At 31.1% G+C, this 72089-nt stretch overlaps 4 protein-coding genes across 8 annotated transcripts; 2 read left to right on the forward strand and 2 right to left on the reverse strand.

Annotated features, from left to right (window-relative positions):
• The first annotated feature begins 11354 nt into the window (after positions 1-11354).
• On the forward strand, positions 11355-15069 carry LOC109799858 (transcription factor BHLH089). Of its 2 annotated transcripts, XM_020360495.3 has the most exons (6): positions 11355-11677; positions 11748-11912; positions 13157-13222; positions 13518-13586; positions 13675-13746; positions 14531-15069. In XM_020360495.3, exons 1-6 carry the CDS (start codon positions 11519-11521, stop codon positions 14657-14659), a joined length of 660 nt encoding a protein of 219 aa, XP_020216084.1. In that variant the 5' UTR covers positions 11355-11518; the 3' UTR covers positions 14660-15069. The 2 variants fall into 2 exon arrangements, with proteins under 2 accessions (XP_020216084.1, XP_082922330.1); XM_083066204.1 differs by lacking the exon at positions 13518-13586.
• A 1603-nt stretch (positions 15070-16672) lies between these two features.
• Positions 16673-20195, reverse strand: SHW1 (short hypocotyl in white light1). Its single transcript, XM_020361917.3, has 5 exons — positions 19965-20195; positions 19664-19873; positions 18555-18620; positions 17090-17258; positions 16673-16908 (listed from the first exon to the last, which is right to left on the reverse strand). Exons 1-4 carry the CDS (start codon positions 20127-20129, stop codon positions 17124-17126), a joined length of 576 nt encoding a protein of 191 aa, XP_020217506.1. The 5' UTR covers positions 20130-20195; the 3' UTR covers positions 16673-16908; positions 17090-17123.
• Positions 20196-25394: 5199 nt separating this feature from the next.
• On the forward strand, positions 25395-46857 carry ALA3 (aminophospholipid ATPase 3). Of its 3 annotated transcripts, XM_083066627.1 has the most exons (27): positions 25397-25615; positions 27065-27130; positions 27840-27901; positions 28542-28623; positions 29110-29220; positions 29979-30056; positions 30149-30245; positions 32465-32571; positions 32794-32859; positions 35672-35793; positions 35967-36057; positions 36159-36236; positions 36319-36435; positions 37298-37444; positions 37522-37626; positions 38904-39046; positions 39903-40004; positions 40080-40143; positions 40231-40443; positions 43286-43451; positions 43562-43641; positions 43733-43972; positions 44156-44377; positions 44458-44625; positions 44830-45192; positions 45281-45387; positions 46263-46857. In XM_083066627.1, the coding sequence occupies exons 1-27, from the start codon at positions 25496-25498 to the stop codon at positions 46564-46566; spliced, it is 3621 nt and encodes a 1206-aa protein (XP_082922753.1). In that variant the 5' UTR covers positions 25397-25495; the 3' UTR covers positions 46567-46857. The 3 variants fall into 3 exon arrangements, with proteins under 3 accessions (XP_082922755.1, XP_082922753.1, XP_082922754.1); XM_083066629.1 differs by lacking the exon at positions 45281-45387 and having other exon boundaries at positions 25395-25615; positions 46263-46463; XM_083066628.1 differs by lacking the exon at positions 25397-25615 and having other exon boundaries at positions 27845-27901.
• A 545-nt stretch (positions 46858-47402) lies between these two features.
• On the reverse strand, positions 47403-54257 carry LOC109800711 (uncharacterized). Of its 2 annotated transcripts, none has more exons than XM_020361553.3 (5): positions 53675-54257; positions 52447-53578; positions 50581-51000; positions 48179-49798; positions 47403-47988 (listed from the first exon to the last, which is right to left on the reverse strand). In XM_020361553.3, the coding sequence occupies exons 1-5, from the start codon at positions 54160-54162 to the stop codon at positions 47467-47469; spliced, it is 4182 nt and encodes a 1393-aa protein (XP_020217142.1). In that variant the 5' UTR covers positions 54163-54257; the 3' UTR covers positions 47403-47466. The 2 variants fall into 2 exon arrangements, with proteins under 2 accessions (XP_020217142.1, XP_082922752.1); XM_083066626.1 differs by having other exon boundaries at positions 47403-48000.
• Positions 54258-72089: the final 17832 nt, after the last annotated feature.

Below are 72089 nucleotides of genomic sequence, written 5' to 3' on the forward strand. Positions count from 1 at the left end.
TAGGATAGCTTTGATATAATCTTAGAATAGTGAATTTGAGTCTAACTCAACCCTACAAAACCGGCTTGTAAGGTGATGGTTATTTTCCACTTATATATTATTTAATTGTCTAATATCTAATCAATGTGAAACTTGAATTTTTCCCAATATTTATACTTGAAAAAATTAGTAAATTGTTAATTTATTTTATCTGCATTAAATTTTATATTAAGATTTCAAATTCATAAATTTAACTTTAATTATTTTAGGTGTAAATATTTTAAGTTTTCGTATTAATTTTATCTTGAATTTTAACTATTTGTAATATGAAGCTAATTATTTTCATTTTTTTTAGTTTACTTTTTTTCAAACTTCAAACAATGTATATTTTTACTTAAATTAAAAGTACTTAAGTAATATGTGAGATATTTATTAATTTAATATTCTCCTATCTCACAACGACTACGAAGTAAGATTTTTACACATAAATTAAATATAATAATAAATATATTTAATTTTATTAAAATAATTTATCCTTTCAATAAATACATTATTTTTAATTGTAATGGTTGAATAATTATGAAATAATATTAGAAAAAGAATATTTGATATTATATTAAAAAGTAAAAATATTATTTATTTTGAGAAATTTTTAATATTAACATTGTTATAATTATGTAACTAAAGGAGTATAAATTAGATTCTTAAAAAAATGAAATAAATATTATGAATTGTTAAAGAAGAAGAACAAATTTTAAAATTATTGTTTTGCAGTGCACAAGATGGGTCAGTGTGCTGTTCAAAAGAATAAAAGAAAGTTGTGAGGAAGTGGACCATTTTAATTAAAGCAGAGCAATATTTTTCTTACCGAGGTGATCCTTAATTGCATGCCTGCGATCATCATTGGATTGCAGCTGTTACCCTATCAATTCTCACTGTTTATACTATACTGTACCACTTTCTGTGTTTAGGGTTTACACCATGCTATTTTGTTTATACCTATTAAAGATATTGTGAATATATTACAGATATTGTGGATACATATATTATGGGCTATTATCCTCACTATCAATTAGGGATATGATTAGATTAGTTTCCATAATATTAGAGATTAGTATCTCTATCATTTATTGTATTCACTCTATAAATAAGATTGGTATATGTACAACAACACACACAATTCCTGAATCACAACATGGTATCTAGAGCTTAGATTTTTCTTTTAGAATATATTTTTCTCTCTTCTTGCAAAGGCCCTTGCTGCCACCTCCGGCTGTCGCCGTCCGCCGCGCCGGCGGCTACCGCCTCCGATCGCTGTGCCGCCGACCACCGCTTCCGGTGCCCACTCTGACCGCCATCGGTCGCTGCGCCGGCGGCTACCACCTCTGGTCGTCGCACCGCCGACTGCCGCCTCTGGTTGCTACCTCCGACTGCAGCCTCCGGTCGTCGTGCCGCCAGTTGCCGCGCCGCCGACCTTCACCTCTGGTCGCTACCTTCAGTTGTCGCCTCCGACCGCCACCTCGGGTCGTCACACCGTCGTCACTGGTCGCTTCCTGTCGCCGCCTCCAACTGTCGCTTCCGATTGCCACCTCTGACTGCCACTTCCGGTTGCCAACTCTGACCGCTGCCTCCAGTCATCGCCTCTAGTCGCCGACTCCGACCGCCGCTTCCGATCGCCGACTTCGACCGCCACTTCCGGTCGCCGCTTCTGGTCGCCAACTCCGACCGCCACTTCCGGTCGCCACCTACAACCGCTTCCAGTCGCTGACTCCGACCGTCGCTTCAGGTGGCCGTCGCCTCCGATCGCCGCTTTCGGTCGCTGCCTCCGATCGCCGCCTCTGACTGCTGCCTCCGGTGACCAGTTAGCAGATATGTTCACAAAAATCGCGTAAAGGACCTCGGATTGATTACATTTGTAACAAGCTTGGTGCATATGATATATATGCTCCAGCTTGAGGGAGAGTGTTACAGATATTGTGAATATATTACAGATATTGTGGATACATATATTATGGGCTATTATCCTCACTATCAATTAGGGATATGATTAGATTAGTTTCCATAATATTAGAGATTAATATCTCTATCATTTATTGTATTCACTCTATAAATAAGATTGGTATGTATTTATAGAGTGAATACAATAAATGATAGAGATATTAATCTCTAATATTATGGAAACTAATCTAATCATATCCCTAATTGATAGTGAGGATAATAGCCCATAATATATGTATCCACAATATCTGTAATATATTCACAATATCTGTAACAATACCATTGCATTTTTACGATGATATTGTAGAAATTTTTATTTCTTTATCTTTTCATCGGTTATTTCCTTAAAAATATTATTTATAAAATATATTTGGTAGGGATTATAATATTTTATTTAAACTGCTTTTAAAAAAAATATTTGCAAAATTAGTGGTATGTTTGAAACAATAATTTAAAATTTGAGTTAATCACCTATATACTGCCAGTGTAAAAACTAATTATATATTTTAATAGTGTCATGTCAGTTGGTTATTTAATAAAATAATAATAGAATAAGCAACTTTAAAAGATATGATTAATTATTAGTGTAAAAAACTTTACATTAATAGTGTATAGATGATTAACTCTTAAAATTTATAGTTTTTTTTTTGAAATAATTTATTTTTAATATATGTATATAATGATATTTAACGATTCATAAGGTCCTTACATAAAGAAAAAAGAAAAAACATATTCTCGAGGGATTGATAATCGATAAGACTGATGGAGACCTTGCCGTAGGTTCCACCTGTTTTATAGACCATAATTATTTTAATGTGATATGATTATATATTTCAAAAATACAAAGTTACCTATATATATATATATATATTCTAATTTCAACTTGATATGTTCATTTCTGTAAACCAATTAAAAAAATATGATTTATTTACTTAATCTAATTAAAGTATTATCAAGGAAACAATTCTTATTACAAACTTGCATAACTCTTATGCTCCTGCTCCTGCCGACCGAATTATTAGAATTAATTGCGTGGTCAATTCAAAAATAAACTAAAGTTAATAACAAGATATACCTCATAATTAAAATAACAATGAACATTTTTATTTTATAAAATATTTTTACAAGAAACCTATTTTCAAAAATAAATTAAACTTATATTTTCTAATAAATATTTTCTTTCTTTGAAAAAAAAAAGCAAAAAGAAAAACTTTCAAATAAATGACAAATGAAATTAGTTTCAAATCTGATAAGTTAAAAAATATCTGTAACAGTATAATAATAATAATAAGAAGAAGAAATTAATTAGTAACTTTTTGTGTATAGATTAAAAAATAGTATTGAAATTTAAGTTAATTTTTAATGTTTTTTTTATAAGATTGTAAAACTTCAAATAGTTGAAGGCCACTCATGCGATTGACTTATCCTTGGTGCTCCCTCGAGTTATAATTTGTAGGACAGTTGCCAGCTAAATGAAAGCCCAGAAAAGTTTGCTCATTATTTATTATCTATAATTGAAGACAAGAAGTAGCTGTGACCGGCTTATTTGAATTTGTATGATATAAATTATAAGTATTTTTTTATATAATTTTTTAAAAATATTTATAAATTTGTATCTAAATAAATATTTTTATTAAAAAAAAAAAATTTCAATACAAAATTTTAAAAAGTCTATTTATAATCTATACTAATATAAAGGGAATACCCTTTTTGTAACTACATTGGTCTCTACTATTTTTTTATCATTATGCCCTTTTATTTTAAAAAAATAAAAAAAAATATTTTTTATTCAAATTTAAGAACTTGAAACTAGGGATGATAAATATACCCGTATCCGCGGGTAATACCCGAACTCGTCCCGACTTTGACGGGAAATACCCAGTTTGACCGGGTACGGGTATGGGTACGGGTACGGGTAAAACTCGATTTATTAAATCGAGTACAGATATGTACTTACCCGCCTCGTACCCGTACTCGTCCCCGTCCCCGTTCCCATTTTTAATTTAATACTCACTTTCAATTTAATTATATTAAATAATTTTAATATTTTTTTATGTGTGATTATTTATTATAATATGAGATAGAGAAATAATCTAATTATAATTATAATATAATAAAAAAATAAATTAAAAATATCAAAAAAATTTACAAAAAATAAAAAATAAAAAATATGACTAGTATGGGTACGAGTATACCCGATACAGGATGGAGACGAGAATGAGGATGAAAATCATATATCCAACTGGTACGGACGAGGATGAGTTTGACTCACAGGGACGAGGAAGGGTATCATGAAACATGTACCCGACCCGACCCATTGTCATCCTTACTTGAAACTAATGAATCTATACTAATACTAATATATAAAGGGATATCACTTTCAATAATTATTTTTGGTTTTCATTTTTACATGAACCATTTTATCTTTTATTTATTTTTCAATAACTAACTTTTTTATGAGTAACTTCTCATTTTTTATTTATTTATTTATTTTCTTTTAATACAATGCAGACACGAAATGTCTTTTTCCTGCTAATATATAATAAAAGGAACTGTCTCATTTGCATATTTTTTAAATAATTTATTCTTAAATTTTTAAATAATAAAAAATAATATTTTCTTAAAAATTAAATATAACACTAATTAATTTATAAAATATTAATAATTTTTTAAATATTTTGTTAAATAAAATATAAAAATGCGGAACTCGAGTCACTATTAAATATGCATGCGGATAAACTTTATTGAACTGCTTTTTTTGAAATGCCTATAAATGTCATTCCTTCACTTCTGCGTAACGCTCGGTTTGGTATCGCGGAAACATGTAGGGTTCCGAAATGAGTAAGAAATAAAAATTAAAAGTTATTTAGCAGTAGAGAAAATAGTTAGCGAAAAAAAAATGTAAGACCTTAAAATAAACAGTGAATGCTTCAAATCTATTCATAATTGATTAATATATTACTCACACTCAATTAAATTGTTTTATTATATTGAAATCATGATTTTTTTTATTTAATTAATTAAATCAAAATTTTATTCGATTATTTTTATTTTCGAAAACGTTTACTTTCCAAACTTGTAATCGTTTACAAAAAAAGAAATTATTCTATTAAAATTTTAATATGATATTTTGATTGTTTATACACTTTAAATTTATTTACCTAATTTAAATATTATTTTTATTAATTTTTAAACTAATTTAATTTTACTTTAGAATTAGTTAATTACTTTTGATTACTTATTTATTTTATTTCAAAAATATTGTTTGTTTATTTATATAATTTTTTTATTTAATTGATTAAAATAAAATAATTAATAAAAAATATTTAATAATTATTTGTTATTTTCCATTTCTTTCTTTTTTACTTATTTTTAACTCTATTTTTTTTTTTACTTTTATTTATTTATCTTTTCACTTTTTTATATACCCTATTTTTTACTTATGTGCCATTTTGAGATGGCTGTGAGTGTATGATTATGTTGTAAGTTGAGAATATGTCATGCAGTGTAATTGAGTTATAGTATAGTTAATTAATTTTTTTTTTATACTTTATTGATTCTTTGTATATCTAACTTATTCTTGCATGTTTCTCGGTAGTTGAATTACGATGATCATGTTTATATGGGAGCATGATAATGATAAGTTTAAGGAGTTGGCGATTTTGCGGGACAGGTTGGATAGTGATGTAGTTAGTGGCTACTTTTGTATAAATATTATAGATGTCACTTGATTCACAACTTATGATTTTTATTTCACGGTTTATGGAATACTGTACCTATATATATATACATGTGTTTGTAAAGATATTTTATTTTTCTAGTTGTTTTACATACTCATATCCAAGTCATGTGAATATACTAATCTTAGATAATTATAGTATACTTTTCTACTACTAGTAGTTGATTTTGTTAGGTGTAAGATCATAGTAAGTCGTTACATTTCTTTAACAAAACAACCAAAGTTTTATTCTATTTTTTTTTATCTATTTTCACTCATCTATTATCCTTCTCTATTTTTCTTTACTCTATTTCTCACCAATTTATTTTCTCTATGTCAAACACCCAGTTGTGGTTATAAAAGGACATCAAATTTTTAAAACCTTTTCGCACCATTTACCCATCATCTATGTCAATTTGCATATTTGACTATTTGGGTTGGGGAAGGGGGTTTAAAATTTTTCTTAAGAAATTAAATATTGAATAAAAGTTATTATTTTTTAAAAATGTTAAACCAATTATATACTGCCTCAACATCTTACAAGATTTATTGTAATTTAGAAAACATGCAGTTTGTATTTAGGTTAGTTTATTTATTTTTAAAATTGAAGGAATTTTTAAAAAATAAAAACTACACATGCATTGATTTAGCTAATGTAATGGCTTTTTTATTTATTTTTTATTTTTATTTTTTACAGCATGGCATATTTTTTGAGCAGGCATGGTAATGATAGACGCATAACATCTCTAATGGCAGCTGTTTAAGATTCATTGCAATTTAGAAAACATGTTTTGTATTTGGATTATTTTCTATTATTTTTTATTAAATAATTTTAGTCCATCCCTTTTATAATAAGTTTTTCTAGTCATTATAATTGTTCATTTTTTATTTTCTCTCCTAAAAAATATAAAGTTATATTTTGTCTTCATTATCATATCAAACTCTTTTTTTTATATCATATATTATTGGTATATAATATTTTTTAGTTTTGTTAATAATTAATTTCTGGTGGAATGTCAAGTGATCATTCTAATTAAAACTTGATAATATTTGTAATTTTATATCAACATGTGATATCTCTAAAATATTCTAAATTCCTCAAATGAATATATATATATATATTAAAATAATTATTAGAGATCGAAAATAATAATTTTAAATTTTAAATGAAAGAAAATCAAATAAAATAATTTATAGGGATCAATATCTAAATTCATTATTTTTAGGAATAAAAAACTTAATTTTCAAAAACATCTTTTAATGAGACAAAAACCAAAACTATCTCATTTTATAAAAATTAAATACATATTTAACTCCTATTTAATAAAATCAAATTAACTTTGTAAAATTTCTTGAAATGAATTATGTTCTCTAATAAATTTTTTTCTTCTAATTTATCCCTTCATAAATTATTTAACTACCATAAAGTAATGCATTTATTGAGAAGTTGAACTATTTAGTAAAATTGTATCAATAATACAATTATTATTGTCCTCATAATTAATCTGAAGTTGAAATCATTATGAGATGGAGGAAATAACATATAAATTTTAATTGGAGTCTATCAATAAGTTATAATAAAGAATCATCTCAAAATACATTATATAACTTGCTAATGAAATGGTTGATAAATTAGATTAGAGCTACGCTTTAGCATATATTTTGGTGTTTTGCTATATGTTGTTCCATGTTATTCACCACAACTATAGCTGGTTACTAATAAATTATAATTTTGATAGACTTGTTCTCCTTAAACAAGGTTTTTGATTTGAATCTTATGAAAGAAAAAAAAAAAAGTAATTGGAAGAGAAGACATAATAAAAAATAATATAGTAATCAAAATAGTCAAATGAATTATTTGTATCAATAACATTGTCACAAAAAAAAAAAAAACAATTGGTTTTTACAATTTATTTATATATGTTGTGTATTAGGGATATCAATTATACCTCGTAAGACAGATAGTAAGCTCTTTATCCATGTTCCATTGGATAAAATATTTTTTTAAATATACTCGTGTATAATTTGCTAATGTACTTTAACTAAATAAATAAATAAACATGTTGGTTTTGGTGTGGGAGAAACTTCCTCTTCAATGCTTAATATAGATGGTGCATAGCTATAAATTGTTCCAGGCAGTTCAAATCTGTGTCACGTTTCAACTATTGGACTGTTAGAATCTTTTATTGGAATAAGTGACAAGGGAAGCACCAAGTTCAAAAATCAGAATAACCCCATGAAGAAAAATGACACAAAATATATAAGAACCTAACACTTATCATATGTAGTCAGTGTAGTGACCACAGGATCATTACCATTTGATGAAAATTAACACATGGGGGACTTCATGGTGACAATTCCCCACTGTAAAATGCGAATCATCCCGTTCAGCTTATGCATTATGCACATGTTGTTCTGAAAAGACAAACAGAACTATGGTGAAAACGTGCTTAAAATGCAACTAATTGCAATCACGATCACCCACATGTGCATAAACTGGTTAAGTGCACGAGTATAATTTATGTTCTGTTATCTAAAGCAGGAAGCAAGGGAAACTTTATGGCCATTATCTATGCCTAACTGGATTTGATATCAGATTTGGCAAAGCTGTTTGGCGAGGCTCGTGGATGAATCAATGTCACTTTGATGAACGGTACTTTGGCATTTAACTAGAAGCACCAAATTAGGTCAGCCCCAATAATGTAAACTAAATGACACAAACATTATAAGGAAAATGAAAGGGATAGAAAGGATGGTAGCATCCAAAACTGCACTCTAGAATTGGATCAGATGGAAGGGTTTGAAAGGAAGATAGATTAGAAACGTGTTTTTAAGTTGAGCATTGAAGATGATCCAGATGTTGACTTAGACGTATGCCTTGTCTTTTTCATTGTTGGTATGGAGCTAGGTAATCTTTCATTTGACAAAGCCATTTTCTTTTCCTTTCTTAAGTGTCAGTTTTATAATTGTAGATTCCCAAAATTTAATTCAGCAAATTGGGTCATATTAATATTGTATATAAAACTTAAAGATCACGAATATAATACTAAAAGATCAAAATTGAATTTAGACTTTTTTTCTCCTTTATAAGTCAATATACAAAGGATTCTTCTCTCTGGTGCAGTGAATCATTTTCTTTTCAATTTATTTTTTCACCAATAAAGCATTTTTTTTTCATGCAAATTGATGCAGTTTTAAACAAGTTAAAACTTAAAATTGCGCATGAAAAATTATACAGTTGTTGTACCTAAAAAAAATATGAATTATGCGAATTTGAGACGTGAAACATTAGTTGATGCAGTGGTGTGTGTAGTTGGTTAGAAGTCATTCTCGGAATCAAGTAATAGGAATACTTTCAAAAAGATTTGTTAGTATATAGAAGGCTGAGTCGACATGCACTCAAGCTTCTCAGTTCTCTGCCTCCCAACGAATCAAAAAGAATGAAAACAGAAATTAAATCAAATAATTTTTAAAACTTATAGACTTTATTTATGTATTAAATTTTTTTAATTTAATAATTTAAATATTAAAATTTTATATAAAATATAAATTATTAAATAAAATAAGATTATTAAGACTTGCTTTGGAAATAAGTGAATTCCTAAAAATTATGTTATTCATAGTGTTATTTTTTTTAGTTAATAAATTAAATATAAAAAAATTAATATTTTTAACTTCAAATTCCTGAAAAGTAAAATCATTTTGTCTAATTGCCCTTGCATAATTGCATCCACAAAAGAATATATTCTATAAATATTCAAAAACTACAAAGAGACATGACGATTGAAATCCAGCCAAAGTGTGTTTATGCATTTTTGCGTATGTCAATTTAACTACCAATGCAAAGAGATATAATCCATCTTTCACGCTAATGGCCCAATCATTATTTTAGAAATATGTTACATTTTGTAATGTTTTTATGTTTAGGTTTCAAATTTTCTTTAAAAAGCTATTTTAAAATTGATTACATAATGGGCTCATTTTTTTAAGCTTAAAAAATATTTATTTTAAGAAATTTTTATATAAATAAAAATTAAGACTTAAATATATTTTTAATCTTTTAAATTTAGGTAAATTTATTTTTGTTACTGTGTCTGCTTCTGCTCAATCATAAATGACTATTACTCCCTTTGATATTATAGTGTCGTTGGCCAAGGCCTCATCTTAAAACTCAAGTGCATGAATCATCATAACTTCATAAGTATCTGAACCTGTGACACAACTTTTTGTTCTCTCCCAACCAAAAAAAAAATCATTCGTGGTTTCATTTCCTCTACCAAGTTTAAGTGCAATCAATCCAACATAATAATGTTAAAGACTTTGGAGCAGAGCAATATTAATTATTGAGTAATATTTATATTAATTAATCTTATTAGATGCTCTTCATCACGTGCTCGTGTCTAATTGGGTCACCGCATATTATCTCCATTTAAAGTCGTAAATCAAACGCGCTTATGTAATGTAACGTCACTGTTTTCTACTCTACAATTGGCAATAAAATTATAAAGGGATTTCAAGGAGAAAAACAATTATTTAGAATGACCATATGTTCAGTTTATAATTTTAATTAAGTTGAAAATCATAGTATAATAATATGACCTACTTATCTGTTTTAGTGACCAAACTGTGATTTGATCATTTACTTTTTCACGCCTTGCTTTCTAAATATACTCATTTATCCCTTAAAATAAGGTATTATAAGGAGTGTCACTTTTTGTTTTCATTTACCATTCTTTCCCTCTCATAACTATTGTCAATTATGAGATGGGACCATCAATTATTATACAAAAGGGGGGACACACAGGGTACAACACACTTCAAAATATTAATTCGATGACCCCTAACCCCAGAAAACAAAATGGATCAGCGTAAGTGGACAAGTTTAGTGTCAATATCAAACAAGGTCCATACTGGACTAGTTAAAAGGTGGGCCTCAAATACGCATCCAAATAATAAATAAATCAAAATAATACCTATTCATCTATTGTCATTATCATGCTTAATAAAATCCTAAGCGTCGTTGTTACAATACTTAAGCATGCTGCTACAAACTCATACCTCGTGCACGTCCTCAAATAAAAACAAAGATCGGGTACTTTATTTCAAAACCTTTTTCATAAATCATATGTTAATTATAATAATGATCGACTAAAGTTTTGAAACCCCACAAGATAATGTGCGGGTTTAGTTGTAATAATAATAATAATCGCTGTGGAATACATACACCATATCAACTATCAACTTATCTAAGTTCTTGTTCGGTTTGATTGTTTGTATTAAGTTTGAAAATTGTAAAATCTCGAGGAAAAATATATAGTAATTAAAAGTAATTTTCAGTTATTATACCTTTTAGTTTCAAAGGTGTGTTTTTAAATTTAATACAAAACTTTAAATTTAAATTCATTACATAAATCAATTTTTTTTTCTTAATTCAAATCATAAAATGATAAGTGGTAATCATGACAATAATATACTTATAATCATGAAGATAATAGAAATGTTAATATTATATGATTTGTGATGATGTTTTTAGTTACACTAATAATAAATATCATTTGTCATAATTAAAAAAAAAGTGGAAAAATGGAAAAATTGTTTTTGATTTTGAAAAAAAAAAAAGTGAATGGATTAGATTGGAAGAATGAAGTATATAAAAGAGAAGAAAAGAAAAAGAGAAGTGAGTTGGGTTTGGAGTCCCGAGGTGGGAGTGAGAGTAATGGTCTTCCTGTAGACACTCTCCACTGTCGAAGGAGATCACGCACTGCGCTCTCTCTCAACCTTCAAACTTCAATGCCACTCTTCTTCCTTCCCCATTGACGCCCAATGGATCCCATCAACGCCGCCGCCAACACCCCATCCTATCACCTATCGGAGATCTGGCACTTCCCGCCTCCCGCCGCCCCAGACGCCTTGGGCCTCCGGAGCCCCAACTTCGCCAAGAAGAGGCGCCAGGCCCACCACGTCTCCGCCACCAACGCCGTGGTACGGATGGATCTGCTTCACTGCTTAATTTTTAGTTGCCGTGGAATTGAGGGTTTTGTTTTGCTTGCAGAAGGAGGGTCAGGGTGGTGGCGATGGGAAGCGCGTTAAGAAGAGTGAAACTCAAAGCAGTTCAGGAAAGCCTGCGGAGCCAGCTTCGGAGCCTCCTAAGCAAGACTACATCCATGTCCGAGCTAGAAGGGGTCAAGCTACCGATAGCCATAGTCTTGCAGAAAGAGTCTGTCATTTCCTTCTAATCATCTTCTTTAATTTCTTCTTTTTTTTTTCCCAATCTTTTAATTTTTCTAGGAGTTTAATTGCCACAGTAAACTACTCTTTTGACCCTCGTCATAACTTGTATCAGCTTCGATTTTTGGCGTGGCTTTTAAGAAAAATATGATGAGTAAATAGCATAGGTAAAACCAATTTTATATTCTTATCCGATCATAAATCAATCGTCAAATAAGTTTGATGGTTTTATAACTTAAAAATTATACTAACTTTAATTTTGATTGATCGATAGATGTTGTAAAATTGTGGATAGAAAGTACTAGACTCTTGTTACGAAAAGTCAATAAACTTACCATAGGACAATGGTACTTGAACACCAATATGCACAATTTCATTTGATTTAATTAATTACTTTTGTTACGGATAATTTCATAAATTTTACTTTTTATAAACATTCTATTTTAATCTTTATATATGTTATTTTTTTTCTTTTTAGTTCCTATTGTCTATTGTTATAAAGACTAAAAGTATAAACAATATTATTTTTTAATTACTTTTAATTATAAAGACTTAAAAGTAAAAGTTCATGAATTTATAAAGACCAAAAGAGTAATTTAATTATATAATTTTTTGAATCTATCTTGGTATCACATCTTTTATTATATTTATTAATTTATTAATAATGGGGAAATATAAGCACAAAAAAGATGTTTTATTGTATGTTTATCATTGCTCCTTACCATATGATAATTATCACAGCATATGATGAAATGATCGCGTAAAACTCATTAGGCTGTCTTTCCAATCTAATTGAATTGTTTTTTAGAAACAAAATATGGGAGAATTATACTGTTAATCAATCAGAAATTATCTTTGGCTTGACTTTTAAAGAAATTATTATAAAAATAATAAATTTGTCATAACGACAATTTGTGATTGGATGATTGTATAAAAAGTATTTATAGTGACAGCACATTTAAATTAAATTATTTTTAAAGCAAAAAAAGAGAGAAAACTATATAATTAAGGATGGTGGTTGGGTAGGCGTTATGGAAGTATCGAGAATTTACTTTGCTTCTAGATATCTCGTGTTATGTGCAATTTCTGTTACCTGAAAATGTTGGTTTAAAAAGTAAGAGACTGCTGTGCTAATTGTATCTTTTGGGGGGAATTTAAGGAAATATTGAATTATTGGGTCTTTTTCTATTAGAGCTATTGACTTAGTTTTGTGATGGAATGCTTGTTGGACAGGCTAGACGGGAGAAGATTAGTGAGAGGATGAAAATTCTTCAGGATTTAGTCCCGGGTTGTAATAAGGTATGCTTTTACTGCCTGTTGAGTTTTGTCTCTGCTCTCAATTCATGTGTATTACTATTGCTGAAAAAGAGAAAATAAGCGTAAAGGAAGAAAAAATAAGTGTTACTTGTCAGATGAAAAGAAAAAGAAGAGTCTTTTTTGGATGATTGTGTATATAGATCTCTGGTAAGATGACCCTATTTGTAATATGTTTAAAAATTGTTTCTCATAGTTGGTGCCATGCTGTGTTTTCTGAGAAATTATAAATTGAAGTATATTTTGTTTTGGTGATATTGAGGATTTTCTTTGATTCAAGGTTATTGGGAAAGCATTAGTCCTTGATGAGATAATTAATTATATCCAATCGCTTCAGCGCCAAGTAGAGGTGTGAACTTTGTTGTTATTCTTTGGAAAATACATATATGCTTTGTGGTTGTTATTTTGAGCCTTGTAATTTTACCTTTCTGTCACAGTTTTTGTCAATGAAGCTTGAAGCAGTAAATTCAAGAATGGCCCCCGGAATTGAAGTGTTTCCTCCTAAAGATGTAAGTATTAAGAAGCATCTTTGCGTTGAACTCTATTTACTCTAAATAACTTCAAAGCCCATTTTATCCCCCTTATTTTAAACTGTCTTTCGGTGGATTATGAGTTTAACTGACCCTGTTATATTGCAAGGATGTCTTTCATATTTGTGTTAAGCTCGACTTTTTCAAGTGTAAATGGGTTTTATCTTCTGAAAATTCATTATATAAAGCGAGAAATGATATTTAATTTGGTTTACTTTTTTGTACTTGCTGAGGTGTTTTATCTTCTCATTTGAAACAACTAGCACAAAATACTAGATCCACTATGCATACATTGGATTTATTGTTTTATTTTTTTTTTGCACATATTTATTGATTATAATCTCCAAAGATTTGGTTTTTAACCGAGTTGAATGACATCATGTGATTCATGTAATCAACCTCACCTAGTAAGACAAGGCTTTTTTTTTTTTGTTGTTGTTGTTAATTGGGCACTTTGCAAAGTCTTGGTGGAATCTTCAATTGCTTCCTTTCTCAAATAAATGACATACTTTATGGTTCTTTTTTGGGATTGGATAGTTAACGGGTACATGATTCATGAAGTAAATGAATTTGATAGTAGATGCTAGCAACGGGTAGGAAACATTGTCCTATGTAATAGAAGGATAAATAAATTAAATGTGTGTAGAAATCTGCACTGAAAATAAAATCCGGGGCCAAAAGATTCAGAATTGTTTGTGTAGTTCAGTTTCTCATCCTTGTGGCAAAATCTTGAGTCTTATGAGACATCAACTTGCTGTTTCAGTTTGATCAGCAAACATTCGATACAACTGGCATGCCATTCGTTTCTCAAGCCGCAAGAGAGTATAGCCGAGGTTCATCACCAGAGTGGTTACATATGCAGGTGGGAGGTGGTTTTGAAAGAGCAACGTAGTCTATGAAATCCCATCACCTGATAACAAATGCATATAGAATCAGTAGTCTCCTTCAGAGCCCCATAAATCATATACTCAAGGTGTTATTAAGTCCAATGGATACCTCATTCCCGTTTCCTACAAGAGGCTTGGAGCTGTTATTTGTATCCACAGGATCGCTTCAGTTAGTACTTGAGCAACTCCATTTGTTAGTATGTTGGAAAATGAATTCATTTACCCAATATGTAGTTTAGTGGACTATAGGCTTTCTATGCTGATACTCTTCATAACCTTGAATGATTATTATTCTTGTAAAAGAATGCTGTTTGTCCTGAAATACATAAATGCTTACATACTGTGTAATAGTGTAAACATTGTTGTTTGTCAGTGAAGCTATGTTGAATAAATTAAGCCCATGTGGTTTTGTTAACATTTTTGTTTAGTCCATTTGAGCGCATACGAAGATCTTAATAGCTTATAGTTTACGAATGATATCTATTATTTATTGACTGTCAAGTACTAGTTAGGATTGAATGGAGGAACTATTGGTTATCTGATGCAACTTTCAGCTCACTATAGACAAAATTTAGGCAGTACAATTTTTTTTTCCTATAAAAATTGGACTGTTTAGTGTGTTTGGAAATCCGTTGCAAAGTATGGAATCATGTTTAAACGTGGAAGCTATAACTATTGGGGTTAAGTAAATTATCTCAAGCAAAATTGGGGTCAAACAACTCTGTTGTAAATGATTGGTGTAATTAAAAAAATTGTACCAAACATTTATGATGGAGTTAAGTTAGACAATCTTATAACTATTATATTATCAGAATCACATCGAAAATATGAAAATTATATATGAATGTGGAATCGAATCAAACATGCTAATCTTAGTGATTCTGCAGAATAAAGGTCAGCATTTAAAATTTGGTATTAAATGAGGTGAAATTTTAATGAGATAAAAAATTATTGAACTAATTACACCAAAGTTATGTTTTCTTGTAATCCATATCATATTAATTAATGGCAAAATTTCAATTGTCATATTAACTGTGTTTTAATTGAAAACTGTTTTGTATATTTGACAAGGTCCTTTATAGTTTGCCCATAAGATGGATTTGGTCCATTTGGTGGCGGAATAGATTGCGCAGGTGTCACAACGATTTTCACACGTCAACTAGACACTGTTAGGCAAAAGGAAGAGATTAAAACACTCGGGGCAAAATCTTAACGAAGAGGCAGATTTTAGAAAAATATATTGATAAATCCAAGCGATAAAAGATCCAACTTTCCCGATATATATGATCACACGTCACATCTACTTTAAATGTTAGAAATGGTGAGCAAAATGATCTAAAGCAAAAATGACAGACCTTAAAGTCATGTGATTTTCGGATTTCATGCAAGCACATGTCACGAATAATGAAACAGAGATATAACAACTCTATGACAAGGTGTCTAATCGTTAGTTGGGCTTAATATTGGAGCAGCATGACTTGGATGTCGTATGTAAGAACTTTATTATATAATAAGTGGTTCTTATCCTTTAAAAAATAATTAAGAAATAACTTATGAAACTCATTTTAAAAAATATAAAAATGTGAGATAAGTTCGGACACCTATTTTAAGTTCTTCAAAAATTATAGCGACAAAGTGAAGTTGTTAAAATTTTAAAACTAATATGACATGATTGGAACCATAAAAAGAATTTAGAACCTCTTCACTACTGTAAATGCTTAAAGTAACAGTTTTTACTCAGGACTTTCAGTTTGTGTTTGATTTATTGTTTGCATTCAGTTACAAAAGAAAATGTGTCACACACAGTAGATGAGCTCGAATGACTGTTTTAGCTCCTACCAACAGATATACAAACACACTACTAGCATGTCTGGTAACCCGTTTTCAATATGATTCTTTGCGTCAATGGTTAAGCTACACAAAGATTGTGTAGCTTAGCTTCAGCATCACTCTTTAATTTGATGTGAAAATAAATCTACAAGTGAATTGCAAACACAACTCCAAACACGCTATCAAAATTTAGGTTTATCTTTTTAACCATTTTTTAAATTAAAACTTATTATTGCTGTAGGGGTGAATATAGGATTACAGCCTTTTGAAAATGGAATCTCAGCACCATAAAACAGTCTTTCCGGATAAATAAACCCGGGAAATTACAATTGCATCATTGGGATTTGGGACAAGAACATAATTAAATCAAATTACTCCGTGTGGCAATCTCCAAATATTCGTACCCAAGGATGCCTGAATTCATCTGAATAAATACATAAACCATTTATAATCAACATAATCAAATAAAATATGTGCCCCCAAGAAAATTCTATTTCTACTTCATATGCAAACTAACCTTGAATAAGCCAATAGGCTAGTGATACGGAACTTAACTAATTTTTACAAGAGTATAAGTTCAAACCAATAGGACTGAAAAAACTTACATAGGCCATCTTTTGCTAAAAGTTGAAGAGAGATTTAGGCTACAGCACCAAAGGAATTCCCCCCTTGATTGAAGCTATTCCCACTTGACTGAAAGTAAGAAACTGCTGCCCAAATCACACGCAGGACCAGAATTGCAGCAAATACAGTACCTCCAAGAGTGCAGATGACCTATGATTCATAGTCCAATACGAAAAATCATATTTATACAACAATTTGTACAACTAAGAGAAAAGGGAAATTTGAAATGTAATAAATGATATGGAGAGAGACAAAAAAAATAATGTTATATTATTCTATGAATTGTTGCATGTATATCACATATTGTCAAATATTACCTATGGCCATTAGCTCCTACTTGATAAAGTATTTTCTAGTTATATACAAAATACTTTGCCAAGGAAATACTGAAATATGCCAGAACCATAGTTCAGCCTTGTGTGTAGAATATATGATCACAAATTCAAGTGTGTTTGAGTTAGCATTTGATGTCTTTGTTAGGATTATGTTATGGTATTTTTCTTTGAGGGGATATATTTATATCAAGAGGAGGATTATATCTTGTTATTTTTATCAATTTATTTCACATAGAACTCCATATTAGTAAAATATTATCCACTTTAGAGTTAAATTCTCACGGTTTTACTTTTCATCACTTAAAAAGCTTCTCAACCAATAAAGTATATATGAGCTTTATAAACTCTTGTTTTTCTTCTTGTTCTAACAATGTGGGACTTGATTTGTATCCTAACAATTCTTCTCTCAAACAAAGGATCTAATCTCCCAATTCAACGAAATTTGCCTTTGTATTGCATGTATGTACGGGTTATGGGTTTAGCAGCATTTTGTGAGTTTGGAGTTATTTGCATACACAACTCCACAATGATAAAATATTGTTCATTTTGAGCTTAAGTCCTTATGATTTTACTTTTGGTTATCACCAAAAGATCTCCCTAACGACGTGGGACTTGATTTGTATCCCAAGAGTCTCTCCAATCAACTCTTCAAAATAGATATTTAGTGCTGTCCTTTCTATAAATTCAAGACCTAAAAACACAATAATCTAAAGCCTATTCCACCTATAGGTCCTCACATCCATCATTTGTTTGTTTGTGGTAATTCGATGGTGCAAATAAGAGGAGCAATCGTATGTGTGTATTGTGCATCATTAAAGAGTGTGTAAATAACATTTCAATGCTAGATTTCTGTAAAAAGTAAAAACGAGTTGTAAGTTGTGTAACAAATAAGCAGAATGCTTTTGTTTTTCTAGTCACAAACACTATATTGCAGACCTTCCCTTACATCTCTATTTACACCTCAGGAAAAAATTGATTCAATTCAAGCATTGTTAATGACGGGGAAAATGCTGTGGAAGAAAATTGGAAAGGCAAAGTGAAACAAACTGAGGTTTCAATTTCAACACGCCATAAACTACCGATTAAGCCATACAGCAATGGGAAGCAATACCTCAAGCAGTGCTTTGACAACAGAAAGTGAAGCAAGTAGCAGAGTCCCATCAACAGCAAAAGAAACCTAAATTTGACATTCACATTGAAAGAAATAAGAGAAAGCAGTCAAAGATAAATTCCAGTACATCAGCTCTTTGAACATCCAAATACTAACTTGCCTAATCCTAATGTCTAGACATCAAAAGAAAACCAAGATATGAGGCTCAATGCATGTTTGGCTTAGCTTAAATTTTAGGGAATAATTGTGTTTATTTATCACAAACCACTTTTTACCCCAAAATAAACTAATTCAAAAATACACCCAATCTTGAAAATCAAGACTTGTAGTATAAGACAAGTTTAAATTACTAAAAGACAAAACCTAGATCTAGTTCCTTATGTAATTTTAGTATTATTCTCCAATGAGAATTGAAGTTTGACAATGGTAATTGTGTAATAAAGGTTTTCTCATTAAAGATCAACAAATGCTACTTAGATGAAATTCTAATTAAAGAACAGTAGTCAAAGAACTTTAGGGCATCCACAATGCAAGTTGATTAATGATGTATCTTATTTTATTTTGTTGGGTCTCATTGTCACGTCAGATTTAAACAACGCATAAGGAATTAACTACATTTCTATTCCGATGGTAAAATTTTAAACAATTCTTACTAAATCTTTATTTTATATGATTAACCTTTTTTCCCCTTCTTTTTCATGGTTTGACATAGTAAAAATGACTCTTTTTTTATTCATAAGCTAATGTATCTTATGTAAGATACAAAAGTTAAATTTAAGATACCTTTTTTGCCATGTAAACCAACTCCGATGAGAAAAATAAAAACTAAGACATGGCTGCTTAAGCATAAGAATAAGATACCCTTAAGATACTAGTGTTGTCGATGCTCTAAGTAGCTAATTCTATGCAAGTTTTGTCCTGGAGCATTGCAAAAATTCATTAGGTACTGGGGGAACTTGTGAGCTACCACTTGAAGCAATTTTCAACAATAAGTTATATGCATAAATTGGGTTTGGGAGCATACACAATTAACTATTCCTGATTTCTAATCCACTAATATGAACCAGAATTTGGTAGCTCCATTGATGATTCCAAAGAGGGAAACTCACTAGCTGGGGCGATATTACTGTGGGCAAGACAGAGCGAGAGGCCTTCTTGGCTCGCTTAGACACTTTCTTAAACATGCTCTGCAAGAATCTGATCAACAAATCCACGCTACTCTCTGCATCATCCTCATCACTTTCGTCATCAATTCCATCATACTCATCAAAACCCGCTTCATCCATCACATATGCCTCTCCCCCACCCGAGCTATTCAGCTTCACAACCCAAAACAGAGTAATAAATATAATTGAGTCACTATTCACATAAAACATATCATATATGTATGTATATGTATATAGAATATACCTTGCCATGGCAATTGGTGATTGTGGGCTTTAGACGGAGGTAGAAAACGGAAGAAAAGGGTTGGTTATGGAAGGGAACATTGTGTGCAGAGAAGTGGTGAAGTTTGGAGTGTGAAGGGCGCGTGAGATTGATTAACGTTGCTGTAGGTGCAGTTGCTCCTGCCATTGGAGACACAACATGGATTGTCTTTTTTTTTTTTTTTTTTAATAATATATTTGGTTATTATCGTTTGGAGGAAGAAGGGGAACAACAACCTTAACCGTGGGTTGTGTTTTCATGGATCGTCAGTGGACTTTCGAGCCTTTTGACAAATGGGCTTAAGTATTCATCCGGCCCAGATAGGTGATCCAGGGTTGAAAGAATTGAAATTGGAATATCCATTATGCAGTACAACAAAAGAAAAAAAAAAACTCACCTTTCAATTTATTTATTTATTTATTCTTTTTTCTTTAAAGCGCACAAACGATTGTTTTAGTGAGTTTCTTGTAGAAGCTTGAGTTTCACAGTGAAAAACACTAATTTTTTTTTTTGGTGAGAAAACAGGGCTTAAATGCCCAAACTAAAAATTACGGTAAAAAGATACGGCTGCAGTGTCAGTTAACAAAGAAAAAACAATCCCGTGAAGGAAATTATTAAAGATCTGAAATTTATCTTGAATATCAAAACTGAGGTTTGTCATTGCATCAACCACTTGGTTAGCTTCTTGGTAGATATGCGAACAATTCAGATCTTGTTCCATATCAGCCAACTCTACAATAGAATTGATCAAGGGTGCACAACTATGAGAAGCATTACAGTCTTCATTGAGAAATTTAATAGCAAGGCTAGAGTCTGATTCTACAATGATATCCTCTTTAAAACCTTTATCCTTAATGATCCGAAGTCCGTGAAAAATCGTCCATAACTCTGCTTGGAGAATAGAACACTGACCAAGCTTACAGGGAAATCCCGTTATAAAACCTCCCAAATAGTCCTTAATAATACCTCCACAACCCGCCTTTCTTCCAACACCATGCACTGCTCTGTCACAATTGAGTTTGATGGAACCTAAGGGAGGAGGTTGCCATCTAATAAGAGATGATCCATAGGGATCACCTAGAATTTTTGAAGAAAAAGTAGAACACTCCTTATAGGCTCTATTAATTTCCAAACATCTGCGCTTGATAGACACTACCAAGCCACAGGGATTCACGTGATGCTGATCAAAGATGAGCGCATTCCTAGCTTTCCATAACTCGTCAATTGTAACAGCAAAAATGAGTCTCCAATTTTCATTTCTACGTGTAAGGTTGCTAACAATCCAAGTTCCCAGGTTACTATTAATGAAATTAGGAGGTATTCCACCATTAGCTAAATGTGACCACACATTTTTGACAACAACACAGTCTCTTAAAGCATGGAGACCGGTTTCAGGTTCCTGGTGGCATCTGGGGCAAAGGTTTTCCAAAGCTAGGCCTCTTCTCTCTCGAGCAATATTAGTCAACAAGCTATTATGAGCCGTTTTCCAAAACCTCAATTTTATGCGTTCAGGTCCCTTCCACCTCCAGATAGTTGAGAAAACAACTTGGTTACATTCAATCTGGTTATGATCAAGACAAACATACGCAGACTTGACAGAGAATTCTCCATTAGCAGAAACAAGCCAAGCTAGACTATCTTTCTTGGGGTCACGAATTGGTGTAACATGGCTACGTAAATGGTCCAAAATATTAGCTGGTAGAAGATTATGCAGATTATCCCAATTCCAGGTGTCCTCTTTTGTGACATAATCAGCTACCGACTTACTAATCTCATTCCCTAGAAGATTATGAGGTACATGAGTACTGAGCTGAGGGAAACCATCCAACCACGAGTCTTCCCAAAAGCGAATAGATGTACCATCACCAAGACGCCATATGATATTAGGAAAGAAGTCAGGCCAAGCTTTACACATCCCTGCCCAAAATTTTGATTTGCTTTTGGGTAGAGACATAACTAGGATATTATCTTCCCCACATTTGTATTTTGCTCTAATAACTTGAACTCATAGGGATTCCTTTTGAGTGCACAAGTTCCATAAACCTTTCACTAAAAAACCTATATTTAACTGACTAGCTGACTTCATACCCAAGCCACCTTGATTTTTGGGTTGACAAATAGTATTCCACGAAATAGTGAAAAAACACTAATTAATACTGTTACACTCATTTATATGTTAATTATAGTAAAAAATAAAAAATAAAACTACTTTTAAATACATTAAGCGATAAATATATTTTATATTTTTTAATTTATTATGAATTTATTAATTAGTTACCTACTTACTTTTATAAAAATGTATGTATTTATTAAACAATTAGCACTTTATATCATGTTTGTAGTTGATAAGATTATTATTTCTATCAAACAGTATCTACTTGGAGATCATTATTATACAAGTCATTCTAACTTATTGACTTATGGTGTGTTTGATTACTCATTCACACACATTCTTATACACTTAAATGGAAGTAAATATACACTTATAAGTTATCACTTCAAACAATGCTAACCTTCAAAAATTGTCTTTAGATATTTGCTCCTCCATGTGAATTTTAAGTTGTTACCACAAACATCAACATTTACACTTTTACATTCTTATGGTGTGTTTGGACCTCAATATTGTACACTTTTACATTTGTTATGTGATATTTTATTTATTTTATTTATTTATAAAAATTACAATAACAATATTAAAATTTAAAATTTAATATATTATAAATATTATTTTAACCTTCTATCACTAAGTTTATATGACTATCTAAATCATCCTATTGACTCTTTTTGTAATTTTTTATATATATATGAGGAGTCTCTTATTCACATGAACATACATAACTTTTAAATCCATTCATTCACTTTATTATGAAATGTTAACTTTTGACATTGGAGTTCATGAAAATATTGTTATTGGAGATAACTAACATACACATAATAGTTATTGTCTTTTCAATATGCTTAAGAGATTAATTATCTATAAAATTATGACTAAATGTTAGTAAAACATATTAGTATATTAAATTAAATATATAATATTTAATACATTATTTTTTTTTATAGATTTTTTAATTTTCATACTTTGACACTATTTTTTTTATCCTTTTTTTGTGTAAACTTAACTTTATTTATTTTGACCCATAAACTTTGTTAGTCAAAATGGTCACTTTTAGTTAGGTAGTTTTTTTTCTCAATGTTTTCAAAATTTGTTGGTCACTAATTTAGTAAACACATTAGGTTAAAGTTCAACGGTTAAATCGAGATCGATCTATAATTTAACAAATATTAATTAAATAATAATATTAAATAACACTAAAATATTATTAAACTAATAAATACAATATCATAAATTTTTAATTCTAAAAGTTAAAATAAAATATCATTTTATATGTTCTTAATATCTAAAGCACTTAAAAATTCAAATCAAATATATCATTATATTTAAGTTTAAATTAAAAAAAAAAAGAATGAAGTCCATTAATAACAAGGGTATATATAAAATAAAAAAAATAGATAAATTATATTTCATAAAATAATTAAATAATAATTGATGAAATAATTTGTTATTATTTTTAAATTTCTAAATATGTTTTTATTATTTTAAATTAATTTAGAATTTTTAAAAAGTTAAAAAGTATTTTTGAACGGAGTACTAGTTCAACTGGTTTTCTTACATCGGTTTGCCGAATTCTAAAACACTTTGTTATTTTTAGTGAATAAATTGGTCACCGTTGAGTTTTTAAAATTATCATTCTTTCGCTACTTGACCATTATTATACCGTACGGGTCCGAGGCCGACCCAGCCGAATCAATGGTTTGAACCGGCCCGACCGAATCGACCGAGCACACCGCTCCCTCACAAAACAGTAGGGATCGGCCTACTCGGCTCATTCACGGAACTCCTCTAATACGATTACGACAGTTTAATTTAAGTAATGAACTGGATTAACCCCTAATTTTTTGGGACCCAGTTCCTAATCACGGCCCAATAAAGGAACATTATAAATAGACTCCCTTCGAGGTACGTAACTAACTTTTCAACTACCGCATTTAATACGCCGAACATTTACTTGAGCGTTGGAGTGTCTTTGCAGACACCCCCCTCATTTCAGACTATTCGGAGAAAGACGAGAAGACCTAGACCCCGGACCCAACCCGCTACAACAAGAATAATTGAAGTGTATATCCTAACACAGCAACAATTATAAATTGTTTTTTCTAAATGACTTTAGTATATAGAGTCTATAAACAAGTGCATTGGTGCAATCTTCTTAAGATTTTCAATAATACAATTTCTTTCTGTTTTTTACCTTCTCTTTCTCTCTAGATATCAAATATGATATCAAAGCTTGAAAAAACCATTCTATAAGTTTTATCTGTCTTGACGTTGATAAAGTCTAACTCACTTAAACTGTTTTATTTTAAGAAAAAAAAAAGTAATGAATAAAATAAATGCTAGAAGCAAAAGTATTATTATTTGGCTTGACAGTGGCTGTTACGAATGGGAACAGCCTCAATAAAACCGAAACGAACAATATTTGTCCCTTCATATTTTTCAACTGCCCCCACACAACACCATTCATCCGCAGCCAAAGTCGTGAACGACCATATTCTATTAAGACTCGAGAGTATTAATATTAACTTATTATTCCATAATAAAAACGTCACATCATAACATAACACAACATTATGTTTAAACAACAATTGCATTCATTAATACACTTTGCTTAGCAACCATTTTCCACGCTCTTTCCTCTCGCGTCCTTTACATGGGTACTTGGTCCCACTCCATTCCATATCTTACTTGCAATAAAAAATGCTATATATATATATATATATATATATATAATCTGTCCTGTGGATACCCTTCCGAACTCGCTTCGATCAGGATGGAAAAAATTTGTGTTTCTTAAATTTAAATTTTCTTTGATTAATAAAATCGAGGACGGAGACATGAACGAGAATATTAATACTTTCCCATCTCTGTTCTGCTTAATAATATAATTAAAAAATTATTTATATATATATAAAATAAAATTAAAAATATTTATATATAAAAATTTATATTATTTTACTTTTCTTTTATTTTTTTAATTTTATTCATATTTATTTTAAAAAAAAATAAAAACAAGGATAGAAAAGGCGAGAAAACCTAAACTCTATCATAAACAAGAATAAATACCCAAATTTTACTTTTAACAAATATAAAAAATAAGGACAGTGACAGTTTAAATTTGCGGGACAGGAACAGGAATTTAAATAAACACTTATATCGCATGTCATTTATGTTTTTTCTAAATAAATGTAATTTTAAATGTGGGAGGGTGTGCGTGTCATGCACGCTCCATGTTCACGAAGCGCCAAAAAGGAGAATCAGCACAAACGCGAAGGAAAACCAAAGAGGGTAAAAGTGGAAACCAAATATTTCAGTGGACACACGAGAAGAACAAAAGAGAACGTTGAACGCACTCTCAACCGTCGTCTTAGTTCATTGTGAAATCGATTACAGTAACACAATGAGCGAGCGAGTTCCTTCGTCGCGGACGATTCGACTCGGCCGAGTCCAGCCTCAAGCTCCTGGTCACCGCACCATCTTCTGCAACGATCGCCAAGCCAATCTTCCCGTTCGCTTCAAGGTTCGCTTTCGAGTTTCGACTCATGCTGTTTCCAGATTCTCCGATTCCGTTATCGTTGCTCCACCGTACCGTTTTGAGCTCTAGATATTTTATCCGCTGTTTCTTTTTTATTTTTTTTATTCTGTTTTGGATTTTAGTTTTAGGAACTCGAGTAACTTCGTTTTCACTCTTCAGTAGTTCGCGCTTCGTTGGAAATCGTGAAGCAATACGAATACTCTTTATTATAGATTCTTTACTTGTTGACGGAAGTATAATTACTAGAGATTCTTTACTTCGATTTCACTTTTCAGCAGTTCGCGCTTAAGGATACGTTTAATTTGAAATTGTGCGATCTCGTTGAGTGTGGAAACTAGAGCTACTTGAGTTTAAGATTCTAGCCGTGGAGCTATGTTATTAATGCTAATGAAAGGCCATTATGTATGTGAATTAGACAAGTTCATTTTGCACTGTTAAATCAACTTTTAGTATTTTTTTATAGTATATTTTCATATATAGTAATTTTGTTGACTTTTATTACATCTCATACTACCTAGCACGATTTATAGAAACTGAACACATTGTTTTTTTTTAGTTTTCATATTTTGCTGTTTCACTGAACTTGTCATTTGAAGGGATATAATTATAAACTAACACAGTGCATAGGAATTGCCTAAGGCATACTGTTTCGTTTAAATAAAGAGACGGAGATGGATATGGACGGATTCACTTTTGTTGTTACATTGCAAGTTGCAACAAGATGGAAAGGAAAAAAACCTACGATTGCTTGATTATGTCTTCCTTCTTTTCCTTTATGAGGTTGGAATTGGAGCCATAATTAAATAATGAATTAAAAATAAAATGTATGGAATTATTCAAAAGGTGGGCAGAGCTAGAATAAACATGTGAACACTGTATAACAAACAAGGTGTTTATTGTGGAGTGTGCATTCATATGTTTTATTGGAAATTTTAAACTCAGATTAATAGTAGCAAATTGGTACGTGAGATGTTAGGATCTTGTGAAAGAATAAAATGTGTACCCAATTGCTGATTAAATTCTCATTTTCCAAGAGAGTGTAATAAGATTTCTACCTTTTTGAACCTTTCATGCTATCTTGGATCAAAGAACATCATTAAAGTATTGTCGGAATCTGTTTTGATGGGTTAGACATTTGTAAAATAAAAAAAAAGTTCAGTTATAAATGGCCTTCTTATACTCGACTTTAACCAGGTGCCAGTTGAGCTGCAGTCAAGTGATTGTCATGTAGTCTTGTTTGCTGTTGACTAGTTATATCAAGTCAATTTTTTCTTTTATGTTTTTAATATAGTATGCACACCTTTGAATAACTTAATTAATATTCTGTTCTCAACTTCAAGGAATTGGATATTTCTGCTTCATATGTAATATTATATTGTATATTTCACATACCTTGATTTGAAAATTTTAGCAAGTTAATATTCATTATATCAGGGGAATTCAATATCGACTACAAAGTACAACTTCTTCACTTTTCTGCCAAAAGGATTGTTTGAACAGGTGAGTTACTTGTAAACTTTTTTATTCTTGAGAGTACGTGAGATGCATTTGATTTCCATTTTATCAAAACAATACAAGCTTTGTATGCAATTATAATATATGAATGTTGCACTGTTCGGAAGCTATATTCCTCACCAGATTTTCAAAGTACAAAATGTCTACTCTTGCAAATGGCACACCTTTTTTCTTTATGATGATTTCATATATTTTAGCCCTTTTGACAATTTTCATTATTATTATTTTAAAATTTTTAAACACATTAAATAGTTTGGTTGGTTCTAAGTAGATGTGTGCCTTAAGGATACCAACTTAGTGAAAGAGTATCATTTTTTGGGTTAAGTGATTGTTTTTGGCCTGTGGAAAATGCTGACTATATATGTTTTACCATCCCTTTATATAATTCGTTGCTCTTAAATTAGCATTCTTCCTTCAGTATTTGTTGCAAATTGCAAAATGATGTTGTAGTCAAGTAGAAATTTTAATTTATTTATGCACAAAGAAAATGGCTTCTGTGTCTTGTTTTGATATATGTTAAGTTCTGGCAATATGTACCGAAGTTAATTTATCACTTCTTTTTGTCTTAAAAATAAATTTATTGCTTATTGAAGGTTAATCATATCTGTATATGATGAGCCATGGAGCTTAGTCTGTTACCAACTTACCAATGCCTTTACTTAACTGAAGAAAAAAATTCTTGTTTATGCTACAGTTCAGGCGGGTTGCTAATCTCTACTTTCTTGCAATCTCAATTTTGTCAACCACACCAATCAGGTATGTACTGGTTAAGCTCGTAGCTGAAAGATTGTTGTGCTACTCACAAGCTTAGTTGTGAGAAAAGAGCACACTGACTGGAGGGTAACGGAAACACTTTAGACATTTTCCCCTTAAACTTGGGCTTTCTTGATCCCAGTACAGCTGGCATCAATGGCTTTATCATATACATACTTCATATTTGATTTGGTCTTTTTTTCTATTTTCTTTTTCAGTTTTATTACTACATGGCTGCTCAGTATTCTAGTTGGCAAATTATTAATTCAGCTACAGTTCTACAAAGCAAAATGATCTTTATGAAGCCTTCTTTCACGTCAAGTTGAACTTAACGACTTTTTTGCATTTTATTTATTCTGACTGTATCTTGCACATTGAGTTTATAATTATCTGTCCTTTATATCATTCATTTTGTTACTGCATTTTTTGTTATCTTGGACTTGCTTTATGCTTTGCAATTGTCTACTTGTTTTGATTTAATTGTTGTGAAGGTGTCAATGTGTACTTGATCTGCTTGTGCTGTTCATATGTATTTTTTCAGTAAATTTGTAATTTGTAACTTTACATGAGTCAGAATAAGTCTAATTATTGTATAAAAGTTGAATAAACCTAATTAGTAATTACATATTTTCTGATGTTGTAGCCCCCTCTCTCCAATAACTAATGTGATTCCTCTGTCTCTGGTGCTTCTCCTCTCTCTCATAAAGGAAGCTTTTGAGGACTGGGTGAGAATGCTATTTACTCTCCTTATACATTTACTCTCCAGTCTTCTGGGGCAAGGGGATTGAGCTGTCATCATCTTGTTTTTTTTTTCTCTTGAAATTCAAATTATGGATCTTATATTTTGATACATGATCATGCAAAAAAAGCATTTTAATATGCAGTTTAGTTGGAAGTTTGTCAAAGATTAAAGGTTATCCTTAACAGATGTAGAGAGATTGGACAGCTTTGCTGATTTTTTTATATTTATATTTCTTTGTTGTTTTATTTTCTCTTTTTCTTCACATAGTATCCCTGACATTCCATGTTGTTCCAGCTCTTAATGATTTTATTTTTTTTATGCATAAAAAATAATGTGGTTATGAACTCATTTCTTGAATATATATGAAGGCATCCTTAATTGTATATTGTTCACCTTGTTATATTTGTTTATGGCAGTTGTACTGTGCCTATTCTTATTATTTATTTATTGCTTAAATTGTGTAAAACAGAAGCGTTTTCAAAATGACATGTCTGTAAACAATAATACAATACATGTTTTGCAAGATCAAAAGTGGGTGTCTATACCCTGGAAAAAGTTGCAAGTTGGTGATGTTGTCAAGGTGAGTATGTTATATTTCAATATTTAATTTTGACAAATTTACATTTCGACCTGGTGCTTACATGGGTCTCTTTATGATGGAAATAGGTTGTATGATTTCAAATTTTATGTTGATTATCATGTATTTAGGCTGCAATCTTCCTTCACAGTCACATGTTCAAAATAATGCTATTTGTCCTTCTACATTTAATAAAGTTCTCATTACCTTAATACATTTAGGAGTAATTCCTTTGTATCATCTTTAACCTGTTGGTAGATAACAATGGTTTTTCCAGTTTTGTGTGATTAAATATGAATAAGAATGGTGTCCTATGTCTCATCTATCCTTTCTGTTCTTGCTTGAATGTGATTGCAGCAGTATCGATAGAGTCCATAGAGCAATGTGGTTGGAAATCTTGCTCATATACACTTATGCAATATTTTATTTGTATATCAAAGTGACTGTTTCTGAGTGAATAGAAGTTATTTTTTATGAAACATTTTTCCTTCTGAGCTGAAACATTCTTTCAGACTTATCTTTTTTATCGCTCTTAAGAAAACCAACTGGGGAAATCAACTTATTCTTCTCATGTTAAACAATTATTTTTTGCGAATCTGAGTTTTTAATTGTACTTGTTAGTTTGGTATGGTTTGTAGATGTGTGTAATCTGGGGACCTCTGAAATTTGTTTTCTTGAACTGCTTGTGATGGTTTCATTGTGGCTGTTTCAATTCATGATGCAGATACTTGCTGTAAGTGCAACTTTGTTCTTTGTTGCAGGTTGAGCAAGATGGATTCTTCCCTGCAGATCTGCTTTTCCTGGCTAGTACGAATGTAGATGGTGTCTGCTACATTGAGGTTCATTCATTCATTTCAATTTGAAAAAATGAGTGGTCTTGACATTCTTTAGCAGTTACTGCGGTTTATTAATTCAGATTTTTGGGTGGTAGACTGCTAATTTGGATGGTGAAACCAATTTGAAGATTAGGAAAGCATTGGAGAAGACTTGGGATTACCTGACTCCAGAGAAGGCATCTGAATTTAAAGGTTTAATTTTTTTTATTGATTGACCTATGATTCTTGAGTGCCATCAACCTTCTTTATATGTGTTGTGATCCTACAATTTACATTTAATTTGTTATTCAAGTTATAAGCAAATTCTCAACTCAGTTTTTTCCATGAAGCATTGGCTTTAAATATTATACTTAATAATACAAAACTGAGTAATATTGTAAATTACTGATTGATTGAGGGATGAGGTACATTTTTGCATAGACACAAGAAACAATGAAAAACAGAAAGAAATCACCTAAATCTAGGAGAGATGATACAAATTTCCAAAAATGCTGCAATCTTTCCTATAATATGGTTTTCACCTGAGTACAAAAAGAATCAATAACATGAATTACATAATGTATCAACTATAGTCAGCACATAATCAACACAGTTCCTCAAGCTTGTAATATAGATTGTGTGCATCCAGTTTGTCACACATGTATGAGATCCTAGGGCCTCATAGGGGCTTAGTGATGTTTTCCAATTAATAGATTGAGAATTTGAGAGAAAAGTTAAAGAGAAATTCTGAATTTTATTAAAAAAATGTATTGGTACAGAGCTCTGTTACAAGAGATGTATTTATACACAAGTTAACCTAACTACCTAACAGAACAAAAATTAACTAGCTAGCTTACATAGCAAGCTAGAGATTACAATAGTTGAGTCTAGGCTAGCTGTTGACCGCTGTCTCTTGACAGCTGAGGTGATGATGGAATAATACACTCATACACCCACTCACAAGCTCAGGGGTACAGGCAGCAGCAGTGGGGTCGAACACACTGAGCTTGGATGAAGATACGGAAACCAAGTAGGAAGGCTTGGTAAGATTTAAAGAGAGTCTGCCCATTGGTCTTGAGCATGAATGTGCAACACCAGTAACTGCTTGGCAAACACTTTTTCACAAACAAAATACAGATCAATCTCCATGTTCTTGGTGAGAGCATGAAAACTGGATTATGAGCCAGAGATACAGCACTTTGGTTATCACAAAAAACCATAGGAAGAGTGAGAAACACCTAATTCGTTCAACAGAGTTTGGACCCAAATGGATCTGCAGTGGCTTGTCACTTAAGAAAGACTGCAGTATTCAGCATTAGGGCTGGAGCAAGCAACAACTTTCTGCTTGCGAGATCACCAAGATATTAAATTTGGACCAAAATAAATAGCACCCCGCCTGCCCTCAAAGTGGAGCGACGATTATCAGGGTCAGCTGCTCAGTCAACATCACAAAAGGCCTCGAGGGTCAAGGGCTGATGCAAAGAGGCTAGAAGAAATTGCAAGCCACATTGTAAGGATTCTTTCAAATAGCAAAGGATATGCTTGACTACATTCATGTTAAAAATACTAGAGGGGTCGAGACACTTCGTACTTCTAACAATTATACATACAGGATATTAGATGATTGTGAGTGATTATTTAAAGAGGATGAGAAATTATCTTTTTTTAACACCCGAAGGATAAAATGGTCCGCTAAAAAGTGGAGACAAAAAATGGTTACATACCACGGTATCCGCTTTATAATAGGTGTAAATAAATTAACATTTATAAATAGAAACCATTGGTATATTAGTATTATTTAAAAATATTAACATTTATGTTTAACATATTATCATACAGTCAATTGTAGTTATGATGATTGTTGATTGTTAGCTAGTGATTGATATTTACATTAGCTACTGATTTGCTCCTAATTAGCTCCTTGATTGATCACCATCATCATCATACTATAAAAGGATCAGTGTTTAGCAAAGGGACTCAAGTTTCACTCGAATATTCTATTTCAGCCTGTTATCATAGCATACCATCATCAGGGAGCTAATCCTGTCACTATTCTGTTGCTAAGTTCCTAGTGTTCTAGAAATTTTCTCCCATGTTGTCTTCCCTGCCCATTAGCTGAGCATCCGTTCTGCCAAAATCCTAGTTTTTCTCCTTCTATTTATATATTGTCTTGTTTATTAATATTATTCTGGTTATCTTTTCCTACATTTTTAGAAACTCCTGAATTGTTATTGTCTGTGGAACTTCATATGGCTTTTAAAAATGGCCACCCTTTTATTTTCTTTAGCAAGATTATTTCGAAGTCTGTTGGTAACGATCATTATTTGATTGAGGGCTGTCAATTCTCAAGAATTTTTGCAATGATTTTTGGATACTCGCTTGCCCCACACCTAAATTATGAATGACCTGTAGTTTTTTTTAACTACTTGCAGGTGAAATTCAGTGCGAACAACCAAACAATTCATTGTATACCTTCACTGGAAATCTTTCAATTCAAAACCAAATACTTCCTGTCAGTCCAAACCAACTTCTGTTGCGAGTATGTTACGTTTTTCTCACTCATTGTTTGTTATGAGCTCTCTGTGATCTTCCATAAATAGTCATAGTTGTTACAATTGGTAGGATTTATGACTTTCATTTTCTTTGTTGCATTTCATTTTAACCATCATTTATTGCTTTTTTCATTGGCCAATATAGTTTTTCTACTCCTTGTTATGAAACCAAAGTCGTGTTGACATGTTGAAGTTTCATGCTATTTCAGGGATGCAGTCTCAGGAATACAGAGTATGTTGTTGGGGTTGTTATTTTTACAGGACATGAAACAAAGGTTTGTATAATGAAATGATGCTTAATTACATTGATACCTCTATCATTATTGTAGCCCCTCCTCTAGAATTTAGACAAAAGATAGTAAAAATATCGAACATGTAATTGCAGTGATGTATTGAAGCCTGAAATGTGTAACTTAGGACCATTTGCTATTGTTGTTCACTTGTATGGTGTTATCATAATTGTAATTAGCATTTCATGTTTCTAAATATGGTATAATACCGAATGTTTATGTTGTAACATGTGTAGTATTTTTTTTTGTATAGATTTAATTAGATTTATTTCTTCCTTATGATCAAAGCTGTATAAATAGCGATCCTTACAGAACTCTTGAAATCATCAATAAACCAAAAAAATAACTTTTCCTATTATTCAAAGTCCATGTTGGTCAGAGCTCCTATTCTTGGGGGGTTTTACTTTCATGCTCAAACCCTTGCTGCCTACATTGCTACATTTAACCCCTAGTTGCCTTCATTGTGGTCAACTTTGGAAGCCTTCATTGCTGCCATTGGAGCCCTATTTGATGCCTTAAATTATGCTACAAGTCACTGCTGTCTCTTGTGGCCTCTCGGACCAGTGACATCCTCATGCATTGGCAGCATTGCCACTGCCACCATTGTATTCATTGGCACCAATGTTATAAAAATCAAACTGGTCTAGATAGCAGTTTGATGGTTTAATGGTTAAACTAGATGCTCACTTATTAGATTGGTCTATATTAAAAAATAAAATAATAATATAATTAACATAATTTAAGATATTCCATAGGGGTGTTCATGGATCGGTTTTTTCAAAAAACCGATCCAAACCGAACCGAACCGTTTTATAAAAGTGGATCGGTTAACCGATCCATTTTATAAAGTGGATCGGTTTGGTTTTCTTAAAATATGGATCGGTTTTTTTTAAATTGGATCGGTTCGGTGCGGTGCAGTTATCCACTTTTTACTCATATATGGATCGGTTTTTTTAAAAAACCAAACCGAACCGAACCGATCCACTTTGTAAAAATGGATCGGATAACTGAACCGGTTTTATAAAGTGGTTCGGTTCGGATTTTTTTTCAAAATGGATCGGATTTTTCAATATGGATCGGATCGGTTATGGATCGGTTCGGATCAATTTGGATTTTTTGCACACCCCTAATATTCCATACATTAAGAATAAAATTATTGGCATACTAACTTCAAATTTAAAATCATAAGGCATAATAACACAATTTCATACTTCAAATTTAAAAACATTGTCTTTATAAAGTACTCAATATTCAAAGTAAGAATTAAATTAAAATGCATAATGATAAAGTTCATAAATATGAAGCTCATAATGACAAAATTCATAAACAATTAATTAAATTCAAGTCAATGACACAACTCTATAAATAAGTCCAAAAATTAAAATATAAATAGCATCAACATTCAAAATTTATGTCCAAGTTATCAACATTTCAAAATGCAACTTTTAAAAAAGTCTGAACACTTCTTAAAAAATTTTCTGAAAAGAAAAGGTTTTTTTTAAAAAAATTTGGAAACTGGACTGGTTTACAAGTTTTTCGTGGAAACCAGCTGGTTTGATCTGGTTCAACTGCATAACCGGTCTAATGAACAAACCATTCCAGTTTTTGGCACCGGTTCCCGGTCCAATCCAGTTTTTATAAGCACTAGTTGGCACATCCTCTTCATGTTGTAGGGTGTTGTTCCTTTTCATGACCATGAAAGCTGTTTCCTTTTCTAAAACATAATTGTTCATCTTGTAGGTGTTGTTATTGGGGAGGAAAAGAGTCCCAAGGTTAATTCTTAGCCTAATCTTGCACCCTTTGAATGCTAATGACCTTCTGCTCTGTATCTTGGATTTATTGAATTAGCCATTTGACAATTGTTCTAAGGCCACAACTAGGAAAAATCCTAGTTTCTTATCTTTTATTGTCTTTGGTACTCTGCGAGGATCTTTGGATTATTGATTCTGGTGCTACTGATCAGATGAAGTGTTGCAACATGTGTAAAATATGATTCATGTGCAATATTTATTTATTTTTGTACTAATTTAATTATATTTATTCCTTCATTGGGATTGCTTGGTTGAAGTTTTCTTATTTGTAGTAATTATGTTTGATTTGATGTCCATAATGCTAGCATAGCTTTTATGATCAAAGCTGTATAAATAGTGAACCTTGTTGTACTCTTTGAATCATCAGGAAATGATATTCACTTTTCCTCATATTCCAAGTCAATATCATTTTGGCTGAAGGGTGTGTGTGAAAAGAAAACAACTTAAAATTCTCTTCCTTCATGGTTGTTTTGATGTATGTGCATCGATTTGCTGGTTTATGGCAATGGTACCCAAAAATTGTGACCACCACCTGTGGATTATGTTTTAGTGTTCTTGTCATTTGGTGGTGTTGAGTGACTGCTGTCCCATTTGTATGATCTTTCCTTCAGGAATTTTTTATAGTTGGTTGGCCATATCTGATTTAGGAAGTTTTAATTCTTTATTAGGAAGTTATTTTTGAATTAATTTTGGATTAGGCAGTTGTTTCTTATGGTCTGACAATTATAGTTATATATAGATTATGTGACAGACTTGTTGAAGGCAATTAAGGGTATCAGATTGTTGTTTTTAGTGTTACGAAGGAGAAAACCCCTTGTCAGGGGGAAACCCTGTGTTTGTTGATGTTTGTACTCAAATATGGCCTAAAAACGAGATTATTTCTATTGTTTATTCATAATCTAGTGTGTTTATTCAACAGTTACATCCGTTTTCCTTCTGTGATTGTTCACGGATACTGCTTTACAGACATTTGGAATATATTGCAGGTGATGATGAATGCTATGAATGTTCCTTCCAAAAGAAGTACACTGGAGAGGAAGCTTGACAAGCTCATACTTGCTCTATTTGTGACTCTCTTTATGATGTGTTTCATTGGAGCTGTTGGCAGGTGAGTGAGTAAAAACAATTAGTTTGCCTGGCATGGTTCCTTCTCTATTACTGAAGAATTTTGTGGTATCTTGTCTGAGCAAACTACTGGGAAGGGGATTGGGCTAGATTTATTTACAATCTGCATTATATTTTTTGTTGTTATTAATGTTCTTGGATTTGTGTATGTAACAGTGCTATCTTTGTAAACAAGAAGTATTTCTATTTACATCTTGAATCATCAGAGGAGGGCTCAGAACAGTTCAACCCAAGAAACAGATTTATTGTACTATATATTTCTCTATCAAGATGAATAGTCATTTCTTTTCTTTCTTTTCCTCTAGACTTGTTATTGTATATAATGTTTCTGCTTACCATGTTTTTTAGGTTTTCCTTCTCACTATGTTTACCCTAATCACTTTGTATTCCACAATCATCCCCATTTCACTTTATGTATCAGTAGAGGTTTGTGTCTCAGCCATTCATATACTCTAGAAATGCCATTGTCTTGATAAAGGGGAAATTTAATTTATGGTTTTTGTACCAGATGATTAAATTTATTCAGTCCACTCAGTTTATCAACAAGGACTTGCACATGTACCATTATGAGACTAATACCCCAGCGTTGGCCAGAACTTCAAATCTGAATGAAGAACTTGGGCAGGTAAGATGCTGCCAATTTTGTTTTCTAGACAGAGAAACAATTGAGACAGCTCAGTTGGTAGAGATGTGGGACATGCAATGCAAGGATTCTGTGGGGGTTCAAATCCCTGCAATGCACATTATACCTTTTTCCATTCCCTTCCCCTCCTGTGAGGCCTACTATGAGCATCCCTTAGGGAACCTTCTCATAAACCAATAGCAAATAGTTGTTTTATATAATAAACAGTCACATCTCTGCAAATTGAAGCACAACTTGCCCATAACTAGTTAACTTTCTCAAAGATTTATCTTTTTGAAATAACAAAGAAATGCCCCCTAAATATGCCTGATATTGATACCCTATTACCCTTTCAAAACCTACTTAACAAAACTACAAAAGCAATCTAAAATCTTGATTAGTGAGAAAATAAATATTTCACCCTGTTAGCCTTTATGCTCATGATTGCAGTAGCTTTTAAATAAAGAATCTTTTCCACTTTTTTCCTACTCTTCCTGTTTGGAATAGTTATGCTTTTGTCTTTCTGTTTTTTCCTCTCCTTTTCCTCCACTTTCCATTTCAATTTGCATATTTTTTAAATATAAATAAAGCTAATATTTAGTGCATGTTTGGTTGAACTTAATTTGGAGAAGTAATTGTCATTTATCTTGGCTTTTTTGAGAGATTTTGAAAAGAAAAAGAAGATTATTTTCCAGAATTAATCGTTTACCACCAAGTAAGTAGTGTTCTATTAAAGATTTTGCAAAAATAGTATATTTCTGGAACATGCTTTTGAAATCTCTATCAGTTTACAAGTGCCTGTGTGTATTATCTTTTGTCTCATTGCTGAGTAGCATTATGCAGTTTTACTCACTGATTTGAATAGGTGGAATACATCTTCTCAGACAAAACTGGCACTCTGACAAGAAACTTAATGGAGTTCTTTAAGTGTTCAATTGGAGGAGAAGTTTATGGAAAGGGATTGACTGAAATTGAGAAGGGAATAACAGAGCGTAGTGGCTTAAAGTTTGAGGTAATACAGATTTCATTGAATGGAAGTAGTGAGCACTGAGCAGGTGATTATTGAAAAAAATATTCCTTTCTCTTCAGGAAAATATATCACTCAATGCATTGCGAGAGAGGGGCTTTAATTTTGATGATGCTAGGCTTATGAGAGGAGCTTGGAGGAATGAGCCGAATCCTGATAGCTGCAAGGTATATAATTTTTCTTGAATAATTGGCAACAGTCTCTTTGGGATTTCAATCTAGCTTGTTTTTTATGTTTCATAAATTTGATTCTTACTGAGTAAAAAATATCTTTATCTTAGATATCTATCATCTATGTACTCGATGGTTTTTTGGCTATATCCTTTCTTTCCCCTTATTATGTCATAAAACGTGCTTGGTTCATATGTATGGTGCTTGGTTCGTATGTATCTTAAAACTAGCTAGATTCTAAACTCTCACTACGTGTTTGAGTTCAATGCAAGACTTGTATGATTGGTCTGCATGCTTAGAAATCTGCATGTTCTTAGAATTTTGTGTCTGGATGTAGGCATTTGAGATTTTAATAACTTCATATTATATTCTTGATGCCAGCATTTATGTGGTTCTGTTTCTTATTGGTGTGTAATGTCTTTGTGAATGTTTTCGTAAAGCACTGTATGTTCTCTCTGACTTTTCTACATGGAAATTTCTTTGGGTCTTCGCTAAGGGCATTGGTTGAACATTAAATACACTCTATTAAGTGCTCCCAATTACTTCAAAGAACAATTGTTAAATGATTTTTTTGTGTTTTCACTATAATAGTAAATGTTTTTGCTTTCATTAATTACTTTTTAGTTTTTACTTTTATTTTAGGTGCTGGTATTCTCCAATTTCTTATCATATGATTTACGCTGAAAAAAAAAAAAAACTCGTATGCTAGTTTATTATAGGATGCTAGATTGTTACTTGTACAGAAATTTTATGGGTGTCAATAATCAGGTATTCTATTCATTTGTAAAGTCTAATTACACTTTACAAGTTAACATAGCCTAGATCAGTTGGCCATCCAGAATTCTATAAATTATTTAGTTACTGGAAAAAGTTTATTCATGTTGTTTAACACGTGTTTCTCTTTTGCTAAAGCCTGCTTTTTTAGATGAGCACTTTAGCTGTTTTCTTCAATACTTATACTGTGAATTCAATAGATCCAATATTGGCACTTCAGACTAGGAACAGAAAAATATGAGAGAATATTTCTGAAATGTTTATGTAAGAAGCACTTAGGCAAAAGGATTTATACATACATGATTACAAATTTAATAAACACAGAATGCAATGTACAAGATACAAATAATTAAGATAATAATTCTAACTCTATTTCCCAAGTTACTATGTATCTAAGCTACTTGGTAGAGTGAAGCAATTATGATTATTTAGTTTCCCACTTTGTTCTATGATTTAGTTTATTATATAACAAAGTAAAGTTCGTTTAATTTTCTATATAGGAATTCTTCAGATGTCTTGCTATATGCCATACTGTGCTTCCTGAGGGCGAAGAGACCCCTGAGAAGATCAAATATCAAGCTGCATCACCTGATGAGGCTGCTTTGGTTATTGCTGCGAAGAACTTTGGTTTTTTCTTTTTCAGGTTTAGACTTCTTGATTATGTTCTAATTTTCTTCACAACTGTCGTGTCACTTTGTCTTACTGCTGCACACAATCATATCAGACTTTTATGGGTAATCCCATCTTCAATGCAACTAGTGATGTTTCATTTTTAGTTTCCACCTTTTAATTGATGGTGTAAGAGAAATGATATTAAATTTTCTTTCTCTAATTTGTCTTGACTGCTGTGCCATGAATAATTGGTTTGCATGCTTCCTGATTATCCCTTTGATATGTTACCACAAGTGTACGATATTGTTAAGTGTGGATAAATTAGGAATGCTTGGATTTAGAATCCATCTTCCCAGGTGCAGCTGTGCAGAAATGTCAGCAAGTTTAATTATTTTTACAATCAAATTATTCATCATTCAAGACTGATAGGGGACCCTTAGTTAAGAGGGTCTATGTTAGGAGACAAAGGGGGGACAGTTAGTTATTATATTAACTAACTGGTAGTTGTTCTGTTAGGGACAGTTACTTTGTATAAATAGGAGATAATTATAGAAATAGGGGTAGAAAAAGAAAGTGGAATAATCTTGGGAGAGATAGACACTCTCGGAATTGCCTTGTATCACTTTTTTTTGTTCTTCTAGCTAATGTTGACCAGCAAGGGCTCAATACTGAAATAATACATCATTCTTTCTTTTCTTTCTGAATCTTCTTCTATCACTAGTCAAATCTATCAAAGGCATTTGAATGAAATGAGCTGTGATACTCAGTTAAGTGATTGGTTTTCTTAATTAGAAATCAATTTCTTGTGCTACCAGTTTGTTAAAAGAGCTAATAGGTTGAGTTAATTGTAGTTTGAGTTGATCCTAATCAACATTATTCGTTGCCAGACGCACTCCTACAATGATATATATTCGTGAATCTCATGTTGAGAAGATGGGTAAAATTCAAGATGTATCATATGAGATTTTGAATGTGCTTGAGTTTAACAGGTAACCTTGTATCCCCCTTTCCGATACTTAGTTTCAAGGTCATGGACAACACTTGTAATATTTGTTCCTTAACAGTACAAGGAAGCGCCAGTCTGTTGTGTGTCGTTATCCAGATGGGAGGCTTGTATTGTACTGCAAGGTAATAATTTCACGAATCTACACAAAATTGATATCGCATCACTTTGACCAAGAAGATAATATTTTCCAAGGAACTTGCTTTTTGCAGGGTGCTGATAATGTAATATATGAGAGGTTAGCTGATGGCTATAATGATATAAAAAAAGTGACTAGGGAACACTTGGAGCAATTTGGGTCTGCTGGTCTCCGGACATTATGCCTGGCCTACAAAGAATTACATCCTGATGTTTATGAAAGCTGGAATGGGAAGTTCGTCCAAGCCAAATCTTCTCTACATGATCGTGAAAAAAAGTTAGATGAGGTACATTATATTCTATATTGGTATCTTTTAAGTGAATATTTACATAGCTAGTTTGCATTGCTTGTCCAATATTTTTCCTAATATAATTTGTTATATTGGGAGAGTTTTTTCTTTTTTCTCCCTCTATATTTCAATTTTTCATAAAAATAGAGAAATACATAGGAGAGAAAACATGGCAACAGGTTTGCCATTGAAGCTCCTTAATTTCAGAAACAGATCTAAATTAAGGAAACTAATCAAGCTATAAAAGATTTTAGGAAACAGCCTTTCTAATATTTTTGTTAAAAGTTGACCCAAGAAAATAAGTTAGTACTTATGAATCTGATCCTTACATTTTAGGGATTGATTCATAATCCAAAAGAAGGCAATTCGGAAAGGAAGCATCAGTGTTCAAATGCTTGTTGTGTCAGCTCAAGGTTATCAATAAGGTTATACGGCGGATGGCGGCAAGGACCTTTAAGTGCCATATTGCCATGGCGGTCTATGGCGGACATCATGGCAGACAAAAAAAAATAAAATATATATATATATATATATAATATGATGCAAAAGTAGAAAAATAACAAACACAGTCACATATTAAAACCAACCATATAACAATCTAAAATTCATGGCATTTATAATCTATTGATAGTCATCATAGAGAAACATAAACCCCTAACCAACAAAAATAGCTATCAAAACAAAGCAACAATGTTAAAAAATAGCAAAACACAATTGTCATTCCTAAAACTATTTTGTTTAATCCTAAAACAAAGCAACAATCCTCTGCCTCCCCTCACATTGTCGGATTGTCGGATGCGGTGGCAGTTGTGATGGCAAAACTCAAAGGAGGAGGAAGAAAATCTTGTCGGAGGTCACGGTGGGTGGCGTGCAGAGGTGACGGCAGAGGTGGTGGTGGCTCGCGGGGAGGCTAGGGTGGCGTGCGCGGAGGCAGCTGCGGTGGTGGCGGAGGTTATGGTGGCGCGACAGTGATGCAAGCGGAGGAGAAGAGACTTCTTAGTTCTTACGTGATGGTGGCGGCTGCGTCGGAGGCTGCAACGGTGGCAGCTGCGTCGGAGGCGACAGCGGCGGTTGAGTCGTCGGCGTCGGTGGCGGTTGCGTCGTCGGCGATGGTGGCAGATGCGGCGTGGGAGTCGGAGCAGTTGCGGGGGGGGGGGGAGGTTTGCACGAAAGGGACTGTAAGTGATTTAGGGTTTCTAATGCCCTATTTCATCTGTTGGGTGCCCAACCCGGAAAACAAACCCGGGTCCAAACCAGAAAATAAAAAAAAGGGCCCAAAACAAAAAAAAAGGGCCAAAACGAAAAACAAAAAAAAAAATGGCCCAAAAATGGCGCCATGTCCGCCACGGACCGCCACGCCAAACCCGCCGTAACGGCCGCCATCTCCAAAATGGCGGAACCCCGCCATTTTCACCCTAAACCGCCATAAAGGATTGCGGCCGCCGCCGCTACGCCGTTATGGCCCCGTTATGGCGCCGCCATAACCGTTTTTTGATAACACTGTGTCAGCTACTAGTGTTGGCTGGTTAAAGTTGCTAATACGACTTCTGAATTTTGTAGTGGCTTCTTGATATTACATCTTAATGTATTAAGAAGGATAAATTGAAGTCTGGTACCAAATGTTCTGCTCTTATAAAGGACTGTTTAATGTTTATTATTACTTGCATTTTAGAGAAATTTTTGAACTGGATTGGATGGGTTAATAAATTTTGAACCGTGGAAGAAATTTCCTCTCTAATTTGACTGGTAATACTAAATAGGGGATACAATACAATTACAAATATGAAAAAACATAGAGTTCCATAGGTGCTTGTTTTGATGAAAACATTACGTGTATTAGTTATCTCATCCTCCTTTTTAAGCTTCACAGCTGAGATACAAAAGTAATTCGCATTTTTTTTATTTATTTATTAGAAAGCATTACAGGAACCTGACAAACTTCATCTAAGTTTTGTCTTTAAAATTAGTGGGATTTTGCATAGCTGATATGACAATTCTTTAGGCTTTGCATTTAATTTTTTTGTGAAAGATATTTTAACTTTTAACCTTAAATAAACCACGAATAAAAGGTTAAACCTTCTAACTGGGTCTAGCGATTAGAAAGAAACAAGTATGGTGGTTTACTGATCTTTGCAACCAAACCAAGCCTTGCTGGAATGATGCAGTCTAAAGATTAGAAAGAAATGGCTGTGCTGTTTCAGCTGGTTTAAACAGCATGACAATTCAAAATCATGCCCATCAGCATCATTCTGAAACTTGGATCCATGCGTACATTAAACATATTTCTATCAATTGGGCATGAGTTAGCCATGTGCTTTTGTCAAGGAAGTTCTTCAGCACTTTTTCCACTTTAACGAGTCTTGTAATTTCTGTTCGATTCCCTAAAATTTACATAAGAATACAATCATAACAATTAGAAACCTTAAGAATTACATCAGAAAAACATGTAAGTAAAAAAGATGCAGCTTATCCTGTTTTTAACATCCATACTTGTATCAGTTTTCTAACTGATAGAAGTTTATTAATCTCATTGTTAACTGGATAGCATGCCACATCCAGAGGGTGGAACATGAGATAAAGATCCAAAATAAACCAACTGTGCAGTTCTTGTTAGTTTCAGCTATCTACTTCGCTTTGCAATTTCATTCTAATGGTTTCCTTTCTTGAACTGCATATCGAAAGAAACTATACATGATCTTGTGATTTTTGTCAATAATCCAGTCAAAAGATATGCACTAAATAATAAACTATTGGTGCAGAAATGTCAGTTTATTACAATTGAATTTCACTAAATATGAAATATTGTATTCTTACACTGATACCTTTGGAAATAATGTAGGTGGCAGAACTTATAGAAAATGATCTTGTTTTGATTGGTAGCACTGCCATAGAAGATAAGCTTCAAGAGGGAGTACCAGCCTGCATAGAGACTCTTCAAAGAGCCGGCATTAAAATTTGGGTGCTTACAGGGGACAAGGTTGAAACAGCAGTTAATATTGCCTATGGTGAGTCTACTTTGAGAGGAGCCAGTTTTTCTGCATGTTGATAACTTCATGCCTGAAAAAATTTAGTCATTGCTCATTTTATATTTCTGTTTCCTACCCTCTTCCTGCAGCATGCAATTTAATAAACAATGAGATGAAGCAATTTATTATCAGTTCAGAAACTGACGTGATTAGAGAAGTTGAAGACAGGGTAAGCTCAATTTTTAGTTTCTATGTTTTGCTAATGTAATTTTCCTTATATTTCTGAGTGTTATAATTCTTTGGTCATGTAATTTGTTCAGGGGGACCAAGTAGAAATTGCACGATTTATTAAAGAAGAAGTGAAGAAAGAACTGAAGAAATGCCTCGAAGAAGCACAGAGCTATTTTATCTCTCTATCTGGACCAAAATTAGCACTTGTAATTGATGGAAAATGTCTCATGTATGCATTGGATCCTAGTTTGAGAGTCATGCTACTGAATTTGAGCATGAACTGCCATGCTGTTGTTTGCTGCCGAGTCTCTCCTTTACAGAAAGCACAGGTAAAACCAAGGCACAAAGGAAATAACATTATTTCTGCCAACCTTTTTATTCTTGTTGATACTGTAAGAGGTTGTATGCTAAAAAAGCTAATTTTGAATCAATTTTTGGCCTATTTAGGAGTGCTTGAGTTTCTTGCCTGGTGAATGATGTTGGGGTTGTTTGGCTTATAACTATGCTTGCAGGTCACAAGTTTGGTTAAAAAGGGGGCACAGAAAATAACACTTAGCATTGGTGATGGAGCCAATGATGTTAGCATGATTCAAGCTGCTCATGTTGGTATTGGCATAAGTGGGTTGGAAGGGATGCAAGCTGTGATGGCTAGTGATTTTGCCATTGCACAGTTTCGTTATCTTGCGGATCTACTTCTGGTTCATGGTCGGTGGTCATATCTTCGAATATGCAAGGTGTCATGTTTTTGCAAACTATACAATTGTTTCTGTAGTTTTTTGTTTTTGGAGGTATCCTTAAAAATTGGTTATTACAGGTTGTGACATACTTCTTTTACAAGAACCTCACATTCACTCTTACTCAGTTTTGGTTTACCTTTCAAACTGGGTTTTCTGGCCAAAGATTCTATGATGATTGGTTTCAGTCATTATATAATGTTATCTTCACTGCACTTCCTGTCATCATCGTTGGACTATTTGATAAGGTATCACATTCTCTCCAATCATATGGGATTGCATTTGTTTTTTTAGGGGTGGTGGGTGGAGTTTTGTTTTTTTTGTTTTTTTTTCTACAGAGCCCTTACCATTTGCTTGCACTGATTTTCTTTTTGGTACACTAGTTACGATAGTTGTTGACTTGTATTTTAGATGATTATGTTTTTTTGATTATTTCTTTGTATCTTTGCAAGGATGTCAGTGCATATCTATCCAAGAAGTATCCTGAATTATACAGGGAGGGAATAAGAAATGTCTTTTTCAAATGGAGAGTTGTGGCTATATGGGCCTTTTTTTCGGTCTACCAGTCACTTATATTCTTCTATTTTGTGAGTTCTTCAAGTTTAAGTGCTAAAAATTCAGCAGGAAAGATATTTGGACTCTGGGATGTCAGTACAATGGCCTTCACATGTGTTGTAGTAACCGTTAACTTGCGACTTCTTATGATTTGTAATTCAATCACAAGATGGCACTATCTTAGTGTTGGTGGAAGTATAATAGCATGGTTTATTTTTGTCTTTATATATTCTGGGATCAGCACTCCTTATGATCGACAGGTGAAATTCTCTCCATCACAAAATATACTTTGGTACTTCGTACCCTTAGAAAAACTTTTAACTTATGTTCAATTATATTTACCTCCAGGAGAATCTGTATTTCGTCATATATGTCCTGATGAGTACATTATATTTCTACCTCACATTAGTTCTCGTTCCTATTGTGGCACTTTTTGGTGACTTTGTATACCAAGGGTAAGGTTTAAATTTGAAGAACTCATGATTCTGTCTATGCTTGTTATTGATGGAGATATCATTATGCTGCTGGGCTGCATGAATCTAGTTACAGAACAATAGACCAAGATACGCAAAGCTAAATCACTTTTGCATGGAAAATTTTCATTCACAGTTATATGAAGCCTTCTATTAAAATATCTAAGTGAGTCATGTTTTGGTAGTCAACCTGTTAGGACCCAACCTGGTGAGGTTGGGAGGTTAGGACTTGGAAACTTAATTTATGAACAAACGGAAGTTGAGTTTGGTGGTGGGTTAGTTAGTTAGTTAGTAAACTACAGGCTGTCAGTTGGGCAGTTAAATAGGGTACACACTATAATTGAAGTTCATTCTGGACTAATCAATTACCAAACTCAACTTCCGTTTGTTCATACATTTAAAGTTTCCAAGTCCTAACCTCCCAACCTCACCAAGTTGGGAGGTTAAGGAAGGAGGAACCCTTGGGGTAGTCTCTCTCTATTCTTCAATTCTTTCTTTGATTTTCAGATCTCTCTGGGTTTTTGTTTTCCCTATTCTTCCCGTCTTTTTCAATTCTCTTTTCTGATTTTCATCTCCAGGACCCCGATACAACCTATCAAAAAAGCTAAAAGGTCTTGGTTTCAAGTTTCAACTTTCGAGAACCAATCAGTTCTTAACTCTGGATGTTTAAAATCATTCCTAGATTATGATCTCTCACAGAAATCAGTATTTCACTTTGGCACCATAATCAATTTATTTTATGGATGTGACCCACACATGACAACTAATTGAAAATCTTGTGTCAAAAGGAGTCTCTGTTTCTGTTCCTATTACAGGGCTTTTGCCTTTATTCAGTTTATTACTTCTTCTGGTTACAGGGTTCAGAGATGGTTCTTCCCCTACGACTATCAAGTTATTCAAGAAATGCATAATGAGATTGATGACACCAGCAGGACACAACTTCTAGAGATAGGAAACCAGCTTACTCCAGCTGAGGCTAGGAGCCATGCCATATCTCAACTCCCACGTGAGATATCAAAGCACACCGGGTTTGCTTTTGATTCACCTGGTTATGAGTCATTTTTTGCTGCACAGCTTGGTGTATATGCTCCACAAAAGGCATGGGATGTTGCAAGGCGAGCTAGCATGAGATCCCGGCCAAAGAATGGACAGAAAAAGTAATTTTGTACAAACCAAAGATAAAGTAATGTGGAGTAGGATGATTGTACATTTACTTAAGCTTTGGTTTTTCTTTTGAGAGCCAGCCCTAGGAGATTTGTAAAATTAGCATGTGGCATATTAACTATTGGTATTTGGTAGTTTTCATTTAGGTATATCTTGTCATTCTTCCCTCTTTGTCAATTGTTTCTTTTTAGGGAAGTGCGCAGGTTTTCCAGGATTGTTGCAGATGTATATTCCACAATTTTTAGTGGTTAGCCAGTTTTCTTAAATTTAGTTGCAATTAATACTTTATTCATCTTTAATTTGTATTAGATTTAGGCCTTATTTAGATAATTTTCTCCATAAACATTTGTAGAAAAAGTAGCTCATGCTTAATACAATTTGTAAAAGCTCATTCATTTAACTTCTCTAAAATTAGTTTTAATTTATACATTAAGTTAATTTTAACTTGCAGAAAAATATTTTATTTTACTTTTTTTCTCTATAAGCAGAGAAGTTTATCTAAACAAGGCTTTATTATTTTTGTTCTGGATAATATGCAGACTATCAGAATCAGATTGAAGTCAATCCACGAAGAGTTGAATGTTCAGAAAACTTTTCATTTTGTAGTGGTCACACAACAATATCGTGCCTGGTGCAGTGATGGGAAGTTTGTTAAATAGCTAATAAGCCAGGGCGTGTCATCGCTGGATAGTTAAAAGCATTCTTTAACGATGTAATTGGTTGATGACATGATAATTCTTGCCAAGACGTTCCAAAATTATTTTTTGTCCAACAAAGGGAAACTAGATAATCTCAACACGAGAATGACATTCATTTCAAGTAGTCAAAAGATGTCACGTAGAAGATAACGGCATGTTACTCGTTTTTCTATCTGGCAATTCAGCTGAAGAACTTTATTCACACACATGGGTCATCTGAAACAAAGTTGAAGAACTTGGCTAATTTTTGTGAAACAGAGTATTGACTTTCATCTAGTGATCCTTCGTCTCCCTCATAGTCATCATCGTCTTCAAAAACCAATTGAATTCTACAGTTCTTCAGCTCCAGCCCCTCAATAAAAGGTGGGTTTCGCTTTTTCAAATGTAAGATATATTTATCTTTTAACTGAAAAACTAACGGAGACCGAACTCCAAATCTGCGCAAAAATATGTGGTCTTGATTTGTCCTGGGTAATCCTAGTAAGCGAAACGTTGTGCTATATACATTATCAGTCAAATTGAAGATTTTTCCTTGAACATCCACTAACTCCAGTCCTTCTCTTTGGTTTTCAGGTATATTATTGAAAGAGAGAACACCAAAACAAATAACACTTTTAAGCTCACGGTTTCTTCGCTTGGAAAAGACAACTGGTTCTGCTGTAAACCAATCCGGGACTCTGCTTCCAGGCATAATCAAAATCTCTAATTTTTTAAGTAGAACCTGGGACAAAATCTACGTCATGTGATATATAGCGAACATTATAAGCGAATATGGTTGGTTATTACGAGAAATGAGAATAAATGAATGTTGAATATTATATTTTATTTGAATATTAGAGGCAGCAGGATGGGATTATGGGGTGGGGAGGAAGGAAATATGCATCAAGAGTTGAGACAAAGGAATGACAAACCTTGGAAAATCTCCTCTTTACGGCTAGGGAACATCCAATGCAACCACTCATGTACAACCTTCTTAAGGACTTCAAATGCTCAAGACCTGGGATATCCATCACCTTTTCACAATTCGTAAGGTTCAACTCCTCTAAGCGCCCCAAGTTTGAAATATCATATATGTACTGTACTGCAGTACAGTTTGCAAGATGAAGCTCTTCTAGGCTAGAGGGAAGAGGAGGCAGAAACATGAGCTCCCTGCAATCTGACAACAAAAGTTTTTTGAGATAGGAGAGACCTGTCATGCTGGCTGGAAGACTGCAAATATTGTTGTGGCCTAAGCTTAAAATTTCCAGTGATGATAGCTTTTCAAAGTCATCTGGAATTTTTCCATATATTCCCCATCCATGACCATTTAGCTCTTCCAGCAAGGTTAGATTGCAAAAAGAAGTTAATATTGCCTCTGAATTAGGTTCTTCGTGTTTGTTAGGAATTATGACCCCGGTAGGCATGTTGTTTCTAGCCCCATTAAGATAGGGCCTTCTTTCCATGTCTAGTTTTACCAGGCTTGTAAGCATCCCAAAGCTATCAGGTAGATGTGTAAGTGCTGTTTCCTTCATCGATAACCATCGCAAAGATTTCAAATTTCCAATGGTGTCTGGAAGCCTTTGAAGCTGTTTGCACATGTCTAACCTCAACCGAATAAGATTTTCCAACATTTTTGTTGATTCTGGCAATTCAATAATGTTTGTCTCATGCAGGTCCAAACTGGTAAGAGCTGACAGGCAGCCAAATGATACTGGTAGAATCCTGAGATGCTGACATTTTCCCATCTCAAGCTTTTCCAGCATTTGCATGGCCGCAAACATTTGATCAGGAAAATTGGTAATTTTTGTCCTATCTAACTGAAGCTCAACCAAAGAAACTAAAGCCTCTATTGACACAGGCAATTTGTCAAGAATATTACAGCCTCCAACAGACAGTTTCCTTAAATATGATAAAGAATCAATAGAAGCAGGCAATTCTTTAATTCCACTCCCGTTCAAAAACAATTGAGCCAATGCAATAAGTTTTCCAATGGAGTTAGGAATCACTGAGAGTGATCTACATCCCATCAAACTAAGCTTCTCAAGTTTTTTCAAAGAACCAACAGAATCTGGCAACTCCTCCAATACTGTATGGTTGAGTGACAATTCTTGCAGGGAGCAGAGTTGCCCAATGCAGGTAGGTAACCTCTTCAGAGAGCGGCATCCATTTGTGCTTAGCTTTTCAAGTTTTGTCATGTGGAAGATGGACTCGGGTAGCTCAGTTATAGCAGTGTTATCAAGAAGAAGTTGTCTCAAAGAAACCATGCAGCTTAAGTCTTCCGGTAATGCTTTCAATTTCCAGCAGTCGGAAAGAATAAGGTCCTCGAGATGTTTCAGCCCAGAGACATCACCAGGTAGTTCCATAAGGTTATAGCAGAGGCGCAAGTTCAAGTGAACTAAGGAACATAGATCTCCAAGTGATTCATGAATCCTAGTTAAATGAGAGCATTCTTCCAAAATAATTTTTTTAAGAGATAGATAACCAGTTAAATCAGGAGTTTCTGTCAAACGGTGGCAACTGGAGAGGTTTAAAACCATCAAGTGCTCAGCCACCTGGCAAATTAACACCACCGTTGATAAATAAATAAATAAGTAAATATATATATATATATATATATATATATATATATATGTATATTTATAAAGTTAGAAGTTAAAACCCACTTTATTTTAAAAAAAAAAAAAGAAAAAAAGAAAACTCAATTTAGTCATAGAAAAACGTTGACATTATTTTAATTTAAAAGTACTGTAGCGAATGAAGATAAATAGATTATTCATATGAATGCATGTCATTATTGGAGAAATGACAAGTTAGAAAATCAACCAAATGTAGTGTTTGAATGGGAACCAACCCATGGTAATGATGATACCACGCACACATTTTCATACTATTTATTAATTTTCTTAATTTAATCTCAATTATAAAAAATAAAAAATATAATAAATAGTTCTCCGATTATAAATAGTTTTGATATCAATTTAGTTCCTCCCACAATAATAGTAAACTACATGAGTGTTTTTTTATCAAGGAAAACTACATGAGTTTAGTCTTCAAGTCCCTCAAACCTTGTAAACAATATATAGAAGGACGATTTTATAAATCTTTACATAAAGGATTGAATTGATATTAATTTAATCTGGACTCTGGAGAACCAAATTAACTTGAGTCATATCTTTGAAAGAGTAAATAAGAATTTAGTTGATTAGAAAACAATGTAATGTAACTCATTAAATTTAAATAGAAAACACCCTGTTCTAGAACTCATTGATGACAAAGTTTATTTATTTTTTAAGCAAATCAAAGAGCCAGTTCAGTTGGTATTAAGAAAGCAAACCTTGTTACTGCGTCTGCCCCACACCGTTTCAATCTGACTTTCCGAGAGATCCATGACAGCAAGTTCCAAAGGATTATAGGTAGAAGGCATATACCTTAATGGACATTGTTTCCATTGTAACCACTTGAGTCCTGGAGGAAGACATCTGAATTGTCCTTCCAATCTTGAATAATTAATTTGAAGCAGTCTTAAGGATACCATTGGTTGAAAGTGCTTGGACTGAAGGATAACCTCTTTTCCTTTCTCTTCTCTATCCCGCACGTACTTTTTATGCCTCTCTTTGATATATTCTAATGCAGATTTACAACTGGGCTTATGTCTAAAGTTTTCCCAAGTTATTTTATCAGCAGAGCGATCTTCAGGAATAGACATTCTTCTCTTTACACAATCTAAGACAATCCCTCGAACATTTCTGGTTCCCTGCATGTGCTATTCATCGTTAAATTTTTCAACAAATGATGTTCACAATTTTTAGCGGGCGAAATTAATTACAATTTTATGACACTGTAAATTTTTAAATTATCATCAGATAACGAATTCTCCTCAAATTGTAAATGCTGGCATTTTATAATAATTACCTTAAGATTTACATTAAGATAATTTCTAATTTGTTTACAACATAAAAATCTTTAAGGTGTACAGGTTTCTTAACTGATATTTTACAATGCCAAAAATTTTCACATAGAATTAAGAAAGTTTACACAAAAATTACTGTCGGCTTTCTTCAAATAGAAACCCAGAGCATGCCATGAAGTCAGCATTACCAGCTAATCTACTTATCTGCTCTTGTCACAAACCAAAATAGCATATTTCATTGAAATTTTCGCTTAGAACAGTAGATTCTAGGAGAAAATCTAGGATGTAAAGAAAGGGAGGGGACTAGAGACACATCACGTATTCAAGTTATAAGAAAAGTAGTAATTAGCAGATTTGTGTTAGAGACGATTGGCTTAAAGTATGCCGGGTATTAGGATTTGAGAAGAAAAAAAATGTGAAGGTAATTTTTTTAAAGAAATAACTAAGAAATACAATATTAGTACATTAAAGAGTTAATTACCTATACACTGTCGGTATAAATTTTTTTTTTTTACACTGACAACCAATTGTATCTTTTAATTGTGCAATGTCACTGTTAAAAGTAAATGTATTTATGGTGATATGACACAATTAAAAGATATAATTAGTTGGTAGTGTAAAAAAAAATTTATACTGACAATGTATAAGTGATTAACTTTTATTTTAAACTATCATTTTATATTATTATTTTTAAAAATGACCAAATTAAAAAATATAATTTAATTATAATATATTGATGAAATAAAAGTTTTCATATCATTACATGATTTAAATATGGATTTTCTTCTTAAGATTTATGTTGTTTGTGTTTTTTTTTTTATTTATTGACCGATGTTTGTTGTATATTTTTTTCAAAAAGTTTTTAATCCTCTTGCTTAGCCCTATTGTGTAAAAAAAACAGTGATAAAAATAAAGCATAGCAAAAATCAACATAAAATAAGATAAGAATAGAAATTAAAAAGAATGGTAACATGCATGAGCATGAAATAAAAAAAATGAGGAATCATGCATTATTATTATTTGATATATATATATATATATATATATATATATATATATATTATGATTTTATATTTCAACTATTTGCCTCTAATTTTTTTAAACTTTTTTTAATTCATAAGAAAGATCATAATGACAATAATAAACATAGCCTATTTGATTTTAATATTTGTCATCGACGTGATAAGAAAATTAAGTGAAAAAGGAAATGACAGAGAAAGTCAATGCTATTCACAGACTACTACTTTTCTGAAATCAAAACTGTGCTACAATATAATATTTAACCTTTACCTTCATACTCTTCAACACGGTCAAGATTTCACCACGATCCCAAAGCCTGCTACGTAGACCAGCATCTGCAAGGTTTTCACTAACCACAATCTGCCTCCCCATGTCTCTAACTTGATCATGCATCCACACGTTACCATCACCACTGATCTTAATCAAACACCTTGCTGTAAGCAGAGTGACTGCTATCTCCCCACTAAAACCACACCCATTCAACACATCAACCACATCCTCTCTCTTCATTTCCATTTGCACAAACAAACAAGCCATGTCAAGGAACACACACTTCTCTTCTTCATCCAACGCATCAAAGCTTATCTTCAGCACATCATGAAGACACGCTGGTCGAATCTGCTTCACCTTCTCCACTGCATCTTTCCATTCCCTCTCCGTCCTCTTGTCAAACAGAAAAGAACCAAAAACTTCCAAGGCCAAGGGCAACCCTTGAGTCTTCTCCACAATTTGGTTTGCAAGATCCAAAAAACCCTCTGCAGGTTCCTTTCTTCTCATTGCATGGTAACAAAATAGTTCTAGTGCTGCTGAGAATTTCAACTCCTTCACCTCATAGTGCATGTCCACATAACTCTCACGTAAAACTTCTTTGTCCCTTGTGGTTATCACAACTCGGCTTCCTTTGTGAAACCATTCCCTCTTACCCATCAAAAAGTTAAGATGCTCCACATCATCCACGTCATCTAAGATCAACAAAACTCGATTCTCTTGCACTATTCTTTTGATAGCAGCAATGCCATCGTTTACATCATTTATGAGACCCTCTTTTGAGTCTTTTCCACTCTGGGAAAGATCACTGCGAAGTGTGTTTTGGAGAGAAACCAAACCACCGTGTTTGGAGACTTGTGATCTAACATTTGGGATGAAACTGCGACGCTCGAAATTGTGAACGACGAGGGTGTTGAAGAGGGTCTTGGCAAGGGTTGTTTTACCAACCCCACCCATGCCGTACAACCCCAGAACTCTTACATCGTTGGATTTTACGTCTAACAGCCTTTTCAGTTCTTCGACTCTTTCTTCTAGCCCAACTGTGTACGGAGCCACATTCAGAGGTGTATTTCTCATCTGCTTCAGAAGCGTTTGCACCAAAATCTGAATGAGGTTATCAATCTTGTCACTATCACTGAAAAAACAAAACAGAAAACGAGTGAATCGACACAGTTCAAAAGCATCACACGACACATGCTTGTCAAAAACAAAACAAAACAAAACGTTCAACCTTTGTTCATCAACAACATAACCAGCGATTCCTCCCACTTTTTTCATGGCATCCCTCCACTGCTGAACACTCTCTTGGGAAAACCTCTCTGCATGGGACGCGAAAGCTCCCTCGAAGGAACGACCCTTCTGCTTTCTGACATCCGAAGGGTCGACGCAGTAGAATACGGGAAGGACGAGCCTCTCAACCTCGCAAATCTTGGCCAGTTCTTCCAGGCACCAGTGCGAGGACGCGTAATCGGGAGAGAGAACCACCACGCAGGCCGCAGAGTCTTCGATGGCCGCCAGAAGGTTCTTCTGGATATCGCCGCCGCGCTCGAGGCCATGGTCGTCAGGGAAGACGCGGAGGCCGAGGCCGAGGCCGAGGAGCGCTCGTTGGAGGTTGATGGTGAAGGTGTGGCACGTGTCGTATCTGCGGAAGCTGAGGAAGACGTCACAGCGGAGCCTGAAGGACGGTGGAGGAGGAGTGACGTGAGTTTCCGGCGTCATTGGAGAGAGAGTAAAGTGAAGTGGTTGGAAGATGTGTTGCTTCTTTGGTGGGCATTGGGCAATGATTATGAAGGTCAGTTTCTGTGGCTTCTATGGCTTCAGCTTCACTTGTGGATCCTACAAGTGTGTAAATCACTAATTAATGCTCTTTACTCTTTACTCTTTAGCTTTTACCCTCATAAAATAAATAAATGCTTCATTGTCTATTCATAATATATTAAGTCTCAACTGTGAGACATTGACGTAAACAAGTATTGAGTTTGTGTTGATTGGAGGAACTAGGAAGGGTCTCTTTCACATGATGACAGTAAACCAAGTCTACCCGAGTCGACTATTGGAAACTTATCCAATTTCATTGGTCCACACCCTAAATCCAGGTCAATGAAGTCTATCTATGGGTTAGTGAATCATATTAATGATGCATATACCAAACTTTAGCATGCAAATGTAGCACTTGAAAACTCAGTTTTGGTTTTCTTTCGTGATTCTAGAAAAGTAAAAAACATAAAATAAAAAAGCATTTACCCATTGTATATATCTGTTATAAATTTGGAAGGTTTATGCATGTTTCTTTTTTTTTTTCTTCTTAAATTTAGGGTAAATTTATTTTTAATCTCTTAAATTTAAAAATTATTATTTTAGTCTCTAAAATTTTTAAAATTTTTGTTTTAACTTCTTAGATCACTAATAACATATATAAAAATAATAGATTGATACAATTATACAAGATCAACTGAGTTTAATGTGATTCTTTTTTACTAACAAGAATACTAATAGGTAGAATTTATGTGACGGTATTTAACAAAATTTTAATATAAGAATTAAAATAAAAATTTTTAAAATTACATGAAGTAAAAAGACTAATTTTAAATTTGAGAGACTAAAAATATATTTAAACCAACTAAAAAAATAATATTTATCATATGTTTGGTTGAGTGAAATGAAAGTAAATAGAAAAGAAAAATATGAATTACGTTTTTTTAATTGTTTGGTTAAAGAAAAAATGAAAGAAAGAGAACAGAACTGTTGACATTTTAGAGATATTAACTTACATCACTAATTATAAGACTAATTTATTGTCATTAATTATGAGACTCTTTCAACTAAGTTACACTTTTTAAGAAAATTAGTTAATTTAATTAAAAATATTAAATTTATGAATAATTTAAATTATTTTTCCAAAATTACCTTAACATTTTTTAAATAATTTTTTTCCTTTTTTAATTAATTATTTTTCACCTAATTAATTAATATTTAAAAAATATATTTATGTGTCTATTTATCTTCTTCAATCTTAATATGAGAGAAAATTTTTATTCAATTAATTTCAAACATTTATTATCTTTTGTCTAAAAGAATTATTAATTAAATAAAAATATTTTAAAAAAATATAATTAATGAAACTCGTAATATTAAAAAAGGGGTATATAAACGGAGAAGTAAAAAGTGAAAAGGCCTTTTTATATATAAGCAGTACGTAGGATTTAAATTTTTTCCTTCCTTTCACTTTCTTTTCATTTGAATTTTAAATTTTTTTTTTCTTTTCTCCTTCACGTTCCTTCCTTTCATCCAAACTAGATCGATGATGCACAGACAATATATAATGAACGGAAAATTCAAATATTCGTTAGCATAAACCAAAAAATTAAAGGAAAAATATTGAATAGTTTGGAGAATAAAATAAGTTTTTTAGAAATATTTTTAAGAAAGGAAAAAATATAAGAAGAGAATAATATATATAAATCTTATTTTAGAGTTTATTTGGACAAATAACTTAATTAAAATCTTATTTAATAAACTCTTATATAATAAAAACTTATGTTATAAACGTTTAAGATTTAATTATAAATTGTTGTATTTATATATATATATATATATATATATATATATATTTTGATAAATATTTATACACTATTTTTAAATATTTAGATGTATTATTATTTAAATACTTATAAAATATTTTCTCATTTTAAAAATTAAAAATAAATATTAATTGAAAATAAAATAAAAAATTTATAAAATATTAAATAATTTCAAAAAAGATATTATATATCACAATAATATTGAAAATAATAAAAAAAATTATAATCATCATTCACCTAATTTTAATTTATACAAATAAATTAATAATAAAATATGATAAATCAATTAAATAAGTATATATATATATATATATATATAATCATGATTAAAATTTATGAATCATATTTTATAAATACATCACTATTTTTTTTATAAAATTTATGAATCATATATATATAATCGTTTGAAGTCATTTTACGGATTATTCTAACACAGTATAAATACTGATATAAGTGTTTTTAGTGGTATTATTGTATAATTAATTTCAAACAAGGCAAAATAGTGCAGTTATGAAAATATCATAAAACTTAACTTCATTTGTTTTTTTATATTATTTTTAATGAAGAAATATGGAATTACTTTAAAGTTAAAGATCAATCTCAACGTTATATATATTTTAAACGATTAGCCATGAAAGTTAAGGAGTATAACACACTACAAAAAAAAATAGGTAATTACTGGCGGTTTGTTTTTTTGCGGTTTCCATAAACTGCCAAAAAATGTTACTAATTGTACAAATTATTGACACTTTCTGGCGGTTTTAAACCACAGGAATGTAATCGTTACAGGTGTTGGCACTTTATGGCGGTTTTAAACCGCCAGAACGTTCAATAATTTATTTATTAAAATTAAACTTTAAAAAAACATGTTTAAAACGAAATCCGGCAAGTAACGGTAAGCACGAAGGGTACCTTGGGGGAAAAGATAAAAATGGAGGCAAACTGCGTCCCTTTTGAAAATTTCACAATTTCACTAACAATAATAGCAAATATCATAAAGAAGAGAAAACAAACTTGCAAGAGTAAGAGACGAAATTGAAGAAAACCAATTCGGAAGAGAGTGAACTCAAAAGCAAACTCTTTCTGAATACTACAGCCAACAGGGGCAAAACATGGACAAATTCTTCTTGGTTTCCTTACTCGGTTTGCTCATAGCAACTCATGGAGTTGTAGGAAACATGATGTGTGACAACATTGGCTTGTTTTTTCAAAACTTTTCCAGATCCAAAACATTGGTTGCAAATGGTGGGCAGCATCATGTAAAAAGAACAAGTTAAATGTAATTTTTTCAAAATTTGGTCTTGGTTATTTTGAAGTCTTAAATAATAACTTTTCTGATTTTCCTCTTATTCTTTGTCACAGCCTTGCAAAGGTGCACCAACAGTAAGAGCCACTTTTTTAACCATTCTTTTCTTTAATATGTGTAATGAGTCAATTCTTTTGAGTTTCAAATGTTGCTTTGAGCATTTAGGACGAAGTGAACCATGGAAACATGATTCATTATCAAAATTCATCTTTAGTAGACATTAAAATAAATTTATCTTTTTGGTTTTATATCAAAATTAGTAAAATTGTTATTTAAGAGTAACTTAAATTAAATAATAATATAATATAGTCATTATTAATTTTAAATTATTAATATAATTAGTAATAATTTTAAACAATAATTTGATAAATACCTAAAATATATAGATTATTATTTCTCAATTTATAATATGAATGTGCTTTTAAAATAATTTTTAATCTATTTTTTAAAATAAGAAAAATGTATTGATATAATGTAGAATGACATTAAACTGTCAGAAAATGTGAGAAAAATAAAAAAAAAATGCAATTTTGTGGCGGTTTAAAACCGCCAGAAATGTTAAAACATGAAATTTAGATGAATTTTGTGGCGGTGTGAAACCGTCAGAAACTGTAAAATAAGTAACATACATTTTATGGCGGTCTAAAACCGCCATAAAGTGATTTCCGGCGGTTATTAATGACGCTGGTCCATTTGTGGCGGTTTTTAACCCCCATAAAATGTCAAAATAACCGCCACAAATCGCACATTTTTTTGTAGTGACAAGTTACTATCACAAAATTACATACGCCATGTTTAAGGATTATTTATGTATCTATGAAAATTTCACAAGCAAATCAACTAAATAACAACTGATAAGAGAAAATTTAAAATTTTCATTGTGATATTATTAATCCTTGATTGATAGAAAATTTGTTCAAAAGAAAAATAAAACTCAACTAATTTTTTAGGCAAAACCTGAATTCGGCAAAAGAAAACAAAATGGTTGATCAAATATGAGAAAAAAGAAATATCCCTTATTCTGCATCTTATCATTATTCGCAACTTAGAAAATTCCTATTTACCTAATGTGATTTAGATCAAACTTTTAATTTGTGGTAGAAAATGATTGTGAAGATTAAAGAAAAAAATGCATTAACAAATATGGAGGATGTGAAAAAAAAATAGTAATCTTGTGAAAAGTGATTTAAAGGGTTCATTATTAAAAGAGGCGAAATTAAGGAATGCTTTAAGTATTTAAATTTTGATTTTTGTAATAAAAATTATGTAATGAGTAAAAGTAATAAGTTGTAAAATAGTATTTGAAACTCTTAATAGAAAAGAAAGATAAGATGTTATATATATACTTTTGATAGAGAGATTTTTAATAAAACAATTTTAGAAAATAAAGTTACAGGAGTTTTTTTATATATATATATATATATAATAGGAAAATGTGGATTTTAGGGAGAAGAGATAAAAGGAATTTGGAGGGAAGGAGAATAAAAAATAAAGAGGAACAAAATTTTTGGAGAAAGAAATGAAAACTTCTAGAGAGTAATGAAAAAATATATAACTAGTTTTTAATAAATGAGTGAAAAATAATAATAAATAACACTATTTATGCTAGAGAGAAGATTTAAATATATATATATATATATATATATATATATATATTTATATTTATGTATGTATTTCTTAATAAGCTCTTGTATAAGTTAAGTAATAAACTATATTTTACAACTTATCAAAATAAACTCAAAATATTTTATGAAATATTATAAGATCTTTTATAAGTTTTCTCAATCACTTTCATAAAACACTTATAAGATAAAACAAGTAAAAATAAATTGCTAATATAAATTCTTCTAAACAAGACCCTAATCATTTAGGACTATTAAGTCTTATCGCCATATCAATCATCCATCAATAAAGAAAAGATTCATATATTTTAGAGGGATTTAAACTTCACCATGATAGATGAGAGAAATTAGAGAGAAAAAAAACTGTCGAGAGTGAAGAAAATAGAAGATCTTATGTATTTATGTGCATTATGTATTTATGTGTATAACCGTTAGAGTTGGCCACTCGATCTAAAAGTGAAAAGTTGAGATAGATTGCACAAGATTTTAGATTTAAAAGTTCGTATTATTATTGCAATTTCAATGGATTGAAAAAATATATATAGAAAGAGTTGCTTATAGATACTAAAAATTGTCATTGAGTGAACAACAAATAATTATTTCTCATTAATGATTATGAGTGGATATGACAAATACAAATAATATATGATTTGGATTAGAAAAACAAAATGAAAAAAAAAATTGCTGCATAGCTATTTTTGTGTGAAAAATGTCAAAGCAAATAATACTAAAAAATTTGTTTATTTGGAGAGAAATAATACTTCGAAAGCAATTTTATTTTAATTTGGTTTATTTAGTTCTGTTTATGTTAAAATTCCACATGAGTAATAATTTATATAATTAATATTTTATTTTATTATGTTGTTACAGTTTCAATTTTCTTTAGTTAATGTTTCTTTGTGGGAAAGTTTGAAAGATATAATGCTTCATAAGTTGTTTGAAACGAAATAATAATTCAATTTTTTTAATTTTTTTTATTTATATTCATATTAAAACTGCCTATAATTAATAAAATTAATGTTTTATTATGAATTTTTTACAACATTATTTATGCTTTTACAATTCAATTTCTTATATTTAAATATTTTTTAAGTCAGTTTCCATTATAATTTTCTATACCTAAATGATTCTTATATTAATTTTAAGAAATAAAATTTGGCATAATTTAATTATTTATATTACATAAAAAAAATTACGTGAATTTTCGTTATAATTTATTATAAGTTAAATATTCTTTACGGAATTTTCGTGAACAAAATTAACTTTATTTTATTATTTATATTTATTTTAAATCTGTTCATAATAAATAATTAATATTAATATAAGTAATAATTAATAATTAATATTATTGATATTATATTATGCTATTACAGTTTTAATTTGTTTTTTTTAGAAGTTTAATGGGAAAATAATATTATGAACATAAATTATTGTATGCATTAATATAAAAAAATATTACATGGAAAAATTATTGTAAAGTTGTTCGTTTTAATATAAAATAAGATGATCATTAGTATTTTAATGTCAGAAAAATGTTAGCGATACTCTTTTTGATTTTTTCTGAAATTATTCTATAATTGACTGAAACTTATTAAAATTTGCAAATTTTAATGAATTTCACCTTAAATCATGAGAATTATTAAAAATATGTGTGTGATCTACTAAATTTTTTGTATTTTTAATAAATTTCAGTAAATAATAAAGAGATAAAAAAAATGTTAAAGAGAATGTTGTTAGTATTTCTCATCCAAGTTATTTTTTGTATATATGATTATATATATATATATAATATATATAATTTTGAGAACAATATTGTTATTGTATAGTAATTTAACCGGTGGAAACTTCATATCTTCGTGAATAAGGACATATTTGAATTTAAGTTAGAAGAGTTGAAAAGTACTTTTATTTTTAAAATTAATCAATTTTTTTTATTTTGTGTATTAAAATTTAAAATTATACATTATAACTGATAAAAGTAATTTTTTTCAATTGTTATCTAAACATAGTCTAAAACTTAAAACTTAATTAATTTTTATAAATGATCTGAATTAGGTTAAGTCTAACTACTTTAGGATCCAATTTAATGAAATATAATTGAGTTTGGTGAGTTGGATGTATTTTTATTTTATTTTTTTGCAAACAACCTGACCTTACTTGGGTTGAGTAGAGTAATTGAGTTGAATTTATCAAGATATTAATATATTTTAAAAATATATATAAAAAAATAGAAAATAAAATATAAATTATATAAATTAAATACATGATTATTATTTTATTATTAATATTAAATTTATGTTAGGTTGAATTGAATCATAAAATTTATTATCTAACCTAATTATAATATTGAGTCAATTAGAATATCTTCCAAGTCAACTTGTTAAAATCTAATTGGATTGGTCAAGCTGATTGGATTCACATTTCAATTTTAATCTTTTATAATCCTAAATTTTGTTATTATTATGTGTTTGTTTTGAGTAACCATTTTATTCATGATTTATTAAACAAAATTTAAATAAATTTGATGGTACATATCTTTTATATATATATATATATATATATATATATATATATATATTTTTTTTTTTAAATTATGTGTGTATTAATATCCCATGATATATGACACATTCTATTCTTCCTTTTCTAAATAAACAAGATTCAAAACCTCCAAAAATCAAAAGATAATATCGATAAAATCTCAAAGAAGTTAGTCATTATTTACTAACTTAATACAGAAGTTTATCAAAAAATATAATTTATCTTTTATTTAGATCATATGATTGATGTGAGAACTCAATAATTAACCTATACGCTCTATTTTCCTTAGACTTAGTAAAATTTTCCTTTTAACAATTCAATCATATACACATACACAAGAAAAGAATAAGATGAAAGACAATCATCTTTACTCTATTGAACAACCCCAATAGGTATGGCAATGGGGCGGGGCGGGGGCGGGTTTTACGTTTCCCGCCCCCGCAAATTTAAACCGCCCCCGCCCCCGCCCCCGATACCTGTCGGGGATAAAATCTGGGTCCCCATCCCTGCTCCCGGCGGAGTTCGGGTTTTCCCGCCCCACCCCCGCCCCCATCCCTATTTTTTTTCTTCTTTTTTTCTTTTAAATAAATATGAAAAATTTAAATAAAAAAAAAGTAAAATAATATAAATTTTTACATATAAATATTTCTAATTTTGGTTTATATATATATAAAAATAATTTTTTAATTATATTATTAAGCGGGGCGGGAGCGGGAGCGGGTATGGGGACGGGGGCGGGGTGGGTATTAACATCCCCGCCCCCGCCCCCGCCCCCAATTTTATCAATCGGGGAAAACCCGAACCCGAACCCGAACCCGATAAACACGGGTTTTCCCCATTCAAATCGGGGCGGGTTCGGGCGGGTTCGGGCGGGTACCCACGGGGGCGAATTAGATTGCCATGCCTAAAGTTACTCTCAATCTACAACTGGCTCACCATTTTGTCCCAAGTTATTGCTAAGGCCTATAGTTCATATCAATTTTTTTATCATTATTAAAAGACCTTTTTGTTTTGTTTCGATTCTTGAAAATTTTTAAACTGTTTTAGCTTGGATTCAACCTCTAATTTTTGTTTATTTTTATTATTAGCTAAAAAAATATTCCTAATTAAAAGTGGCGTCTAGATTGTCACTTAGTTCCTTTTATTATCAATTTGACTTTCTATTTCTCTTTTCATGTTATTTTATTTCCTTCTATTCTTCTAATCCTCACCCTACCTTTCTTTCCCCCTCATTCTCTATCCAATCAAGTATTTTTCTCTCCATTTCAATATTATTCTCTTCTTTTATTGTTGCTAGTGGATGGCAAAGTGCTCAAACAACGATGGATGATCCGAACACTTCTTAGGTGCATGGAAGGAGTAGTCAAAGTGCAAAGTTGTTGGACAAAGCTAATGGGTGGATTTTGGTGGATAGAATGTCTGCTAGATTCAGTGCAATGAGTTTTGGGGATAAGGATTAGGAAAACTTGGAAAGACGCCACTAGATATGCCATTTTTTTTTGTTCCAACTATGAATATAAACATTAGCTCATGTGATGGCCTAGTCGTCATTTGTAGGCATTGCCCATTTCTAGGTATCAAAATCCACTTAGAGTTTAGTTAGTTAACAATAGATTGAAAGTCATCTCTTTACCGATATTAAATGCTCCACTATAGCATTTTATTCGGTGTAATGCAAAGATTAAGTATTTATTATATAAATAAAAATTATGATAAGTTATGTATATAAATATATATTATATTTAAAATTTATATAAAAAATTATTTTAAATATATAATTAACAATTAGTAATCTTGATTCAATATGTTTATGTCTCAATTTGCAAAATTCACATTTTTAACAAGTCATGTAAGTTTCGATTTGTAAGATAAATGATTTAAGTTTTTTGTCTTATGTCTATCCTCAAATAAATACGTCGGTTTGAGAGCTCAATAAAAATCTAGAAAAAAAAAATTAAAATGAAAATCTATCAAATTTAAGGAGTCTTTTCTTTAATTTTTTTTAAGCTTTGAAAACATAAGAAATAAAAATAATATATATATATATATATATATATATATATTTATTTATAATAACAACAAACATTCAAAATAAAAGGTAAAATTTTTAACATATCAATATTTATACATTTTAACAAAAAAATCTAAGTCTTAATATCTTTAAAATTTAAAAGTCCAAATATGCAAACCATACATCAAAATCTTAATGTCTTAATAAAAATTTAAAAGTCTAAATATATAATCAAATATCAAAGTCTTAATTTCTTAAAAAAAAATATTAAATATTATTAAATGGGTTAGTCCAAAAAATTTCTAAATTAAGCCCTCATGTTTCATAAATCAAGTAAAAAATTTGATATGATTGATCATATGAATTTTGTTAAAAAAATAGTCTATTATCCAAACAGGCCATGAGCTTAATAGGTCACATCGCAAACCTTGACTCATATATCCAATCCTACTCTATATATTATATTACAATTATTATTTTTATCCACATGATATCATTTATCATGCATACACTTTGATCTCTTTATTTTTGTTCCATTTTTGTTTTTTGACACCTTTTTTTACAAGTGGGAATTACAAAAAAAAAAGAATAAAAATTACAACCCCAAGTGTAGCATCCTCGTAGCATTAGATAACAACATATAAGTTAGTTGAGATAGGCAGTGGTTCCAATGTTGAAAAGAAACATCATAATTCATGACTAACACCATATATTGCAAGTCAGTCGGCGTATGGGTTAGGTTCATGAAATGTGTATTGCAAGGTGACACTCAAGATAATTGCAACAATTTCCTAATTGTAATGGCCAAGGAAAGTAAGGATGAAAGTGATCCCCTATTGTTATGAACCAACTTTATGGTCATGGTAGAATTCGTTGTCATACAAAATAGCACAATAACCTTTCTTCCAAGTTTTGTTAAGAGTATGAAAAGTATAGCGCAAACAATTCAATCTTGATGTTCAATTTTCACACGAGCTAAAGAAACTAGTAATTCAATTCCTCATATGGTCTTGAAACAAACCTTCAAAACCTACTCTTATTGAGTTACCAAATGAGTTTTCATCGATGTTGATTTTAATTACATTAAATGTAAGTACTTTCTATTTGATTTGATGACTTTATTATTAATGTTCCTAATGGTTAAACATCTCCTTTAATATTTGTTAAAAGAGCCTAAATTAGACTAACAAATTGCTAAAAGTCCCAAAATTAATCTCAAATTATAAATAAATTTATAATTTTCTAAAGTATCATATATTAGTTGCAAAAAAACTCCATTTAGTTTAATGTATATGAATGTATATATAACACAATTATATATCTTAAAAAAAAACTTTTACATTAAAGTATTTGCTATGAAATTTACATAAGTAAATACAGCTGTTGTAATTTTAATGTGATTTTGTACAAATTAATAAACAAATAAAAAACTTAGACCTTGGATATTTGATAATCACTTTAAACTCCTATTGGTCTTATATTTAAGGAAATAAATCTCTTCTACACATTTTGAGTCATTCACTAAACTCACATTTTCCTTAAAAAAATAAGTCCTTTGTCATTTAGACATATATGAGATGTTTCTAGAAATTACTTGCGATTTACTTCTTTCATGTGTGAATAAAATAACCTAATTTTTTTATATGGCATTGTCATTTTTCGCCCACTGATTTTTCTATAATAATTTAAACAATTATTTTAAATAATAATAATAATAGAGATGATAAAGCTATCTGGATAAGCAAAATTTGTAAATTTTATTAAGCAAATTCATCCATGTATCGATTCTGATTTTGTAGTAGGGAATTATTTAAACTCAAATTACACATATACTACAGATGCAAAATTAACACACCACCAGTACAGCAGAACGGGCCGTTCTGAAACCAGAACGGGCCGTTCTGGATTCAGAACGGCCCGTTCCAGAACGCCAAGTTAAGTGGGAACAATAGAATATTCTATATTAATTTTATTAGAAAATATAATAATTTTGAAAAATATTTTTTTATAGTAAAAATTTTAAAATTACTTATTTTTATAAAATACAATTGTCTTATAAATAGAGTGATAACTTTTCCTTTTTCTCTTTCTGTCTAAAGAAATATTTAAGTGTCACTTTATAATTTTTTGCAACTTATTTAAAATTAGAGGAATAAAATGATAAAAATTAATAGGATAAACATAATAAAATTATTAATTTATTTTCTTTTAGTGTCCTCTAAATTTTTACACTCATTTAAAATAAAAATATTGTATATGTTAATTTGAATTAATTTAACGAAGTATCATATGATTTTTAATTTTTTAAAATTTTTTATAAATTTGATCTATACATGAAAAGATTTTTAATTTAACAATTACATTTTTTAAATTTTGATATAGAACATTAATTATTAAGTAGAATAAATCTATCAAGACTTACTCTTGAAGTAAGTAAATTTTTTCTTCATTAAAAATGAAGATAATTTTACTACAAAATAAAAAATAATTAAACAATAAAACAAAATATATAAAAAAAATATTAATGTATTTATTATATTAGATATAACAACATAATTAAAATATAATCAATAATATATATTTTATAAAATTATTAATATTTTATATATAAAAAAAGAATGAAAAAATATTTGGTGGGGGGCACTTGCCCCCACTATGATTAACTTAGATCCATCTCTGCATGTGGTTGTGTGGTGAAATGATAGTCCTGTGTATCCTCTTCCTTTACTTCAAGTTCTACCTCTTCAAGAACAGGTTGTTGTTGGAGTAATGACTTCAAGGAAAAATACCACCTCATTTCATCCTTTATTGTATAGTGTCAATTTAGTAGTAAGTGGTTCACTCCAATTTGACTAATAATGAAATAAAATCTGCTACCATTGTCTTTAGTGATACACTGCATTGTCCTTAATGATACACTGTATAGCCCAACTGTTTAGCAATTGAAGTTATCAATTTTCATTGACAATGTTACCAAATTCAGTGTTTGAAATGCTTTGTACCTTGGGTCTTTTTCCTTCCATGATTCACAACCGTGAACTATAATCATTGACCATTTGTGTTTAGCAGTCTGGAACCAGAACGACCCGTTTTGAAACCAGAACGGCCCGTTCTGGTTGCATTCTTAGTGTGTTAATTTTGCACCTGGAACGCGCCGTTCTGGATGCAAAATTAACACACAAAGAGTGCACCTAGAACGACCCGTTTTGGTTTCAGAATGGGCCGTTCTGGTTCCAGGTGTTTTAAAAAATTTGACATCCACGTGGCATTCACATATGCATCTACGTGGCATCCACGTGACACTAAACCCTAAACCCTAAACCTTAAACCCTAAACCAACCGTTAACTCCGTTTAAATAATTTGGATGGAAATCCGACATTACAACCAATTAACTTATTAAGGACTAAATTGAGACCAAAAATAAAATTGGGACTAAATTAAAACAAACAATTATTATAAGGGACTAAAATACTATTTTTGCCTACTTTTTATAAAACTATTTTATTTTTTTCATTCTTTTATCTTATTACACTTTCTTCTCTTCTTTATATCTTTTATTACTGTTAAGAAAAAACTGCGCAAGTGATTTCTCTTTGATTAGTTACCATGTACACATTTGAATATGGTTGAATTGAGCGAAAATTGTTGAATTAATTAGTGTATATTTTAAACTCTATTATTGAATAATATATTATTTATATTGCAACTTGTTTCTAAGATGCATCCTGTTAAGTCACTTTCAAGAACTCTAGTCATAACTAATTATTGTGTCGATCGGATCTCTTGCCTTCACTTTCAATTCCTAGTCAATTAATTTGACTATTTGAGTTGATTCATAAAATACACTTGAATTATTGCCTTAATTTTTGAAATGAGTAAAAATGGAAGCAGTTAATGATTTTGTCAAAAATCATGGTGATAAAAAAAATTGAACAAATTTATTGTATAAAATTTATTATTTGATTAACTAAGATACCGTCTACACAAGGAACGTGATTTTGATGTATGCATTAGCGTTATAATATCAACGTGCTTATTGCTTTGATTGATGCTATAATCATTAATTATTAATGATTTTTAACTTGCTTTAATCAGCTGATGCAATTACTATCAAATTGCTAATTCTTATATTTTCTTTAAATGTTTTTTAAACTTGTGTTAGTCGCTGGTGGGTTCTAAATTAAAAAATAAAAAATAAAAAAATAGTGTCAACTTAGCCAACATTATTTTTTTAAGTCTACACACTTAAATTGAAAAGTGAAATTACTTGCAATGAACATCAATGTCTTTTGATAAACACAATCAAATTTATGTCAGCTTTGTTAACAAGGGCCTTGAGGTCATCACTTAACTAGAAATGCTAATATTTTTTTTGGTTGTAGTGTATTCTATTTTGGTGTAGCAATAAGGTGATTTTACTCTTCGATCTATGTGAATGTGATTCATTATTCCTTAGCGTATGTTCAATTCCCTATTATTGATGTTGACTTCGGTCAATAATTACGAACTTGGGTGGGCCTCTCTTTTGGGTCGTGAGGAATCATTATATAGATTGTGTTTAAGCCCAAATTGTAACATTATGTAACAAAAGTATTAGGATAAAATATAATTTTACTATTGAGATATCTAAAAAAAAAAATCGAAGATTTAATTTCTAAAATAATACAAAGCTGCATATGGATCACACCCTTTTTTTTTTGTGAAGGTAGACAAAAAATGTATGATAACATTTTTTTTAAGTTTAATAAAAAGATGTAACTTCTTCTTATTCAGTCGATTCTTATAAAAATAAAATGATGTTTCTGATCATTTCTTTATGTCCAAATCAAAAACCAAACCCTGATCTTTAAGTTAAAAACTATAAATGTTGAACCACTTGTAATAATGAACTTTATTATGCGTTGTTAATTGATTAGATGCATGATTAATATTAGTAACCAATATTTAAAATAACACGGGATGTAATAGTTTTTAAGTGTAGATATAACGGCGTAAATATAAGGAAATTGAAACAATTATGAAAGAATCTTGTAAGAGAATGATGTTCCCAAGTGCCACTTTACCACTGTAAGCATATTTGGGTAAGGTACCAAGGAGCGTGATTAAGAATTGAGTGCATGCTTTTGTACCAAAAATCAATTGGTTCCTTTGCACAGAATCATGCATTGGAGTTCCTGATGACCCTTGTGTTTGCGACACATGTCAGACTTATTCCACTCCCACAACAAAATTATTGATCACATCTAACTGTAGCAAGGGAGCATTTGACAAAGTTGTAGTGTACGAATCCATAAAAGAAGACGACATTCATGCAAGGCAAAATCTATATGCTATATTGGGTTGTATTACTATTATCACCCTTTAGTATTTTTCTTTTTTCTTAAACACTGTTGTCCTTTATCTCTGTCCTCCTCCAAAAGAGATGTATCCATAGAAAGAGTATCTTAGAGTACTTGCCACATTATTCAGATTTACTAATTAAGTCTCAATTTTCATGTGATTATATATAGATAAATTGTGAAGTAGGTGATTGAATCACTCAGAGGAGAGGGATCCCAAATGTATTTATAGCCATTATAAAGTGAATATTAAATTTTGTGGTTGATTAAAAAAATTAAAACTACTGAAATTTTAATCTGTATATAATGCTGCGGATATGCTGCTCTTGAATAGCTCCTTAATGCTCAGCATGCAAAAAAGCCAAAATCTTAACATATAAAATACTACAAAGACTCCAGCATAAAATGAAAGTATGAAGCTGAATAATTTTTGTCTCATACATCGAATCCAACCTTGGAAATGAAAGCAATGGTTTATCACTTCAGTGCTGTCACTATCTGGCCATAGATGCAAAAGATTAGCCTTTTCATAACAAATCCACCAAGATACGGAAAATCCAGTAATGTAGAGGTAATCTTTCACTTCCACTGTCTATGTATGTTTGCAAGATTTGCATTAAATTAATATCTTCCATTACCCATTTCCAGGATATATTCTCTTCATCAAAAGCATAGCTATGTTTTAGTTGCACGACTTGGTTCACTGTTTCATTTGATTCTGGTGGTAATATTGTACTATTATTCATTGAGCTGTAAATAATTAATTAACGTATTTAAACAACAAAACTTATGAGTTATGTAACAATGCATTATTTTTCATAATAACTTCACGGATGGTCTCATGGTCATGTTATTCTTAGTTTCTTTAATATCTTTTTTCGTTAGTGGTTTCCATGTGACTAGCAAATTTTGCCAAGTGATTTTACAAATTTTGTAATCAAGAGTTCATGACTAACTAATGTATTTCCATGTGGCATTCAGCATTAAAGAAAATTAAATATCGATTCCACTAACATGGGAATCTGTTTTCAACAGCAGTGTAAGTTTAAAATGGGATGAGATAGTTTAATTACAGAACAATAAGTTCTGTTAGAAGTTCTAACTCGCTTGAACCATTCACTACTTCCCTCAAGTGAACAAACCAGGCATTATAACTAACCATGATGATATTACAAACTTGCAAACATAGTAATCACATAAAACGATTGAGTACATACCTGGGGCCATTTGAGCCAGTTAGACTTTAACTGGTAGAGGTATATATATGATACATCATATATGAAGAAGTAGGAGACAAGTGTTGGTTAGCTACATATATATATATAAGCTATACAGAAAACCTTGTCACTTAAAATTTATACATCGAATAAATTACGTATTCATATCCTTTAGACCAACATACCTAGTGGCCGTTGGTTATAGCTCTACTGACATATACAGATACTCTGAAGATTCGTGTAGACAGCATTAGGAAAATGCACGATTTAGTCAATATATAGAAATGTTTATTTTGATTGAATTTCTTAAAACTTATAATTTTCATATTCTTTATTCTCTATCCAGAAGTCTAAGTTCACAAGTATACAACCTACAACAATAAATCAAAGGTCTTAGGATTTATAACTTACTTGATTATTAAGGATATAAGAAATGCCTGAATCCAACATTCGTTCCAAATCTAAACAATTTTCAATAACTACAATGATTAATCATCATCACGGGTCAAGGGAGATGAGTGACTTTATGATTCTTCCCCAACTAAATCTCTTGATTCTCTCATAGAACCTTAATCATCTGTATCATTCAATATATTAGAGACTATAACATTTTTAATAGTATGTTAACATATAAGAGTTCTCATTATCTCTCAATGGACTAACATTAACATCTGCTCATTTAATTTCATATCAATTAATTTAGTAGTCTAATGAACTTATTTTATTTAATCACATAAAATACAACCCACTAATATTAAATAGCTAATATAAGTATTTATAATATATTAGCCCATTATAATTATTGGAAAATTTCAATATATTTGACTATTCTTATGTCTAATTCAAAATCCAAATTGTTGAGAATGTAAAGATATAAACAATGGAAGAAAACATAAATAAGTCACACACAAATGAATTTCACATTACATCTTAACCCAAAATCTCAAGATATTAAGTTTATAAGTCTTTTTATTTATACAATTCAACGTACTCGATTTTAATTTAATATTAAACTCTCATTTATATTTTACATTGAAATAAATATAATCTTAAAAATTATTTAATTCGTTCTTTAATTAACTTTTTTTTAACATGGAATGTGCCATAATGTGAAATCTGTAATTAAAATTGATTTGAACACAATTTTTGTCCCTTCTATCCCCAAGTGTCAAAATCATGTGTTGCTACAATGTTGTTTAATCGTGTGTCTATCATAGGTTCTTTTGAGCCTCACTAAGAAACAATTAGTATTTATAAGCACTTTGACGGTCAAGTCGATCACTTATAGACTTGACTCTAGAAGTTAGGATGTGAAAGAGATTTTTTTTTTTTTAATCTTTTTTGTGTGATCGGGTATATAAGGGTTCAATTTTCATCATAGATAACGGGTGATAAGGAGATTGAGTTATCCCATAGGATGAAGATTTGTGGAGGAATTGTTGTAGTTATTTTGGTGTTTTGTTTATGCAGGTTAAGTGTCAAAGGTTTTTAAATAGGGATGTTTATAGATTAAATTTTAAAAAAATTTAAATTAAATCGAATCCATCTATTTTATAAAAGTGTATTAATTAAGTAATTTTTTTTATATTACGAATTTGTTTGTTTTATAAAATTAGGAATTGAATTTTTTAAAATTGGATCAATATTATGTAGTTATATTTTTTTATCCATATATGGATCACTTTTCTAGAAAAATTGAACAGTTCCACCTTATAAAAATGAATCAAATAATTGAATTAATTTTATAAAATATATAGTTTGGATTTTTTAAAATAAATTAGATTTTTTAATATAAATCGATTTAGTATGAATCAATTTAGATCAATTTGAATTTTTTGCACACTTCTAATTTTAAGTCACTAGATCTTAATAGATTTGGTTGAGTTAATTCTAAAATATTTTTAAATTATATTTAACTATTCAAAATTAACTTTATCTAATTTTAAAATAATTGTATTATAATTTATTTATATCAAATATATTTATTAAATGATGTTTTGATGAGTCTTGAAATATTATAATATGATTAAT

Source organism: Cajanus cajan, chromosome 11 (assembly GCF_000230855.2).
Source record: "Cajanus cajan strain Asha chromosome 11, NIPB_CcT2T_4, whole genome shotgun sequence".
Taxonomy (NCBI): domain Eukaryota; kingdom Viridiplantae; phylum Streptophyta; class Magnoliopsida; order Fabales; family Fabaceae; genus Cajanus; species Cajanus cajan.

Bases quoted from the DNA above. Each gene is read 5' to 3' on its own strand.
- LOC109799858 (XM_020360495.3), top strand. From the start codon at position 11,519: ATGGATCCCATCAACGCCGCCGCCAACACCCCATCCTATCACCTATCG. The intron at 13,223-13,517 runs GTATGCTTTTAC...CTTTGATTCAAG, and splicing joins TAGTCCCGGGTTGTAATAAG to GTTATTGGGAAAGCATTAGT. The intron at 13,747-14,530 runs GTAAGTATTAAG...TTGCTGTTTCAG, and splicing joins AAGTGTTTCCTCCTAAAGAT to TTTGATCAGCAAACATTCGA.
- SHW1 (XM_020361917.3), bottom strand. From the start codon at position 20,129: ATGGCAGGAGCAACTGCACCTACAGCAACGTTAATCAATCTCACGCGC. The intron at 19,874-19,964 runs GTATATTCTATA...TGGGTTGTGAAG, and splicing joins TCACCAATTGCCATGGCAAG to CTGAATAGCTCGGGTGGGGG. The intron at 17,259-18,554 runs GTATTGCTTCCC...TATGAATCATAG, and splicing joins TTGTCAAAGCACTGCTTGAG to GTCATCTGCACTCTTGGAGG.
- ALA3 (XM_083066627.1), top strand. From the start codon at position 25,496: ATGAGCGAGCGAGTTCCTTCGTCGCGGACGATTCGACTCGGCCGAGTC. The intron at 27,902-28,541 runs GTATGTACTGGT...CTGATGTTGTAG, and splicing joins TTGTCAACCACACCAATCAG to CCCCCTCTCTCCAATAACTA. The intron at 37,627-38,903 runs GTATATAATTTT...TTTTCTATATAG, and splicing joins CGAATCCTGATAGCTGCAAG to GAATTCTTCAGATGTCTTGC.
- LOC109800711 (XM_083066626.1), bottom strand. From the start codon at position 54,162: ATGACGCCGGAAACTCACGTCACTCCTCCTCCACCGTCCTTCAGGCTC. The intron at 53,579-53,674 runs GTTGAACGTTTT...TTGTTTTTTCAG, and splicing joins TATGTTGTTGATGAACAAAG to TGATAGTGACAAGATTGATA. The intron at 51,001-52,446 runs GTAAAGGTTAAA...TAGCACATGCAG, and splicing joins CCGTGTTGAAGAGTATGAAG to GGAACCAGAAATGTTCGAGG.